Source organism: Mchenga conophoros, linkage group LG2 (assembly GCF_057382185.1).
Source record: "Mchenga conophoros isolate Kocher_MC1m ecotype Shallow Benthic linkage group LG2, M_conophoros_male_GT1.1, whole genome shotgun sequence".
Taxonomy (NCBI): domain Eukaryota; kingdom Metazoa; phylum Chordata; class Actinopteri; order Cichliformes; family Cichlidae; genus Mchenga; species Mchenga conophoros.
Window position 1 is genome coordinate 24,015,522 of NC_140527.1, and position 72,089 is coordinate 24,087,610.

General features: G+C 44.1%; 2 protein-coding genes across 4 annotated transcripts in view; both read right to left on the reverse strand.

The window, feature by feature from the left end:
• Nucleotides 1–400: 400 nt before the first annotated feature.
• efnb1 (ephrin-B1) lies at nucleotides 401–57,506 on the reverse strand. Its single transcript, XM_085289319.1, has 5 exons — nucleotides 56,801–57,506; nucleotides 32,680–32,957; nucleotides 11,051–11,143; nucleotides 5,732–5,842; nucleotides 401–3,493 (listed from the first exon to the last, which is right to left on the reverse strand). The coding sequence occupies exons 1-5, from the start codon at nucleotides 56,914–56,916 to the stop codon at nucleotides 3,102–3,104; spliced, it is 990 nt and encodes a 329-aa protein (XP_085145445.1). The 5' UTR covers nucleotides 56,917–57,506; the 3' UTR covers nucleotides 401–3,101.
• Nucleotides 57,507–69,933: 12,427 nt separating this feature from the next.
• The window catches only part of stag2b (STAG2 cohesin complex component b), a 28,267-nt gene continuing 26,111 nt past the window's right edge, over nucleotides 69,934–72,089 (reverse strand). For all 3 annotated transcript variants that reach the window (XM_085289331.1, XM_085289348.1, XM_085289339.1), the window contains exon 34: nucleotides 69,934–71,890. In XM_085289331.1, the coding sequence (XP_085145457.1) occupies nucleotides 71,867–71,890 (24 nt within the window). In that variant the 3' untranslated portion in view covers nucleotides 69,934–71,866. The remainder of the gene's footprint in view (nucleotides 71,891–72,089) is intronic.

Below are 72,089 nucleotides of genomic sequence, written 5' to 3' on the forward strand. Positions count from 1 at the left end.
TGGCAATGTAAAAAATAAAATAAAATAAAAATCTGAACCCCATTTTTTTCTTTTTAAAACACATGTGGTAACAAAGACTTTTCTTTATTTTGACAATACTGGACAAAGCTGCACAAAAAAAGGCAGCTCATGTGAACTTTTGCAATATTAACTCTAAAGGAAAAAGTAAATAAAAACATGTTGCAGAGACCAAACAAAAAAAAAATGCAAGGATTCATACAAAACACACTTTAAAAAGACAGCTATTTACAAACATCCTCCATTACAAAAATCTAATCTTAATTTTTTTGTCCTTGTGAGCAGTGTTCGGGTGAAATTACATCTTAAATTGGGCTCTATCCATATATTTACATTTACTGTTTTATACCCCTCCCACCCCGCCCACCCCGCCCCCCCCCCCCAAAAAAAAAAAAAAAAAAAACTCGAATAACATTAAGTGGTTTACTAGAATGAATGAAAATGAGATATGGGTTTGTGGTAATTTGGTAATGACTCCCTAAGCTGGTGTAGGTGAACGGATGCGCGGCGATCCGAAACAAAAATATTTGATCTAGATGTGTTTCGCAGAGGGCCGCTGAGGGCTGCATGCTGAGTTAAAACACAGGACCACAAAAGCACAAGCAGCTGTTTAGGTTGTTAACTCTGAGGTTAACGACACGCACAAAAAAAAAAAGCCACTGGAGTCTTCCCAGAGTCTTCAAGCTGGGCTGCCTTTTAACTCAGCAGTGTCTGTCGGTGGATGGCAACGGTATGTGGCAGCGGATGATGGGTGTCTCTACCGGTGAATAAACATTAACCGGCAGCCTGACCGTTTGACTGGAGATAAACCTGGACCCGTCAGTCTTGGTGTGTTTGTGTGTGTGTGTGTGTGTGTGTGCGCGCGCACATGTGCGTCAAACGTCAGCTCATGTCTGCGTGCCGAGGAATGGCTGTCCTTATCTGCTCCCCTCTCCTCTCGCACATCATTAACCGGGACTGCGGCACTCTGTACTTTGGCAGCCACACTGTTTGGAGCACCTACTTCCACAGTCCCAAAAAAAAAAAAAAGTCTGTTCAGAGGCTGGACCACAGAAGGGTACACTTACACACACTCACACATGTGCGCATACGTACAGAAATAAACTGCAAATATAAGCACAAATAAGCACTCACACATATGAGCACCTACACGTTCACGCAGCGAGCCTCTGCGTGCACACACACATCCAGCAGCAGTAAATCCTGTTTCGGTGCCGCTGCCCTGGGCTGTGTGATAGCTGGTCTGCAGTGTCCTCGCTGGCTGAACACCTTGACTGTGGAATAATTTGCGCAGCATTTTTATTCACAGCACAACTGGCGAGAGGATGGAGGGGGGTGAACGCTAAAAAAGCTACCTCCGCCTCACCCGTCACCCCCTCGTTCCCACCGCCATCACCCTCGCAGGTTAAAGCCAAGTCACAGGAACATTTTCTCTTCTAGCTGCCGCTCTCACTCTCTCTGCTCCCCGGCTGGTGAGTGTGGGCATGGAGATGGCACACAGATTAGTCACACGCTGGCGACACCGCTAACTGTGCACTCCACTGACTCATCCACAGATGGCAGCCAATTGGCATCTGATAATACTGTAGCTCTGTGTTCAGCTGTAGCTCTCCATCCAACTTATATATAGGGCATCCTACCTATGTAGGCCAGCCAATCAGTGCCAGCCTACGCCCACCTTGCCCAGGCAGCGAGCATGAAATTGTTTGATGCTTACACTGTGGCTCCAAAAGCTAGAATAAACAAATATCAACCTGCCTGCTGTCTTAAAAACAATCGCCCTGAAAGCTCATCAGACACAGTAAAGATCAGTGCCAACTGGAGCACTGAAAGGGTTTTGCAAGAGCTCGGGCTTGTCTCTCTGCAGGCGCGTCGTTCTGTCTGTGTGTGTCATTTTTGAAGCTTGCAACAGTAACCTAGTGTTCTACCTCTAAGCCAGTAAGGCTTCTCAGATACCAAACGGGTCTGGACATGTCCAAACACACTAATGGAAGACACGCCCTGATAAAACACACACACACAGAGAAGTTGTAATGGTAAAGCTCATATCAGGCCAGCAGAGATAGGAGTATTCCTGGAAACATACATACTCACGCATACACACCTTGACATCAGCAGTCCAGGTCAAGGTAATTCCTTACGGGGAAGGAAAAGAAAAAAAGAAAAAAAATGGGAGCAGTGGATGATATGGGCGATGAGAAGATGGAGAAATAATGGTGCTCTATGTAACTCTATACATTGTGCACTTGTAGGAAAAGTCTAACAAAATACAACTGCTTTGTGAACTGAATCGGGGTTCAAGGAAATCCTCCATCAAAAATAGTAAGGCAAACATCAGAGGTGCGAAGGGAGAGGAACACATTATTTCACACACTGTGTCTGATACCTGAGCTATCTGGAGAGTTTCCTGGCCCAGCACGGAGCCCCGACTAACACACACGCGCGCGCACACATGCACAGAAATGCACGCATACACACACACACACACACAAACACACACGTTTGTTTTGTAGTTTGTTTTTTTCCAACACTTGCACACAAACTGCAGGCCGAGCGGTGTTCGGGCCTGCGTCTGCCTGCTCCTGCCTTAGTGTGCTAGGGTGGTGTGTTTAATTGGGTGTAGAGCAGACTTTGGGGAACTGAGATAAGTTATATCCCGTCCCCACAAAGGGACAGCGAACGACGAAGTTTGAGTTCCATCTGTTGGTGTCCCCCCGCAACCCCACCCTCCTCGCGGTCAGAACACAGCTGGGAGAACGGTACGGGAGGTGGGAGGTGAGGCAAAGTGGGGGGGAGGAGGAGGAGGGAAGAAGGTGGGGATTGTCAGGCAAGCCAAACAAACAGAATAAACCTCTGTCTCTTATCCGTCAGCTCCTAACCCCGCTGGTTACTGGTCAGTGCACGGTTCTCCAGATTTGTGCAGCAGGTGGTAGAAATAACACGGGCTTGAAGAAACAAGTTCCCCGAAAATGCAAAAGGAAAGTGTCCTTCCCACGAACATAAGTCAAGCGCTCCTCTCTTTTTTTTCCTTCTCTCTCTCTCTTTCTATCTCCTGACCGCGACGCCGGCTGCGCAAAAGCGCGTCAGACTTTGTAGTAGATGTTGGCGGGGCTCTGCGGCGGCATCTCCTGGACGATGTAGACCGGGTGGCCATAGTCGCCGCTCACCTTCTCATAGTGAGGGCAGTAGTTGTTCTCTGTCCGCAGCGGAATGATGATGTCGCTGGGCTCCGTCCCAGCCGTGCCCCCCGGCAGCTTGGGGTTGGACAGGGTGCTGAGGGACAGCGCGGAGGGGCGGGGCTGCGAGTGGGCGTTTTTCCTGGCCCGCTTGCGCATCTTAATGAGGAGGATAACGAGGAGGAGGATGAGCAGGAGGAAGATGATGCAGCCGACCCCGATGACGGAGAACAGGGCCGCTTTGGACCTGAGGATGCCCTCTGAATCTGAAGACCCGGACTGGTCCTGATTCATGTGGTCTGGAAAACACACATAAAAAGAGAAAAAGGGGGTTTAGGGACTGTATAAAAAATTTATTACAGTGGATAGAAGGTCAGGAAAATCGAGAATATCGTAATTTATACTTTTTTCCGTCTGACTTCTTGCAGAAAAAAACGACAAGTCTTTTTATCTTTTTTGGGGGGGCCCATATTTCTGCTATTTCACATTTTGCATTTGTGAGATTTATTATTCAAAAAGATCAAATGCATACATGAGAAACCTGCTTGTCATGCGCTCTGCAGAGTTGCATTTGGCCATGTGTAAAGAATATGTGGTGGTGGTTGTGTGCTTTCCATTCAGGGAGGAGGTGCAAAGCTATCGCCTCTTGTTGCTTCACTCATTTGGTGGCTGGAATCGGCCTAATCTCACTATATTCAGAAGTACAGAGTAGGGGGGGCTGGGGGTAACAGTGTGCAATGAACATATTAATAAAAGCATCAAGCTTATTCCGTTTTCCTTTTTTTTGGTGGTGAATAAGGCTGAGCACCCACCACCACCACTGTAATTTTCATATAGTCCCTTAGAGACTGCAGACCATTTACAGTAAGCCCGTCCTGTCGTGTGCACATCTTGCAGTCTGAATCGACTGCGAGCACGGCTCAGTTTGTTGTTTGCTCAACATGACTAACAGCCCCATTGATGTAATCTAATTGAATCAGCTCAATCAAGAATAGGCCTCTAATGAAATCTGTAGTCATCACTCAACATAACAAAGATTCCGGCCATGATAGGATTTGTGCCTGGGCAAGTCGTACGACATGTCAAGGTTTATATGGCAAAGGCCAAATGAGATATGGAAAAAAATGAGGAAGGCATATCTGAGCATCTGATTTTATTTGATCCCTTTGTTTAAGGGGTTCAGGGTGGAGGGGGAGGCGAGGTTGGTTGTTACTGGTTGGAAAAGAGAATGACTGGCTCCTCCAGTGACTGAAATATGAGAAGAACCAAATCTGTTTTCCATGTATGCATGCAGCTGCTGCCAAAGAGCAGCACTCGCCCCTCTCCCAGCACCACCTTTTTACTGTCCGTGACCCCCGCACAGGCACACAAAAGTCTCATAACTCCAGAGACTGCCATCCCCGCTTAATGACTGTGTCTCCGCAATCATCTGGCCACTCCTGGACTTAACCATTTAGCGAAGGAGGGGCTGGCTCTGCTTTTGTTTTCAAACTTTTTTTTCATGCCTTATCGCAACCAAATGGCATCAAGGAAAGCTACCAGTTCTGGCCTTATCAGCGAAATCAGAAACTGGAGGAATTTTCTACACTCTGGTTGCTGGAGAAAGCTGGAAAAAGAGGCTGTCAGAAATGTCATTCCTGAAATATCTGCCCCTCAAACCGCATTGCCTCGTCCTTCATTCCGCCCTCCACTTCTTCACTTGACATAATCACTGATCTAACAATGGCAGACAGGCAAAAGCCCAGGTATGAGGAAAAGTGACATTAGGAAATCTTTTTATAGAGCAACTAGTGTCAAATAAGCAATTATTAAATGAGGACAGCTTATCACATTGGGACAGGCAGAACAGTCTGTACTTGGAGGAAGTTTGTAGCATCGAAAGTTGTGGAGTAAGTCAAAAAGTTAGCACGGGGAGTGATCAAAAAAAGAAAAAGAAAGCAGTCCCTCCTGTGGGAAGCAGCTATGAAAGGTGCTGGTAAAAACAGGAAACAAGGAGGGCCCAGAGCATCCGAGGAGGCTCATATGACTTCTTCAATTATCGCTGCCTCTAATCTTCATTTATCTGCAATTCTAATGAGGTTTAAAAAGATATATAATAAAAAAAAGTGTGTCTTTGAGTCTCCTTGGGTGCAGTACACCCTGTGTGTACAGCATGAATAAGTAAAGTGAGCTGTATTTGTTTTACGGTGGCGTTTCATGTTGTTGGACTGCACCTGTACTTTTGGGGAGTTTTATTACCTGTGATTTTACAAGTATGTTAGCATGCTGACCCCCAAAATCAAAGGACTGCTGGAGGGGTGAAAAATCCATATGAGAGAATTCAGACTTCATTTTTTACTTTCTCTTTTGAGGCTAAATGTGACTAATTATGAAGAAGCCTGGAGGCTGTGAATATTCTCTCCCTCTCTACTTTTATTTTCTTTTACATTTCACAAACCTTTATTTTACTAAAATATTTGCACTCGAGAAACTAGAAAGCATTTTTAATGAAGTGTTAAGCTGCAGTTTATGGTAATAATATCAGTCAGTCTGCTCACCAGTGTTTCCTGGTATCTCTGCTCCCGGCCGATCCTGGTCAGGCAGACTGGGACTGGACTCGGGTATGGTGTTGTCTGGAACCTCCGGCACGGCAGGGTTTGCATTTGGAACTGTAGGAAATAAAACGCACACAGAAAAACTTAGCCTTGACGAGCTGCATATGCTGAATTACAATGACTTGTTCTCTGCGACGCCACGGATTACTTTTATTATCTTTTGATATATCTTTTGTGTTGGGAGAAGGTTATCTTTGCGTGTGTTGAAAGCGTTTCACAGGCAAAGATGAAAGCACAAAAAGAGGAAGGACAAGTTAGCGAGTGTCTGTGAAACACGCCAACATCCCTGTCCTGCTGTAAAAAACCCAAAAAAACGAGCTCACATCTACATCAGCAGCTCCTTCAGCAAACACTCAGACAGCCATTTCCAACACTGACACATTCATGAGACACACACACACACACCGCCATGCGCACACACCAATGCACACACCTACAATATACTTACAATACACTTAGGCATGGCAGAATGAGGGTAAAGTAGTTATATATTAACTTTTTATTGTTTTACATTATTCATCACGTTAAAAGGCCATAATATGCCTTATTTATTGCTTCGGCTTTAACTCTGCCAGAAAGAGGCAGACTTCTGAGGAGAAGAGAATAGAAGGACAGGAAAGAAAATGGGGGAGACAAGGAGAGGAAGGGATTGCATAAGCTTTGAGGTGAGGCGCAAAGGAAAGAGACAGTTTATCTCTCTGTCTGTTGTGATCTCAGCCAACACACTTTGAAGTCTTTGTGCAGTAAACACTGGTGGGTCCACAGCGTGGCTTTTACAAGGGCAGGGTCGGCAGACAGAAGACAGTTATAAGCTATTACCGTAGCCAGCCAGATGGATGCCACAGTACACTATCAGATGCTTCTTCTCTATCAGGCCTTATCTGCATCTGCCCAAAGGGCTGTTCAAGGGGCGTGTGTGCGAAATAGAGAGGAGGGCGTGTGAGGAGGCAATTTACATTCGAGTCCCCCATGGCAAGTTTGTGTGTGTGTGTGTGTGTGTGTGTGTGTGTGTGTGTGTGTGTGTGTGTGTGTGTGTGTGTGTGTGTGTGTGTGTGAGTGAAAAGAGCCTTTCAGTCTAGGAGTGTACTTCCTATTTCCACCCCAGCTTGGCCAAATCAAACTAGAGAATGAGCAGCGTGGGGAGTGCAGGGGGAGGTGGTGGTTTTGGGGGGCGTCTGGCAGATATGATAGAAGAAAAAGGAAAACAAAGAAGGAAAGAAATATGAGAGCGTTAATTCGTTTTCTTCTTCTTCTGTTTTTTGGAGCATAAACCGCACTGTTCCCCCATGTTCTCCATGTCCACACCAGCCCATCGCTGCTTACTGATTGCAGCGGTGGTGAACCTTAGGCGTGAGCTGTTGTGCGCTGTCAATAATTGATGAGGAAAGACAGGAGTGAGAAGTGGGAACATTCACGCATGGCAGAGGATATGAGAGGACACAGTGATCTGATTCACTCCATGAATATAGCCACAACACTGTGTCAACCACTGAGCATGTGCAGGGAGTGTTCTAACGTTCTGACCCATTTTTCGAGCGTGTACTGCTGACATTTCCCTTAGCTATGCAGACAGCAACTACCTCAGAACTGCCAACCCACCAGAAGGAGGAGGAAGGTGGGGGACGAGGAGGAGAACGCGAGTGAGTGAGGGAGACAATGATGGAGCGATAGAAGGGAAAGACAGATTTTGCTGGGGAGAGAAGAAGAGAGGGAGAGAAAACATGAGGGGGAGATGCGATCGAGGCGGTGAGTCAACACATTTCTAATGAGCACATGAGTGACACAAGTGTAGCGGAGGGGATAAGAGCGTGCTGAACAGCAGCGTAGGTATAAAAAATAGGCTTCCTGCTTCCCCTCGAACGCCCCCCCTCCAATCGGCTTCTCTTCTTTTTGAAGACAAAGGAAAGAATGCGAGGCATTTAAAAAACAATTAAATATCAATGTGTCAGAGACGGATGACTCGACGTGACTCTGCCCAGACGTGTTGTCACAGTGAAATGGAAATGCAATGCAAATGTAGCATTAGAAGAATGTGCACATATCTCACAGTGGAGTGAGTCACCAGAATACAATCGTGGTGAAAGTGCAAAAGGAGTACAAGGGGACATATGGGAAGATCTTGGGGATCTGGCAAGAGGAGGAGCTGGCATTCGAGCTACAGATACGCAGGGAATGTGAAGCAAACAGTCAAACACGGCAGCATCTGGGGTCAGAAGCAAGCGGAGCCCAGGTTTTAGCGTTTGCTAAAGCAAAGCCTTATGTGACTGCAGAAGATACGAGTATAGGAGTGTAAATAAGGCCTGCTTTCTGTAATGATTAGTCCACTGAAGATTTTAAAGCTGAGTCATTTAAATGTCAAGATACTGCAGAAATTACATTTAACCATGGAGTAGATCAATCTCTGAGCCAAATGTATTCAATTTGTGTATTAATTTAAAAACTGATTTCTTTAGTAATTTAATTCCAAGTCCATGAATTTGTGTTAAAGCCTGTCGATATGGATAAAGTGGTGTGTTATTAGCTGAATATACTCCAGTATTCAGCACTAATAATTGTTCGCTGGATTACAGATGGTGAAGGTAATATCTTAAAGTTAACACTGCAGAGTATGCACATTATTTATTTTTATATATATACATACATATACACACACACACACACACACACACACACATATACATATACACATATATACATATATATATATATCAGATAGACAGATTCATCTGTCTTTAGTGAAAAAAGAATAATAATGTGAAAAAGTACACAGCAGCAAAATCAAAGTTCCTGTCAACGCTCTAATTTCTCGAGGACCTTCTTCAAATAGTTACTGGGTTGGACGGGAACATTATACATCAAAAGTTCCGCCCGCAGAAATAGATTTAAAAGTAGTAGCAGCAGAGCCAACAGCATTTTTTCTATCAAGGTTTTTAGGGCACATTGATTGTGAGTGACAGCTCGCTATGGACCATTTTGGAAAATGAGCGCATCGCTCTGGCGAAGTTGAGGAACAGCCAGGAGGTACAGGAACACACTCCAGCTGAGACAAACTTTCCTCGAACTTTCCTCGAAAAGGACATTTCCTTTCAACTTTGATTAACGTTAAACGATGAAATTGTTTCCCCCCAGTTAATAGCGTGGCGTAAAACCCCGCACTCATGCATCCGTGTTGTCATTCTGCGAGGGGATTGCAATCCCAGGCTATTGGATGCTCAAATTGACCTACATGGAAAGATAATGCAACGGCTGTCTCCTTGTGAGATTGCTGTGGGTATTTTTCACTGTATTTGCTGAATTTGTTCCCACTCAGACCTTGCTAGCATCAGCAGCTTGTTAGCTTCTATTCTCTCTCTCTCTCTTTCTCTGGCTGCCAGGATATGCTGCTGTCATCTCGCAAGCCAGAATTCAAATATCTGCACACAAATTTGCAGACACACACACACACACACACTGGAGATTTCTCAGCGAGACTGAGCGAGTTTATTTTTGACGGGATGTTGGGATCGAGCTTTTAAGCTGGAATCAGATCACTGTGGCAGGCAGATGTTCCTCTCAGATGGTGGTTAGTGTCTCTTTCGGTCAAAACAACCAAACTGAGGATTGGGGAAATGTTTACAGAGTAACACATCTGTGTACTGTATTCTGTCAAACTCAGGATATGGATGTCCACATATCAAGTAAAACTGCGTATAAAAGTGAAATGCATGATGCAAACCAAATGTTGCGACCAAAGATATCCAAACAAAGTGAGCTTGTTTACTTCTAGCATTTTTAGATGACTTGCCCCGACCGTGCACTTACATACCAATTTCAAACACATTTTCGTTCTGTGATTACTGTATAAGAATCACAGCCGAGGAACATCAGAGGCCTTTTTTTTTACAATTTGGAACTGGAGTCATTCCTCATAGATGTTTCTCATTTGGTTGTTATTCCTCCGGGATCTCATTTTCCACACTGTGCAAAAACTGTTTGTGGATATTTAAGATGTATTCAAAACTAGTGTACGAGTGTAGAGATGAGCTAATGGATAAAATCAACCATTAGGGTAAATGTAACTTTATATGGTAATGACAATCTATATTGAGGTAGTGCTTTCTTTCTTTCTTTTTTTTTTTTGCTCTGTTCAAGTGAAAATGATGACAGGAATTCAATGGGTGGCAAATCAGGTCAGTGACGCACAAATCCTGAAAATTCAATAGTGTAATCTATAAAGTAGTCCTGGTTATTGATTTACAATATTGCCTGTAACTATGTAATGCAACACAGATATCAAAGGGGTAATAACTGCAGTATTTCAGCCTGCCCTAGAGTCCAAAATGAATCAATAGCTACTGATTTTAAAGTGATGCCTAAAACTGAAATTTATTTTTTTGTAATAATTAAACGTTTTCTTAAATTGTGTTTAAAAAATACGCAATTTTGTAACAATTAATTGAAAGCTACAAACGACTTCACATGCAAAGCTTCCATAACAGCTCATCAAATAACTGATGAAATATAATAAAATACAACACTTCTTCTGATAAAAGCTACAAGATACGAAAGAAAGTATCAAATAATTATTTCCAAGGTCAAGATTAATTCAAAGTTTAACATGTTTGAATGAAATTTGAAAACGACTGGAATTAACTTTCAGCATAACTGTAAACAATTTGTACTTAATTAGCCTAAATATCTTTTTTTTAAACTATTTGGTAAGTTTTTTGTTTTTTTTAAGAAAATTGTTCATATTGATGATCTCACCGTGTTTTTATTATCTTCTTTTACAACTATATTTTTTCTAAACTACCACAAAATACTGCTTTAACAATACTATTTTGATTTTTTTCTTAAATATTTTAGAATAATAAACACAAAAAAAAATAATAACAGGTTAATATCAGATCATCTTTTCCTCATTATACACAGAAAAGTCCAAATCTAGTTTGTAAATGTTAATTTCATTTTATCTGGAGCAGCTCGTTTAGATGTCAACATTTTATCGAGTCCCATCATCGCCACGTCGCTCAAACTCAATAAATTAGGTACTTCCCTCAAAGAAGTCAAATAAAAAAATGACAATAATATTAACCTTGGTGGCCAATCTATTTTCTAGCGTAACTTAACAGCTCCGCAGAGCAGGTCTGGTCGGAGGCCGGAGGCAGTCGTGTCACACTAGTAACGCACGGCGTTAAATGAAAATGTCACACCAAAGTGAAACATCGCTTTGAGGCAGAAGCGCTGTATTGTGTTCTACATGTGAGGTGAGCGCACATTTACCTTGCCCGACTTTCATGATGACTTTCATGGCTCGGCTCTTGCACACGCCTCCCTCCCGGTTCTCGAGGCCCTCGACTGTACCGTTGGAGGTTGCTGGAGGGTAAGAAGGAGAAAGTGGGGGGAAAAAAAGAGAGGGAGAGAGAATGAGAAGAAGTGGGAGGACGTTGATGGAGGGTAAAGAAGAGAAAAGTGGGGGTGGGGGGGGGGAGAGAAGATGACACACCGGTTAATGAGCACGTCCATAACGCACAGAACTAATCAATATTTACGACAAGCACTGATTAGCTGTTCCAGTGATTAGCCGTTCTCATCCTCAATCAACCGCCGGCTTCTCTCAACGGTGTGTCTCATTAACACAATAAAGTGAAGTCAAATGAATGGAACAACATTAGAGTCTACTGAGGGAGGTGGGTGCTGAGGTGAAGAGAAGAAACATGGTCAAACCTGCGTGTGTGTGTGTGTTTCTACTTGTGCATAGTTTAGCAGTGAGGCATGCCAGCAAGACTTCCAGCTGCTTGCCAACTCCTCCAGCAGCTTACTCCCTCTGAGCCACATGTGTCACTACTTGCTGGTATTGCAGCGAGCTAAATGCCTCCCTCAGTGTGTGTGTGTGTCCATTTTTATATTGGTGCATGTGTGCGTGTCAGCCTCTCTGCATTTGTTTCAAAGCGCACGCTCGTTCCCTAAGTTGAGCGAGGAGCTCAGGGTTGAGGGCTGTTTATTCAATGTCACATTCACTTCAGACACCGCGATACAATTGGCCGTCTATTTTAGGGCCCATGATAATGACCTAGGGAGACAGAGTGTGACTCTGACCTTAACACTGGGCAGCTAAGCACACGGCTGTATGCGTGCTCGAGTGTGTGTGTGTGTGTGTGGGCATGCGCCTGTGTGGGTGCATATGATGGCAGCTCTAATTTTGGAATTCCCCAAATGATCTCCATCTCCGCTTAGTCTGCCGTTTCAACTCACTCCCTTCCTCTGAAATGCTTTTGTTTCTCTTCCTCGCATTATCCGTCTTGCTCTCTCTTTCCCTGCTTTTTTTCCCCTCCGCTCACTTCATTTAGTTTTTTTTAGTCTTCTTTTTTTATCAGCACTATCTGGCTCTACCCCTCCCCTTCCCTCCCTCTTAACTCAATGACCATCTCCCTGGGTGATTGCCTCAGATGGCACCCTCATTATGATGAGATAGTCTTGGAGAGGCTGCTTATCTAATGATGACACAAAGAGAAGCAGACTTGGCAACAGGCAGGGGAGTTGGGTGGGTCCAAACAATGCACTACAAACACGGCTGGCACGGTGCATCAGTGTTTCTACACGCGTTCCCCTGCTAGAAACTGATGTTGTATCGCTCTGTGTTGAAATTTGGCTCCGGAGCGACGTAAAAGCTCATCTAGCTGATTCATGTCCCATCACTCCTAAGTGTTATTAATGTTGACATTTTGTTGCCCTGTGGGATTTCAGCTTTGTGCTTCGGCAAAATTGAAGAAAACCAAATAATGAATTGCACTAATATTATGCTACATTATCAGATCGCACTCAAGAGTCGGCGGCAAATTTACAACGAGAACCACAACATTTTGTCAGCGTGGCCGGAGAACTCGATAATTTGCAAGAATGATTGTGATAACATCATGTCAGGGGCTCTTTGGCAAAATCCCCCTCGCTGTAGACTCAACACGACTGAGTGAACCGGACACCGAAATATATACGAGGGGGCCAGAGGAGCCCGGCGCTGCGCAGGACCAGAAAAAAAATAAGAGCGAGAGAGACTTGAAATTTACGTGGGGCATTAATGTGAAAGAACACTCACGACTAAGTGAGTCTCATGATTTATGTAAAGTCTACACAGGGACTGTGTCTCTTCTAAAGGGAACATTCAAAGACAGTGAGGTGAACAGGCCTGTTTCCAGTCTTGAAGGCGCACACCCGTCTCCTAGCCCCCGAATGGCCCAGACGCTGCCACAAGTGCTAACCTCATCCTGCCATTTTCCACCCAATTTCTTCTCTTCGTTCAATTTTTAAATTTCCAGGGCAAGGTTATACAAAAAAATTAGCTCTTTGAAGATCAAGCTCAAAGGCGCTTGAATAATCTGACTCATGCTATGAATTTTATATCCTCTCCAGGAGAGCAAATCTACTCAGTGTTAACTTACTCCTGTCATCTAAATTAACTATTCCTTCAGGCTGGCTGAACGGGCCTGTGCAGTACTGATGTGGCATAATGATAAGTTGCCCCTCTGGGGCCTCTGTTTAGCCAAACAACTGAGACTGAAAACAGAGCAGGATTTATAAAGAGATGATTGCTTTATATGTTGTTTGCATTCAGGCCATTTAAAAGTCAAATAATTCAGCCCTTTACTGTACCAGTGGAAACTCATAATCCGATTAAATGTGTCCAATTTTAACCACATTTCCTTATGTGAATCATTTTTAAGTATTATTCAAGATGGAAATCAACTAAAGAGACAACTGTTGAGCGCATTTAAAAACCTGCACTAAATCTCGAAACTCGCACACCGTTAAGAAACGTGCATTCCTGTGTTGCTTGATATCGGTGCATTCACATCTATCATGTCAAAGATCAGAGGAAAAAAACCTGCCAGCCATGTTTCTCAGAACCCCCAACCTTACTCTGCAAATAAAGACATACTGCCAGCTTCCTCCTCTTTAAATCTAAAAGCCTTTCGCTCATTCTATCACTTCTTCCTCTCACTCAATTTGTCCTCCCCTCTTTAACCCTCCCTCTCTTTCATTTCATCCCTCGCATACTGACGTTAATCCAAATCTGGATTTTCAGATATTAAAAGGCCGACGGTCGTGTCGCATTTTGGAAAGAGGAAACTGGGGAATTGGGTCTTCCCGTGTGTCTCGGGCAGAGATAAAAACACACGGGGATAAAGGAACGACAGCATGAAGAACAAAGAAACTCCCAGTCTGCTGCTAATGATTTGGGGGAACAAACTGTTTCAGAGTGCAGCGGTTCAGAATACAGAAAGAGCTGGTCATTGCATGAAGGAATGTTGCTTTTTTTTAATAAAGCCGACGGCTCCAAAGAATGGCTTTTGTATGATTTAAGGCCCTTTTTGTGGGTGTGGATCACTGGCCACAGAGTGACTAGTGGGGGGAACAAAAGATCTACAGCTGCTGAAGTCATAAGAGAAACCAGGTGCCAAATGTTGATGTTGGGAAATATCGACAGCACGAATGTATCGGCCAAGGAGAAGCATTACGGGGGTAAAAAAAAAGAAAAAAAAAGAGCTGGCCTGGAAGAAAGGCTCCCGTTCCAACGCTACACACGTACAACTACTGCACACATTACCTAAAGCATAACCCATTAACATGCATATGTGAATGTAGGCGCTTGCAAATACACCAGTGCACACAGACTTCACAAGGACATACAGGGTAGAGTGGAAGGGCTGCTCCCCGAGGTGCTCTGAAGAGAAGAGTGGGAGAAGTGTGAGAGGCGCACCACTGACTGGCCAAGACAACGCGAGCTAAGGCTAGAGTGCGAAGCGGTGGTCTATATTTATTCTCAGGTCTGCTAAATGAGGTCACTCAGGTGGTCCTGCTGAATACATTCCCCATCTCTATCATGAATCATCTGCTGCTTATTATTCCTGCCCAGCCCGGGGGGTGGGGGGGCTTGCTTTCATACAGCGCAATGGGCTGTGTGTCCGCGAGTGTGCGTAACGCTGCTGTGTGTGTGTGTCTATGCGTGCAACATCTGCCCAAAGCACCAAACCAGGGGATGGATAGAGCCCATGTGACAGACAGAGAGCAGGTTGTTTAATGAGAAAGTGGATGAGAGGTGACATTCATTGGCTACCTTTCACACACACCACCGACAACACTCCCCACCCCCCCACTTCCATTCTCTACAGCATTCAGACTTCCACTTAGACGAGCTGAGCAGGCACTGGGTAGTCACAGTAACCACCAGTAATAATGTCTATATTTTCAAAAAAAAAGCTAAATACATAAACAGGCACAACCACAATCTGATCATTTACACTTAGCATCAAGGAAAAACACCAGCACAAAGAGCTTTTTCATCAATTTGAGGCAAAAGCAGGGAGCTAACGCAGCTGTGGCAGGTATGAGTGTCTGCATCAAACAGAGCGTCACAGCAGAAATGGCTATTTCTCATACCTGCGACTTTCCTATCTCGGCTTTTGTTTACATTACCGAACCAGAATCAAAGTGGTGAGAAGGAAAAGAGGGCCTATTTGCACAAAATATTTCACTCCTGAATAAGCACAGAGAGGGTTAGATTAGGTTTATGCGCCTGATTCCAGAGATAACCCACCCCAGCAGATCTGGCATGCATGCAAGAATGCATGCACACACTCACACACACTCTTCCACAGACACAAACACAAAGTGAGGTTGGCAGACTGGAAATAATACTGGGGGATCTAGATGTTTGCACTTTGAACCTTTTCTAATCCTTAGTATTAGGGCATGGCTAAAGCCTGATTATGGTGGAATGAAATGGATCTAAATAGATGTCCCAACCCATCAGCCTTCCATTTCTTTGTCCTAGAAATAGAAATGGAAATAAGTAATCAACCTCCAACCTCTCACTGGCCGACTCTCCCACGTAGCCTCCTCCGCAGGTTTGGCACCAGCAAAGAAAATTCATTCAGACTTTTCACATCATCTCTGATGAATTGGGTGCTCTCTCAGCCTGGCCGAGGCTTTTTTTTTTAAATTCCCGTGTTTCTTTTCAGTAATAAAACCTGACAGACAATATAAAATAGTGATATCTTCAACGCTAGTCCCGCGCATTTTTTATGCCATTTTGGAAATTCAATATTGAATTTAGGTTAGAATGAATGTGGTTTTGAGTAATGAGGGTGGACACAGATGATTTTCTCATCTTCACATTCAAAAGCTTTTTTTTTTTTTTTTACAATTTACTCTTGCAAGCATCACCATGCACCAGCTCTGGCATTACCACGTGCTGTCTGCTCTCAGGAGCCACTTTGCTGAGGGTACAGAGAGCAGGTAGCAGCAGCGTTAGAGACGAGGTTTAAGGCTGGTTAGCGGCCCAGTGCACACAACTGTTGCTTAGCTCACTGCTTCAGTATACAGCCAGAGGGGGAGCTCCTCTCCTGTGCCCTCATTAGAATCCTCTCTCTCTCACACACACACACACACACACACACACACACACACACACACACACACACACACACACACGTACACACACACTTGAAATGGTTGCAAGAAATATATATACAGACATGTAAGAACTTGGGCCTACAGAAGTGAACAGGGATGATGCATACACTCACACACACACACATACACACACACACACACACACACACATACACACATACACACACACACACACACACACACACACACACACACACACACACACACACACACACAGGCTGCCTGTGTAGCCAAAAGATCAGGCGGGACTTAAGAGCTCCTCCGGCACCAAAATTACAGGGTACCTCTAAATCCTCCCAGCAGAGAGCACTATGGGATGGCGCAGGGTGGGGGGAGGATGAGGAGGAGGGGGTGGGTGAGGTGCTGTGGGGCTGTGAGAGAGGGAGGTGAAGTGGAGAGGTGTGTGTGTGAGCACATGTGTGGTGATCAGGGAAGGGATGGAAAGAGGAGTGCGTGCAGGGGTGCGAGGAGGGGCGGGAGACGAAGCTGGAGATTCCGAGAGAGTGTGCGAGCTGGACAGGGGTGAGATTTGATCTGTCTGAAGTGTGCGTGTGTAGGGGTTTACAGGATGGGTGTGCGTGCATATGCCGGTGAGGGAATATGGAAGGAGGTGATGAAGTGAGGAGTTGAGAAGGAGGAGGAGGAGGAGGCAGGCTCCGTTTGGAGAGAAGAAGTGGGAGGTGATCTCTCTGTGAAGTAAAGGAAGCATATGTGTGCTGGATTGTGTGCATCTGAATATTTGTGTTCATTACTGTGTGTGTGTGTGTGTGTGTGTGTGTGTGTGTGTGTGTGTGTGTGTGTGTGTGTGTGTGTGTGTGTGTGTTTCGGCCAGCTTGCTTCTCTCTCACTCACACTCAACATTTCTCTTACACTCTCCCCTAAGTATTCAGTTGTGTGTGTTTTTTGGCTTGTGCAACTGGATCCATTTGAGTAAACTGTGTGAGTGTGCACATACATTTATGTGCATTGGAGCTCACATTTGTAAAAATGTGTACAGATGTCACTGGGAATATATATGACTTTTGCAACTTTTTTATTGAGTGTGTGTTTTATGTGTAGGTGTGTGGTCCTAGATTATCAAGACAGAGGTACGGCATTATGAACTTCCAGCTAGCCCTACAGGGTAAGTGCTTCAAGGCTACTTATGACAGCTTTTAACCTCTGCAGAGGACCTGTCAGCGGCTCCCAAAGTGTCTGTGTGTGTGTCTATCCTTGGAATGTGTGCGTCTCTACAAGACTCCACAGCCTGCAGTCACAGAGAGCTTCTGCATCATTTAGCTGTGGGTGTCTGCGTGTCACCTCTACACTGGATCCAGTGGGGCAGAGTTTTTACACCACTGCACTTTCCACTCTTCATTTCCCAGCTCAGCATGCTACAAAACCCCTGTGCTCCCACACAGCATCAAACTTCCCCTCGTGTCCGCACACACACTTGGACGAAGATAGAGGATGTCACTGTCCCGTGCGCGATCACAAGTAGTCTGCACACACATACACACCGCACACCTACACGCAAACAAACAAAAAGTAGGCACGCGGTGCAGGGCCGTCTGTCGGATCGGTAGGAGATAAAGGATGCAGAATAACAGGAGGACCTTGGGGAGCAGGGCAAGTCATCTGTCTCAAACACGAACAGACTGAGCGCGCTCCAACATCACATCCTGAACCTCTCTCTCTCTCGCACCCCACCCAGCACGAGCGCACGCAGACACATCCAAGGCGCACAAATTTGCAAACACACAGGGAAAACAAACGCGGCCTGCTCAAAATGTGCAAGCATGCTTCAGAGCCTGAGCCCACACAATCTGACAGGTGCACACCGAGGGAGTGCAGAATTCTGAATGCAATCGATTGTCACAATAAAACTGTGCAACCCAATGGAAGGCGAGGCTTAAAGCTCCTAATACTATAAGCTGTTGCATACACTATTAAAAGTTATGAGAAGCAACGACGGCGCCAACAGCATTCAATATAAATTTAATAAACCACGCCGACAACTACAGTTAAAGCCTACCCACAGCTCCCAATGCTCCCAATATGGGGCATTTTTTAGATATTGGCTATTTCAACTTTTACCAGTTATTTTAGCTATAATATATTCTGTTGTGTGGAGAAGTTGCCAGTAGCCCACACAACCCTCCCTAATGACAGAGTAGCTAATTGGCAGTAATGGCTCTTTTCACCGATATCATCGAGCTGCAGCCACAGAAAACCTCAGCAGTTTAACACTAATCATTTGCAGAGAAACAACTGGGGGGGAAAAAGCCTGAAGTAGTGGCCTGGAGTAACTCTCTTTGCCTTAGATGACCAGCATCTATAAATGTGTAATTACACAGGCTTAACCATTTGAAAAAACAGACAGTTGTGACTGTTATTTTTCTTTGTTTGCTGTTGTTCCTTGTCAATAAGGTATGTTTGTTTTTTCCTAGGTACAGCCTTAGTGGGCGCACACACACATTGTTCACCTGTTAGTTTAGTGTATTCAAGGGTGCTACACGAGCCACGGGTGACACACCTACACAGACACACACACACACCGTTGCCTCTGAACTCCCCCAGCAGACAGCGCATCATTTGACTAATAGCAGCTGAAATGTTGCGTGTTCAGAGAAATAAGTAGAGGGGAAAGTAGGTCAGAGAGAGAGAGGAAAAAAAAACTGGCATTTCACCTTCCTATCGGTCTGAGCTAAAGGTTAGCAGGCATGCTGCACATGCTGGGACACACACGTGTGCGCACACACGAGCTCTCTAAAGCTAAAGGTTAATATGGTTCACATAGGAGTTGCTGAGTTGGTGTTTATCTCGGTCTTAACCATTATGTCTGTGTGCACAAGGCTTGATTGCACGCCTGTGTGTGCAGCTAACAATGAGCATGAGTTTCATCCCTGTTAAAGACAGAAGCCAGTTCTGTATTTGCTGTCCCGTTAATCCCGCCGGAGACTCGGTTTGCTTTCTATCGCTGTCATCTTCCAAATGTCCATTAATCCACATTAACAATCCATCAACATGACTTCTAACCGCGTATTTCAGTTCAAATCTTCATTCGACTGATAACATCCTCACTAACTTCTAATCTGTTCTAATTTGTTATGAGGAACCTTTTTTTCGCAGCATGAATGATCACTTCAGGTTGAAATAATAATAAAATTTAAAAAAAAAAAAAAACCTCCCTTCAACATTGTTGCAATTTCATTTGGTCATGTTCACTCTGGGAAGTTATGCACAAAGAAATGGAGCATAATATTCAATTTTCATTCTCTATTAACTGTCATTTTATACAGGGGGGGGGGGGGGAGCTGGGGAGATGCCAAGAGAGATGGCAGGCAAAATAGACAAGTATCTGTTGAGAATATTAAGAGTAACTGCCCTGAAATGAGCGCCTCACATGAAATGTGTCAAAAATCGTAAAGGCGGCGATAAATCAGAAAGTAAAATTCAATACACGGGATGAATAAGGTATACCAACAGGGGATCTTCAGAGGAGAAGAAGTGGTTTGACGTGTGAATTATGTCCACTACTAAGCCACGCATTCAGACTTTTATTTATTTTATGTTGCGTATTAAGTATTAATGTTATGACTGTTAGCCCATCTTGAGGAATTAAACTAGCAAATGAACATTTGGCTGTGTGAGTCATTTAAATGAAGCCAGTTTTGGGACAGATACCATTATCCATAAGAAAAAAAACAACTGGGCATCCTTTACAAAAGTCAGAAAAACGTCATTTCTGCATTAATGGAAAAGAACGGCTGTTTCTTATCCCACACTGTGACCATAATGAGGGAACCACTGGTCTGAAGATATTCAGCTTTTCTCAAGTTTTGTCCTTACTGTTGACATGAGAGCTGATTACTTCACAGGCTGCAAAGGACAAGGTCTAACTGCGGTTTTATATGCTATAACTGTGAGGGACACCTTTTCACTATGCCTCAAGTAGAAGAAAACTCTTTCCATAGCACACTGCTGCCTTCTTTGCACAAATGTTAAATGCATGAGGAGCACATTTTTATTTGAATGCACTAAAAACTGTTTTTCTCCAAAGCAAATGCATTAATAATGCTCTTGCTGAACGCTGAATCCATAAATTGTTTTTGCAAAACAAAACTGCAGCAATCTGGCCTCATTCTTATTGTACTGTTAAGGGGGGGGGGGGGGGGGGGGGGTGTGTACAACACTGATTATCCTATTATTTCTCTCATGAAAATGCCTTTGTATTTAGCTTAGCCTACTATAAATCCCAGTGGTTATGTCCTTAAAAACATCCCGCAGCATCCACATTAGTGGGTGGTAGTGCTATTGTGAGGTTGCACATGTGTAATCAGGAGGCAGATGTACAAACAAGGTCCCCCAGTAAGCTCGATCCTCAGCAGGATGCTCATTGAAGTTTTTTTTTTTTTTTCCTCCGTCCTGCTTCATTTGTACTGCTAATCACACGAGGTGAACCGTGGTTCACCCGCTAAATCCCGACAGATGATAAACCTGATCCTCGCTGTCTTTTCTCCGGCCTCTGTGGTCGTCTACAAAGGCCGATATGGGACTCTGGACTCCAGAAAGGAGTCGCCCTCCTCGATCCACCTCTGAGGGCGCACGAGCCACAAATCAGCCCACGCTGGCTGATAAAAGAACCACTGGGATGGATCGGAATGTGGTGGGAGATAGCAGTGTCATGTCAAAGGCCGTGAGGGTCCAAAAAAACATAGACTAGCTCTAGGAGCCATCTTTGAGTGACCTTGCCGCGAGAGAAACCAGAGGTGAAGCAATGGAACACGTCGACGAACTCGACGTTCACTCACGCTGACGTGTACAAAATGTTTGTAATGCATTTACATTTTTAAGTGTGCGAGGCTCTCGTGTGTCTGTGCGGCTCTCTTATACCATATCCATTCATCCTCCCCCAAGAGAGGAGCTTCATTTTCGCTGACCTTTTCAATACGGCCTCCAGAGGAGAGTTATGACAGCTGAGTGAGCCCGGTGTTTCTCGGCACAATAACACACATCAAAGATGGAGAAACCAACAAACAAACAATAATTCCTACTGCAGGCGCAGCGTTTCCCCTCTCAAACAGGCGATGCAAAACAAACCAAATGAGGCAATCTAAGTGAGAAGAAACCGTACCGGTGGACGGGGAGGATGCAGAGTCCAGGCACTGACCCAGGTGAGAAAACTGCCTTCAGGCTAATGATGCTGCTTGTATAATAATCAGGTGTGAGCAACATCAAAAGGGAAAGATTCAGCTAAACGTGGATTAATTGTTACAAGATGTCAGAAAGCAGCTTCCATCAAAAAGCGGAGAGATATTACTCAATTAACGACAAAAACAACCCCCCCGAAAAAGAGATCCTGCAATAATCAGCGACTGGAGCTTTTTCTCGCTCAGTAACTAACTGATGATGTGTTGCAGCGATGGAGAGATTATAATGTAAAGGCAGTGAGATAGAGGGCAGAGAGAGAGATGTCAGTGAAAGAGACAGAGGGTGTACTTGTGATGGAGGACAGAGTCGACGTCGGTCCATCTGTTGTCCACAAAAACAAAATCTGCAAAAAGCAGAACAAAGACAGACAGAGAGAGGACAGTGCACAGGTGTGTGGGCGTGCACGTGTCCCTGCGATCGTACACGTGTGTGTGTGCCCGCATGTGTGAATTTTTGCACATTAACGTGTGAGCCTGTGTGCCTGGGCCCCGGGGGAATCTCCTGTACCTGCTAACATGGAGGCGACTGAGCAAAGCTGACTGCAGCTAACATGCAGTGTAAAACGCACACGGTCAAACCTGAGACACATGGTGGCACATGGGCAGATGGATTATATATTATATACATATATATTTTTATATACATATATATATGTACATATGTTTATATTGGTTTGTTTTTTTGGTTTTTTTTAGATATATAGCAATATTAAAGTGGGTGTGGGGTGTATAATGGAGCTGATGTGAAAAGTACCAGGGCTCCAAGCAAGGCTCCAAAACCGCAATTCGGCTCCTCGAGCATTGAAGCCAGGCTTGCAACACAAGAAGCAGGGAAAGAAACACGCTTTTTCCTCCCTTTCCCCCCGTTAACCACCCAAAAAAACCCCAATCAGAAAAGCACAGCAGACCACAGAGAACATGCTGCTGATTACATCCTAATATGCACAAAGGCAAGCAATTGACACGCATATACAAACATGCACAAACACAAAACACACACACTGATTACATCCTCTCTTTCTCCTCTCTCCTGATCCTTGGTATCGTTTACACGGTAAAGACGGCGCTGATCGAGGACCAGTGTTTTTTTGGCACAGGCCAGCAAAAGAGCTCAGGAGCTTAACCTCTAGTCCGATGAGCGGAGAGAGACTGAGGCTCAGGATCCCCCACCCCCCCACCGCCCTACCACCTTGGTGCCCCCAAGCACAAATAAACAGCTACAACACAGACAGACACACACAAAAATGTCTAGCTTACTCGAAACAGTTTCCTGAAGAATCTGTCACTGTGCAAGAGGGATGGGAGAGGGTGGAGGGGTGATCTAAGGAGGAGAGAAAATAGGTGGAACAGCAAAGGCGGATGGAGAGGTAGATTAAGTTGCACGGAAGGGGGTTGGAGGGGGGGAGGAAAAGACGAACAGAAAAGAGACTGAGAGAAATTGGACCCATGGGTTTGGGGAGAAACAAAACATGTACGAAATCATCGAGTCGCTGCAAGAGGCGGCGCGAGCCTGAACTCAAAACGCAACACATATTCATTTGAAGACACGTTTCTTTTCAGCATCCATCCATCCAAACAACCAATCGTCGTGGCACCCGTGCACAAGCTCCCGACAGCGTGCACGCTTTTCACTCGTGGGACAGCTGACTGAGAATATCTCGTGCTGAGCTACAGCACAATGCATACAGCAGCTTCTATTAGGCAAGCAAATCTGTGGAGAGGGAGAGAGATGGAGGACGGATGTGTGCAAGCAGATTGTGTTTTTGTGCAAGCATCTATTTGCAATCTAGTGTGAGCTTATGAGTATATATATATATTTGAATTTGCTTATGTGGCTTTGTGCTTATTTATGCCTGTGTGTTGGGCGCGCATGCATGCACACACAAACGCACACGCCTCTTGTGTGTTTGTCTGCTCCTGTTACTGTGTTTGTGTGCCTGCGGTCGTGCTGGAATGGAACACGGACATTTTGCCGCTGAGCTGAATTCACAGAAACGGGTTTGGTCCTGGCCTGCAGAGCAGTATTTAGACTCTGTATTTATGCGTCGGACAACCACAGCAATCTCTATCACCGCCTTGTGATTCATGTTTGTTTGCTTTGCTCTGTGTTGATTCGATTCCATCAAGAAGTTGCCCCCCTCCCCTTCTATCTCGTTCCCCTAAAACTCTTCCCACAGAAATGTTCACGCCATACCCGGTCAGAGTTTCATCAGCCACCCGTCATCGGAGCTGACCAAGCACGCAGTGGGTTTCCATAGCGAGGATGCGACATTAAAACTAACAGCCTCTATAATTATACATCCATATTTCTCCGATGAGTTTGTGTAAACAAGTCCGGGCTCCAGCTCGGGGGAGGCGGACTTCTTGGCAGGCCCTGGCTGAGGGTGCCACTGAATGGCTGTCGGAAAACAAAGCCATTTCAGAGTGTGCCTTGGAAAAGACAAACCGCTGTTCTAGGGATGGTGGAGAGGCAGAGCAAGCTCCATCTGACAGACACAGAGCTGTGATTTGAGCTCAGTTATTGGCCAGAGAAGAAAGACACTGAGAATATGTGTTGTTGGCAACGCAGAGGGCAAACAACCTCAGACAATCTCTGAGGAAAGGAAAATATGCATTTCCAGAGTGTTTTAGATTACGGGCCTTCATTGTTTTATCCCGTGTTTCTGCTTACGTGTTTTTTTTTTAAAGCAATACGCCATTGTCCAGTATAATTTGCCTTATGGACATTGACGCTCGTCTTTCCATGTCCTACATTTACTTTTCCTAATCATCGTGGACTCCAAAAATGCAGCTAACCAGCAGTCTTAATATGCCTCTCCTCCTTTTTGCCTGAAGCTATTTTAGGGGTTGTAAAAACCACAGAGGTAGTTTCAGCATAGAGGATGAAATTAAAACAAGCCCAGGAAGCCACGTTTGACAACTGAAAAGCGCTCCTGGAGAAATAGTAATTCGACAAATGAGTTTGTGCTAGATGAGAGGGTTGGAAAAAAAACTAAAACAAAACAAAAAAAATCAACAGTGTTGTTGCTTCTGAGTCAGCTCTGCGGTCTCTCGTGGCCTCTGTGCTGAGAGGAGATCTAAGATAGCGGTTAACAAAAACGACTTGAACAGACTTCCCACAGCACCTGCAAATGCACACACACACACACACACATATAAAACTTTGAAACGTGAGAGCAGAGGACGGATGGTTTAAGGGGTGGAAACGAGGAATGACATCGCAGGAAAGAGCAGAGCGCGAGGCCTCGCATCCGCGCAGGATAAAAATATTCTAATAAGATAAGCGCGGAGCACAGCCGAGGAGGGATGAGTGTCTGCGTTTGGGGGATGCACGGAGAGGACTAATTGAGATGAATACATGAATATATCAGCTTCATCTAGAAGCAACGGGTTCAGTCGTAACCAATGGTTACCATTCAGTTGTACAGTCACATGAGCAGCCCCCCCCCCTCCACTTACCAAATAGCCCCCCCCCCCCCACAACCCTTCAATGCCCCCCCCCCCCCCCCCCCGCCTCCGACTCTAAACAAGCTCCTCTGTAATAAACGAAAGGCAATAACCAGCGACAATCATGCTGTGCCTGCTAACCCTCTCTCTCTGAATGAAATATCCAAAGGAGAGCTAGCAGAGGCGGCCCGGATAGATTTGCAAAGCAAGCAGAAAGTCATATATTACACTGGCACTCTAATAAACACTGGGCTATGTTCACTCACGGGGGGAGGGTGGTGGTGGTGGGGGTTAAATCTCCTTAGTCCAGGCCATGATGCTTCACCGGTGATAACCTGACCTGTTAGCGGGGTTTACTTTTGAAAATGGAATCCTTTAAAGCTTACTGATTAGCCGCTTTAACCTGTAATCAGTAACATCAATGACAGTTATTTAGTCAATCAACAACTATTACTCTCTACGATCAATACTCAATAACTTAAAACACACACTGAACTTAATCATGTATGATTACATTTAAGGGTTACTCGAGGCATCTTTTGTGTTTTGCTTGTTTTACAAATGCTATTTATAACTTTTGAATCAAAAGGATGTTAAAACTGCTTCATTAATATTGCTTTTAGAGTCTTTTATGCTTTTAAACTGTAACGTTTTACAAAACAGGACAGACAGAAATGTTTGCCAACATTCCAAATTATTATTTCAGTGCCTGTTTCTTCAATGTCCACAATCTGATAAATATGCAATGAAACAATACAGATTTTGTTCTCTACTTATAATAAGTATGTAGGAGAGGCCATAATTGATGCAAAAGGAAAATCCTACACGGAGCCTCTTGCTTGTAATTAAAATATTTCAGTGTGATTTTTACAGAGGGAGGCTACCAGATGTTAACAGTTATCATTTCTTGACAAAAAAATCATTTAATTGCCAGTTAAGAAATGTGCGAGTTATTTGCATCTCTATAATCTGACAATCAAAATGCCTTTGTGTAGTTTAAATGCTCCGCTGACAACTGCAGCTGCCTTGTTTCTGAGTGCCTGTGATTTGATTATGGTAATTTTATGTTAACTCTAAAAGATGACATTTAACTTTTTTTTTTTTTTAATCAGATTACTGTTATTGCGCTACATCATAATCGAGCCACTAGTGTCGATGTATATTTATTTGGCTGTGTACGTGCCTTTGCATTTGTATGCGTGTTTCCAGCTTCCTGAAGTTGTGAACCTTGCATTAGTGCATGCGAGGTATGATAGAGCGTTTATGTCCTTGCATGCAAATGTGGGGCAAGGGAGGATCTTGTGATCTTCTGCAGCTGAGCCCAGGGTTTCATTCTCAACCTCCAACAATTCCAAGACCAAAAAAAAAAATTCTTATATATGCGAATGTTATCCAGGGGGAAGATGACTGCTATAGGTGGTGGTTGGATGGAGGGGTATTATGTGTGGGCTGAAGCAAAAAAATAAATAGAGATACTTATGTAGAGGAGAGTCCACATCAAAAAGCATATTATGAGGCGTGAGCAAAAAAATCATCTCAGTGTGTCAAATGCAGTTTGTCAGATGTTCTCGGGCAGTGATTTTCAAATACTGGATAAGCACCCATCTTTAAGTGTTTTGGGAGATAAATACGGGTCTTTCGTGACTGACTTATTCTCAGATGACAACAACAGTCTCTTTCTGTTTCCAGAACAAACAATCAGAAGGTGTTCCGACAGATTTATGTGGAAAGTCAAAGAAATAAAATCAGCTACACTGTTTGCCGTGAGCAGACATAATGTTTTTGGGCTTTTTTTTTTCCTCCTTTTCGGTTGCTCCCCCCCCCCTCTCCCCCTTCCTGCCTACTTTCTCTCTTTCAGTGGGGCATATCTTGTGGAGGTAAGACAATGTGTGCACCACTGCGGCAGCATTCTGGTCGGGAAGTCTGTGCGTGTCAGTGTCCATGATGGTACACTGTGATGGAGAGTGACAGCTGTCGGGAGGCATCAGGCTTACTCTGCCCCGCTACACGGGAAGAGGAGAAGTGCACCACGATAGGTTGCCTCCGTCTCCTGCCTCGTGGCCCTTTTTCCCTTATATCTAGCAGAGCTTTACCGGCCCGGTTAACCACTGCAAACGTCTAACCAAGCAGTCACGCTACATTATCTCAATGAGGAGCGAATGGGAGAGAAAATGAAGGGACTATTTTTTTTTGGCTAAAGAGTGCCTGTGTATATATTTGTACAGGCGTGTATGCTTGTCCTCCCTCTCTCTCTTACCGCTCTGTTGCTCATTTTCCCCATTATATTTCCTTTTCCTTTAAAAGCCTCCTGTCTAAAATCACCTCTCCTGCCTCTAACCCCTAAACGCGCCGCAGTCATTTTGCTCACAAACAGCTCGTTCAAAATCCACGTGTTTAGACAACGCAATGAAATATAACCAGTTTGTCCGCTTTTACACCTGGATGGGGGGTGGGAATGTGTATGTGTGTGTACATAGCTGGCATGGAGGGAACTGAAGGTCTGGGATTAAGATCAGTGCAGGGTTATCATTACTGACCCCCCTGCTGTGTTTCCGTGACCCCTTGGCCATGAATTTTGACCTTTAAACCCACCACGACTCCTGTAAGAGCGGGGCTGGGATGAGTGGACGGGATCCCCTGTGGTGATCACCAGAGTCAACACACACACGCTCACCATTTGGTGCTTACTTTACCCCAAACCTTTTGTTGCTTATTCTGCCCCACGGAAAGAGACGAGGTAAAGGATGGGAGTGGGGGTGTGCGAATGATAAAGGGGCTAACAGAGCCACGGAGTCAGACTGGAGGTCGGGTGTGGACAAGAAAAAGACTGCCAGTAGATTGAGTGGAATGTCCACTCCCCTGTGCGTCTTCTTCTGATCTCAAACGGTGTCTTTCCCGTCTGACCGTTAATCAGAGCAGATAAGCCAGGTCATTATACACAGAGCAGATTTACACCGCTCTGCTGGCTGACCGGACCACATTCCCACAGAGTCACTGGGATAACCTACTCACATCTTCTAGGCAGGGATAAGCTTGCCTAAGGGGGCCTCAACACACACACACACACAAACACACACACACACAGTGCACTGCTGCACAGGTAAAGCAGGCGGTGCGTTTAATGCAGGTGCTTATTCTCTCTTCTCTTGCTCCCTCAAGGAAATGCACACATAACACACACACACACACACACACACACATATGCGCCAGCCACACATGGCCATTATCTAAATGATAGATGAAGTGTGTCATGGTGTATGCACAGGCTGCGGTGGAATAAATAAAACAAGCTTTTCCTGTTGCAAAGGACAACAACATTACCATAATACCAAGACAAATACTACATCCGATTACTGCTGACACGAAAACGTTACAGTATATGAGCCTAATAATGATCCACCATCAGGCTGGATTCTGCACGACCAGACTCCCCCGTGAAGGATTTACAACTGCTTCTGTGAGAAAACACTATGGAGAGAGTGTTAAGTGCTCCTAATGCTTACATAAAAAAACACACATCAGCAGGAATGCTGTTACGGAGCAGAGACACAAGAGAACGTTGCAGAAAAGCTCATTCGAGCTAAAGTAAAGCTGATGTTCGCTCAAACCGCAGTCGAGATGCACGGAGATGCATGTGCCATTAATAAAGTTCGCTCTAATATTTATGAAGACAATATGCAGAGAAGCTCTGCGAACAGCTGGTTAGCAAAACTTTGAGGAAGACGCCCAAAAATAACAATAAAAAATGCCCAAGGTGTTATCTGCAAGACATGTGGGCGTAATAAAGCTCAAAGAAATATTTCTAAAAGTCCACGAGATGCGTTGCAACAGCAGCCCACCCCTCTCTAAAAACGTCCCTTGATAACATCACAAGCTTCATGCTTCTCTGCATCCCCGTTTGTGAGGGGGAGTTCGCAAGTATCGATTGAACCGCTACACATGAAAAGAGAAACATATGTGCGATTTAATTTGTGTGTGTGGAGAGTGTGAAAAAAACAGAAGCCACTTGTGAGACTAAAATCTACACATCTGAACTTTTGAGATGTTTTATACCCAAAGTTACATTTTATACAGTTAAACCATGCAAGGAAGACTTATGTTCTTATTTGGGAAAAATGTAACATAAGGAGATTAATCGTGTTTTGTGAATATTTGGAAATATAAAAAAATTAATTATGTGTTGGATAAAACACTGTTATGTATCACGCCTCATTAGAGGAGACTGGTACTGGGTCCATGTTTTCCTGCAGTAATTTCTCATTGTGCCAGTCATCCTCTGGCATACGGCAGCTTGTTGCATGAGTTTAGACAGTGTGTTTCTAATGTCAGAGTCATCTCTAATAGTTTCAGAATAAATCACAGATGCAATGAAGACTTTGACTGATTGTTTTCTGAGACAAGATCAAGCAAAACTCGGCGTCTAATTTTAGAAATGTTTTAAAGTCAGACAACTTAAAAAAAATAAATACTAACAGAAGATAAAATTAGAGCCTAAGTAAGCAAAACAAGGCCTTATTTTCCTTTATTAGCTCAGTATGTTATCATGTGCAGAATCCCATTAAAAAGACAAAAACAGCAAGTGTTTCATCTTTTTGCAGATTGAAATCATTAGCTCCTTCCACGATAAAGACGACATTTGATGACGTTCTGAAACCTCAGTGTATATCAGTAAACACGTGGTGGTGGTGCAACTTCTGATGCACATCTGTGCTGATTCCTGCTTATGACAGAAACAGCTCAGTTCAAATAAGAGCTTCAAGAGTTCCTCCTAGTCGACTTTCAGACTGCAGAGCATTAAAGAGTGGTTCTAAACAAACATAATATACAGTAAAAATGCATGTCTTTCGACTTTCCCGAATAAAACAAATTAATGTTGTTTTTTTGATACGCTCATGCACGATCTGCCTCTGCAGCTCGGCTGGCTTATCAACAGTTAAAAGATGTCAGGTGAGATTTACTGTTACCACCAAGCCAAAACTAACAATGAATGTCTGCTGCAGTCTTATCAGAGTGCATTTAAGTGTGAATCATATGCTTTATGTTTTTTTAGATCGCACCAGTGATAGAACTCCTCCAACGTCAGCCAGAAACTAAGGCTGTTGAAGACATGATAATGTTGAAGGACGGCAAAAGGACAGTGAGTTAATAAGACATATACAAACCAACCGCCCCTACATGTTAAACTGTTTGCAATGAAGTAAAGTACCTGAGATAAAACCCCTGTTTTCATTTCTCTTTGAAGGCTTTGAGAGTTTAAACTGGAGTTGCCAAGCCTCTTCTCATGCTGGCAAGGCTAGAAACCAAAAGAGGATCTATAATAGTTGCTTTAAATTCGTAATGATTTTATCTTTTAAATGTGTCAAAACTGCACTTTATATCTGGTTTTTCAGGTGTGAGTTTTTCAGGTAAATACAAATAATAAATGAGGTTTCAAGGCCAGATGCTCCACAGTCCATTCTCTGAATTTTTAGCAAGCTATATTTGATGCACAACTACTAACAGCTTCAATTCTGATGACTCGAACCTAGGGACATCCTAAAATCCCAAAACATGGCATTCGATGTATTTAGAGAGAAGCAGGAGGAGGCGGCCGACCGGTATTGGTATCTTCCAGGATTATCAGGACAACTTCTCCTATTCCATCAGGTTTAAAATGGTCCTGTTCATTTTGAAATTGCACGTTTCAGCCCAAGATCCCAAAAGTCTGACTTGTTTCTAAATCACCCCCTGTCAACCTTTTTCCAGGGTTCGGAGTAACAGGATTGAGGTTTTCTACATTCTCCAGGAGAAAGACCTCAAACCCACCAAAGAACCAGACACTGCTGTGATTCTGGATTTTCCGGCTCCTCTGACCCCACCTGTTAAACCACTGGTCATTACTTCAGTGCTAAATTACTCAACCAGACACTTGGGTGAAGCAGATTTACACAGCCAAGTTTAGAGGTAGATGCGGTCCCATCAGTTTTTTCCCCCTGCTGAGCCTCAATCCTTAAAGGAAAATATAGTACGTAAAGGAGCAGTCCAACCACGAGAACTCCTTCCAGCTCTTACACCCATTGCTAACTCTGAGGTAATTACTACGGCATCAAATTACACGAGCAGGAATCTGTGTGAAAGGCAGCAACCGCCACCCAGTACAGTGACAGACCCAGTTCCTTTGACACCCTCTACTAAAAGTCCTTTACTCATAGACAGACAAGTGAGGTTACAAATTAAAAGATCTGTCCTAAAGCCAACCAGAGAGCAAGACTCTGCTATTGTTCCAGCGTGACTGCAAAAATAGTCACCTATAATAAGGAAGCAGTAATAATTTATTTTGACAGTGTCTAAAAAATATGTGTAGGGGAAAGTTTGCACAATCTACAATCTTTAATTTTTTAGTAAGTAAATTTAACACTACACAAGCATTATTACTAAACAAAATATGGTAAAAGTACACATTAGATGGAAGGGCAAAAAACTTTAATTCTACAAGTTTGTAATTTCTTAATAATTTTCCAGAATATTTCCCAAAAATAGCTTTACAGTTTTACTTTACTTTTGGCACTAATTACAGAGAAAATACACATTTCCGTAAAAGAAAAGCTACATTTAAGCCCAAACTGTTCACTATTTATTTATCTTTGCAAACTGAAGTCTCCATATATGTTCAGCTGCCTCTCTGTGACAAATTTGGCATTATCGCACGCCCATCTGTCTGAAACGTTTCGCTCTGGTGATGAAAAGGTACGCTCGAGTTAGTGGAAGCGATAAAATAAGAGTGCAACAAATGCACTGTATTTTTGCATTTCCATCACGTAGAAAAAAAAAGAAAAAATAGTACTTTTTTATTTTTATTTTTTAGGAAATGGAATGAAATATTACCTCATATTATTATAATATAATTGCATTCTAATTGTTTATGTTGTGTTAAATTAACCTTTATTTAACTTCAATCAGCAGCGGTTAAATATAATAATATGCACACAAATGCACGTATGTAAAGTACATATACACACATACATGTTATAAAAGACTGAGGTCCAACATAATAAACTTCAAAGCTAAACAAACTAAAAACAGTGTATTAAGTCACTGTCACAGTCATCTCAGACCAAACAAGGGCAGTAATGTTCAGGCTTAAAAAGATTTCCAAAAGATTTGAAGCCTTTTCTTCTGTATGAGCTCGAGGAAAAGCTAGAATAAATAAGTCAACAGCTTCCTGTGCTTTTTTAAGACAGCTGGCGGTCAGTAAAACAGAAACAGACAAGTGTTTATTTTATTACTGACGTTTTAGCAAAAAAGCAATATTTAAACCTAAAACGCTGCATCTAGTGGGAACTGCAATATAGCTGTGTTGTTCTCTGTAAAACAGCAGTTTGAAAGAATAAAGTAGAATCAGGCTGAAAACTTTAAGTGAAATATTGAAACAGTGCCCGAGCGCAGAACTAAATAGCAGCAGTAAATCTACTCGGTGACTTTAGACGACTGCAGAAAATTCTATTTTTCCCACCACAAAAATGTAAAAAATAAAAAACCCAACATTCAGCAGTCAGTCAAGGTTGCCACTTTAAGGTCCCGTAATGATATGGAACATTTCCATCCTAAACACCTAATACCGCTCTGCTCTCTAGCTGCTGCTGTGGTGCTGCTGCAGCGGCCATTAAAATGCAGTTTTCCTAGGAAACTCCCAGGTGTGACTGTGTGTAACTGAGTGTGAAGCAGAGATTATTACTCAGATCGTTCAGTCGGGCCTCTGCGGTTAAATGAAGGTTAAAAAGCTAAATATCAACAATAAATCATCTTTCACGACAAACTTACAGGTGATGTAGTAGTTGACGTTCCTCTTGAACTCCAAGCCCATGTAGTTGGGGCTGAACTCCTGGAATTTGATGGTGAACTTGATGTCCTTCTCGGGTTTGTTACAGTTGACCAGGACGTTAGGATCGAGGACTGTACTGCAGCTCTCCGCCTGCTCCCTCTTCACCAGATACAACTTGTAGTATTCGTAGTCTGTCCCTTGGTCCGCTTTGGGACAGATGATATCCAGCTTGTCCCCGATGTCGGGGTAAATCACCAGGCCTTTTCCAGCCACAAACCTGAGAGTGGGGAGGGGGGGAGAAAAAGAAAAGAAATTGTTACAAACACATAAAAAACTAAGTCTGGAAAAGCAGCCGCATAATTCAGCAACAGTTTATACAGCCTTAATACTTTGAGCTGTCGGAGTTATGGGTTTAGATTTGTCTGGCATGGCCTTTTAGGCAGAGTGCAGTTAATTTAGCCCCGCAAAAACACTACATGTAGCAGCTTGACATTGTTCAGCATTAGTGTGTTTCACACAAATCCCCTTAAGTTCCTTCTCATACTTGGATATGAATCAAAGCATACCAAAAGTTTGCGAGAAGGGAAACAAGATGGCCTGACACAAAATGGCCGCCACAGAAATGGCCGTGCGGGTCGGATTACATCACATTTTTGAAAAAAAGCTTCTTCATGATTTCAGATTTTTTGAGTTTTGGATAATACCAGCCTGTCGGCGTGGTATTCACATGGCATCTACTTCAGTAGCCTGCATCTCTGGAGGAAAACATTGTACCAGGGGTCTGCTGGGAGCTTACAGCTTCCCGGTTCATCTTCCCCTCTGCCGTGATCATCTACTGAAGGATTAAGATAATCCATCTGGCCTTACTGTACCTCTCCACCTCGCTCTCTGCTGCCAACTCAATCAGATCAGCTCTTGTTCTCCTTTATTCACTAAAGGTGGGGAACAGGAGGAAACCCAGTGTGTGTTTGTCTGTAAGTGTATGTGAAGAGAGGAGGCGGAGGGGACACGCCAAGTACTAAGCAGTATGTTTGGGCAGTGGTGTGTATGTTTATGCACGCCTGCCTGTGTGTGTGTGTATGTGCGGTCAGAAAAATGGGCTGAGGTTGCAGTCTGATGTGGGGTGGGGGCTGGACGGGCTGAATCATTGTTCTGGACTTGTTTGAGGCTTAAAATGTCAACATGGTTCAACTCTGCTGTCCCAGTTAGCCAAGCATTAACCCAGACAGCCGGACTGACCACGGGTGTGTTTATGTACGTGTACGTGTCTGTGTGTGTGCGTGCGTGTGTCATGGGCGCAGACAGCGAGCACAGCAGCAGGGCTATCTGCTAGATCTGCCCATGCCAGCGGATTTAAGCAGGATTTAGCAACGCGCGATGCATTTGTTGTTTTTTCTGATCCCTTGTGTTTTAACAAGACATCAGGGGTTGGGCCCCTCTCTGTCCCCCCCTCTCTCTCACAGTCTCTTCCCTCTTTTTTTTTTACCCTTCACAGTGTAATCTCACCTTATCTACAGCCCCTCATTTCATCGTCACACACATCATTTCACCAGTAAATAACTGACTCCTCAGACAGCCCCGGATGAAAGTAGAGAACTGATGCCTGATAGTGTAAGTGCGCGAGTGTGGTCGAGCTTATTGGGGGGAGGCAGCGGCAACGGCGGTGGTGCTGCGTGATCACCAATCTTCTTCCTCTGATGATGTTAAACGCTGGCAAACACCCACCCATTGTAAGAAATGATCTTTTAAAAAGTCTTCAATCTTCAGAAGAACCCCCCCCCCATGAAAATTAACATGATTGGATTAACATTCATGGCCATTCATCTCAGACAGGGTCATTACCAAACATATGAGTTCATTCACAAAAGAGATATGAGATATAAGATAAGAGACATGCAAAGTGGTCGAAATCCTCTCTGTCAGCCCGGCTGAATATGATGTCATGAAAGCATGTGTGGGATGGTGGGTATGTGGGGGGGGGGGTCTTATACAACGCTTGGAAGCGGGTGAGACGTTATTTGGCCGCCATTGTCTGAGGCTCATTGGGGTGGAGGTTGAGGGGAGGGGTTGTGCAAATTCAAGGGCCGATAAGAGAGAGGGAACTCGGGGTATCCTTTTGTCCTACGTCTCCCGACAATCTGCCCATTTTCAGCAGCAACAATTTGCATGCGCTTGTGTGCTCGTGCACTTGTGTGTATGCGTGCATCCATATGTTTTCATGCATGTGCGTGTGTGTGTGCGCTGTGCCCAGTTACACGTGCGTACGTCTATGAAGACACAGACACAATCAGTCTCTAATTGGATCTACAAGATGCATCAGTGAGGCATAAACAAGTTTCCATGGCAACATTAGGCTTTGTTACTGACCACCCCTCCCCTCCCCACCTTCTTGCTATTCCTCCATCTACCCCCCCAGCCCCCTCTATTTCTACTCCACAATCTCATTCCCCATTGCTTTATCCTTCCCTCTCATTCACCTCCTCAACATTTCCCTCATTCCGATTTTCCCTCATCACCACCACCACCCCTTTCTCCATCCTCCCCCTCGCTTCTCTCTCTACACACACACACACACACACACACACACACACACACACACACACCTACAGAAAAACAAGCATGAAACCACAGAGCAGGGGGGGAAAGGAGAAAGAGGAGGCAAACATCATGATTACACTGCTGTTTGTTTCACTCAACAAGTAGCTTGCAGTTTCTGTTTTCTTTGTAGGTAAATTGTTGGCAATTTTTGGGGTTTTTTTGATCAAATGTTCTGATTCAAACATTTAAAAGTCTGGCTAGCAACTAAAACGAGTAGCCTCACACTGGACTCCTCGCTTTTACAGGCCATTTATTCCGTTATCAAAGCGAGCCGCAACCATTTAGATGAATAATTAAGATTTCCAAAAAATCTTAATATCTTAATATCCCTGAAGGATTTCATCGCGAGCCGGCCCCTGTCATTGATTCAATTTTCCGAGCAGGCCTCCTAGTTGGCAGTTAGATAGCTATCCTAAGTGAATTCTCCGCTTCTGTTTCCCAGCCTTTGTTAACTGTCTGCTATAATGAGGCTCTGGCTGCTGTGGAGGTCTGGAAGCGCCATCGCAGATGGGAAAGAAGCAACATAAAAGAAATAGGGCAGCAATTAGTGTTTAGCCCAGTTTAAAAGCCCTCCACTTGGCAAGCTGCGGCCCAGCTCCAGTCCAGGATGTGAAACTAAACTGGTGGGCTGGGACTTTGTCTCCTGTTTGTCTCTCTGTTGGCTTAATCAGCACCACTCCGGTGCTACACACAGCCACGCAATGAAGAGGAGGAGACGAGTGACTGAAGATTATTGTACTTTTGAGGAGGTCGAAAAGGGAAAAAAGGGGGTTGGCGGTGGGGTGGGGGTGAATTGCATCTTTCATTCATGTTGTCTGGAGACTTTTTAAGACCTGTTGATGAAAGAAGGTTGAGCGCACAGAGGAAGAGCTGTGCAGATACAAATAATGTTTCTGGGAAATGACCCTGAACGTGAGAGAGCCTTTATTCCCCTCATGTCAAACGAGGTGGATCTGCCTGAACCAAGCAAAATAAAGAGAATCATTTTCAAAACAACCAAATGAGGTTGGTTTTGTTTCATCTGGATGGCTCCACAGCATGCTGAATCCTGTAAAGAGCTTATGCAAACATACCTACGCTGTGGTGGAGAGGGAACAGAAAACAACGAAGCAAAAAGAGAGGAGAACCCCCCACCCTCCCACCCTTTTCTTTTTACATTCCACTGGTGAATATGAGCACATGATCTCAAATATGCTACACCCCCCACCCACCTTCCCATATGCGCACACACACACACACACACGGATGTGAGAGCACACAAAAGCACTGTGGGGTGCATCCTAGGCCTTCCCAGCCACCCCTATTCAAGCACCCTGCCCTCACCGACTTTCATATAAAACACCGCCTACACTAAGGCCCACTCAAAACCCCTTACAGAGCCTCAATCTCCCCCCACCACCGCCATGTTCTCCACCCCCGTCCAGTCAGCCCGAGCCTCTGCCCCGAGCGTTGCGCTGGCAGGCAGCCTTGGCCGCTGAATGAATGGACCCGAGGCACAGGAACTGAGAGAGAAATGGGCAGAGACGGCTCATATCAACAGAATGGTGTCAAATTGATTTGTTCCTCCTGAGCAGCAGCTCGAACATGCCATACATATCAATTAAAATCAATTACATTTCTGCGACGTATACACAGTTAATTCCTCCGTGCCAGGCCCCAGATGCAGGCACCGGCTCTTCTCTTAATGTCTCGATTTTGCAGCTGGGCGCATAATTACTCTCTCGTTCTCTTCAGCCTTTACAATACATAAAATCATGTAAAATAACAAACATATGCACGCTCTCCACAAACGACAACAGGTATTCAATTCCCCCTGATATCAGCGTGGTAATTATCACACCAGGAGATCTGTTCCCTCACCAATTACTTCTTCTCTCTCTGCATTATCCACACAATCAGCATGGCCGCCCCCACCCCCCACCTATTATTAGAGATTACACTTTCCATACGGCGTGAGACATTTCCTAACATTTCAATCAATACTCCATAAGTTTGCCGCTCAAACATACTAGAGTCTCCCTGCAGTAAAGCACCCGTGTGACACAGTTATGCTTAAGTCTGCAAAGAACACAAAGCCGTGTTATGCAAAGAGCATTGTGGTTGAGCGCTTGTGTAAGATAGTGTGCGGCGGCAGGGATTTACAACAGATTCATTCACTCGAGGCAGTCTATGTTTTGTGTAATCACAGGGTACAAATGCGTCCTGTTCTCATTCAAGTCAATCAATATTAAATAATTGCCTGCTACCAGGGACTGCTTTGGCCTTTCATTTCCCTCTAGGTGCAGCCAACTGCTTGCTCGGCCTCGCAATGAAAACATTCAAATAGCAGGTTCTGAAATGGCTTCGCTCTTAATGTGGCGGCACGCCGCATGGTCGTTTCAGGCCAAAGAGAGTTTTGCCACTAATTCACGTGAACGACGACAGAACCAGACCCCAAACCGTTCCGAAGCTTCGAGAAGGTGAGCTGGTCGCAGGGTTGCGCTTGTAGCCCGCAGCCCGACCCCGATCGGTTGTATACATAGCTGGCTTCTGTCAGGCTGTCGCGGGGGCAGATGTTCTTAGGGAGGCCTGACTATAAACACACGCGCATAAACACACGCCCCGCAGTGTACACACACAGATTTCCTCACATGTCAAGCACAGTAAACAAGTCGCCTCCAATGCTCACCCAGGCCCCACACACACACATAAAGACACATGAGCAAACACAAGCATCCTGAAATTAAGAAAAACAAGGTCCATCTGGCCCCAGAACTGTTTAGTAAAGCAGGAAGGATTTGACCCTTATTATAGAAAAAGAACAACAAACTAGCCAGAGGGTAGCGATATTGGATAAACTATAAACTCCGGTCCAAGCTGCACTGTAGGCCAGACTTGGCAACAGTGACTTGCTGAAAAGTAGAAAGCTTGGTATTTTCCCTCCGGGCTGTCCCCATTAGAGGGACATAAATGACGATGTCAGAGGCAAAAAAAAAAGACAGACAGAATATCCTGAATTCCACCCTGCAGAGAACTGCTTTTGTATGTGTGAACACAGGCTTCCTTTTTCTCTCTCTTTCTCACAGAAACACACAAACACGACACTAGCTTTAGTTAGCTCAGTCAACAGGCTGGCATGCAGAGCAGATCAGATCCCATCCAGCGTGGCTCATAACAGTGGCAAACGGATGAGCTCCAACGCAAGCGCACACACCCCTCGTGTTCAAAAACGAGCCCCGTATGCTTGCCCTCTATCACTGTCACATGAAGGGCTAGCATAACACCATCAGCGGCTGTAATGAGCTAACAAGATGATGCCCAGATGGCCTTGCCACAAGTAGGACAGAAGTGGACGTTGTTTCCAGACGAACAAGCTGAAGAGCACTGTTGAGCGAGAGGAGTGTCAGAAGTCATTAGGGAGGAGAAAGAGCATAATCTGTTTCTTCTTATGGCCTCTGTGGTTTCTGTCGGAGCTGAGCCCATCCCTCCCTAAGAGCAGGGGAGTTAAGCGAGCATGGGTGTATGCGGCGTGATTGAACGGCATCCACGGTATCGCTGACAGCAAGAGAAGGCCCAGACTGTTGCTCTCTGGGCCTCCACTTATTCATTCTTCAGCTCGGGGATTGAGCTCTTCCAGCTGGAGGGCTGAAGAGAAGAGAAGAGAAGAGAAGAGAAGAGAAGAGAAGAGAAGAGAAGAGAAGAGAAGAGAAGAGATTTGGCTCGGCTTGAGAGACATTGGGTCAGTTTCAGCCTGAGTTTAGCCCTCATTCTGAGGTTGCTCTGTGACCCAAACACACACAAGGCTCTTTCCTCTCCCCTAGCCCCTTTCCTGGCCACAACACAACACACACAGACACACACACACACACACACACACACACACACACACACAGCCAGCTGCCTCCCATCACTGAGGAGCAGCCACAGATGGGCTCTGCATGCTCCGTAAAGATCTCTCCACAGGCCCAGTCTACAGTCACAGCCAAACCCGCCTGGCCCAAACTCACTGTATATGTGCTTGTGTGGCTGTGTGCAGATTATACATGTGTCCGTGCAGGCCTGAGTGGGTGACGGTGAGCAGGCCTGTGTGCCAGACGCCCCGATTGAGCCAAAGTTTGCGATGAATGTGCGTGTAAATGAGGTGTGGGCTGCTGGACGATCACAGAGAGAAGGATCCCCGAGGACGAGCTGCCGCAGGGCAGAGAGTCGAGAGCTGGACCGGGATGCGAGGCTACAATCAGTGCCGAGCAGACCGAAAAGGGGGAGAAATCAGGAGAACCTCCCAGACGAACAATAGCATCCCTCACCCTCACCACGACTGGGTTTCACTCCCACTTAAGGGAGCACAGGAAGAAACCAGGGGAAAGAAAAAAAAACATAACCATTATCAAACCCACACAGCTTGCAAGCATGCTACCAGAGGCCTTTTTGTGCTTGGTATCTCTAACCCCATCAATAAGCCCTTAGAAAACATTTTCATTAAAAAAAAAAATTGCTGCTCAGTCACATGCACTAATAAACACATCCAACACACACACGCACACACACACACACACACACACACACACACACACACTAAAACGTTAAAAAGTTATTTAATTTCTGTTCAGCTCAGATACAGCCAGTCATGGTTAAATTCAATTGCTAACAATTGCCCTCCTATCTCAGCATGGTTAAAATTACTTGAAGGATCTCAGTTTTAGACTGAATAATGAAGCAAGTAAAAAAGCTTATTGAGGATGAGGGTCTGGATATGGTTTGTTGCTAATTTTCCAAACTTGTGCTTCTAATAAAAGTGGCTCTTAGAAACACCGTGATGAAGTGCAGCTGCCCGGTTTAGAAATATTCTGGCACCCACACATCTGGGAATCAAATCAAATCACCAAAACACACTGGACACCCATTACTAATGTGGTTTTTCCTCTGAGGGATAGCTTGACATTTTGAGAATTTTGTTTATTTGCTTCCCAAAAGGCTAGCTTAACCTAGCATAAAGTTCTAAACGTCATAAGAGAACATGTCACTTTAATACTTCAGTTTATAAACATGAGATATGATCATTTCTAAGACCTTAAGGTGCATTTAGGTTACCCTGCTCTGTCCTATGTGACAAAAGTAAGTAATTTCTCTGTTTAAAGTAAGCTACATTGATACTTGCTTGTTTTCCAAAAGGCTAGCTTAACCTAGCATAAAGTTATTAGTACAATAAGAAAACATTTTGGTTTTACTCTCCAGTTTGTGTCATATAAAAATGGAATATGATAGTTTTTAAGACCTAAAGGTCCATTTAAGTTAATTTGTGACATAGGGCAGAATAGCTAATTCTCTTGATTTCTATTCTTTTTCTTTAAACACTTTAACGCTTGCTTCTAAAAATGGTTAGCTCAACCTAGCATAAAGCTTTTGAATACCAAAAAATAACATGACATTTTCACTTCAGTTTGTGTCATATAAAATGAGATATATTGTGATAATTTGCTTATGCTTGCTTGCTAGCTTCATAAATAGCATAGTCTTTATCATAATTCTTAGCAAGAAAGAGCAGGTGATTATATATTCCAAAAGGTCAAACAGTTCCTAAATGAATCTGCCATAATGTGATAATATATTAAGACTTGTGCTCTTTCTTCTGAAGGATTACTTGACTTTTTCAAAATTTTGTTTATTTGCTTCCCAAAAGGTTAGCTTAACATAGCATCAAGTTGTGAATGTGAAAAGACATGATATCATTTTAAAACTGTATTTAGTGTTCTATATAAAAATGAGACCTGATCATTTGTAAGAATTACAGGTATATTTTAATTAATTTTTTCACATAGGACAAAGCCGGACAAACCATTTTTCTCAATTTCCAGTCTTATGCTAACTTAACCCATATGGAAAAGATATATATAAATCTTATAAAGTTTGTATCTGTCTTGTGTGAAACTTGTATGAAAAGCATAAAAGAGTGAGAACAGATATAAGATCCTTAGAAAAATTATATAAATGAAACTTGTATGTTTTGGATACTTCCTAAAATAGTATACAAAAGTAATGAGAAAGTGGCCTTATATGATTCACTATATGAAGCAAGCCAAATCTGATGCAAGTCTTTTATAACTTTTTCCTATTTCTTTCCCATATGGGAAACAAGCCTGATGTTCACTTTGATGCTTGCTTAATTAATGTAAAAAATAATTATATATTCCAAAAGGTCAAATAGTTCTTAAATTAATCTGCCCTAATGTAATAACATATTAAGACTTCCAGAGTTGGGGTCTTATAGAAAGATTTGAGTTTGCCTCTATAGAATACAGAAATGAACCGCATGCAGGTTGAACTTTACAGCAGCTCTTTACGATCAAAGGGGAGCTACATCTATATTTTATAAGCCTGTATGTTGTTAACAGGTGTTAATATGACACAGCTACAGAAAATCTGGAATACTGGAAAGACACCAAAGCCTTCCTGGAAGAACAAAGGGAAGACATGGTGCACAGAAAGCGAATCAATCAATCTCTGCCAGAACACGTCTGGCTTTGACAGCGCAGCTCTGAACCTAGAAGTAAAAGATAGCACGCAGCAAAGTTCAAAATACTTCCATTGTTCATCTGTCAGTGTGAAAGACAATTGCACGGGAGAGGGAGGGAAAATACTAACACAATATTTATCTTGTGTCCCCTTCCATCCTGACTTACTCTTTTTTTAATGTATTCCTGCTATTGTGAGGAGTGCTGGGAGATGGATGGGTAGAGGAGTCCGGTAGGTGATATGTGTCTGCTACAAGCACTGTGCAGTCACTCACACATTTCCCCCTCCGTCTCCAATCTCGAAGAACGGCAATAATTCAGTCACCAACAAACAGCACCGGGGTTTTTTTTCTTCTTCTTCTTCTTTTTCTTTGTGGCATTTCAATTGTCGGTGGTTGGTGGTTTTTCTTCTGCATTGTTCTTGAAACTGCTTCCCTGGGAAACTGGGAAAGTCAAACAGCTGACGAGATGTCACCTCATGAACTCCCTCCTTAGTTTCACACACTCACAAACAACCACGTCGGCGATCTGACACACACTCACCCGGTCTCTCTTTTCTCCTTCCACAAACACGCACACACAATTCTAAGGATCTCTCATCAACCGCGTGTCAAGCTCAATGACACACATCTCTGTCTAAACAGGCCATGAGCTGCTGCCTCTCACAGGCACTGGCTGTTGCCTTTCAAGGCCGGTGACTCTTGATCATATCAAATTGGACATGCGAGTCTTATGAAGGCTGCCGGTCTTCGCTCTTTGTTCGCGAGTCACGATAAAAGTCTCCCAGTGAACGTCTCGGGGTTTATCTTAGAGTGCGGACACATTCCTGAAAACCTTGTTTTCCATTTTGCCTCCAGCAGCGATCACTAAAAAAGTATGTGTGTGGTGCAATAAAACTTAAATTTAACAGTCATTTCCCCATAGCAATACCTGCTCACTGTGCATGCCCGTACCTGGGCTTTGCACATGCCTGTTGCGACTGGCGTTATATGAGAAGCACGTATGACCCGAGGAATCATCCGGTTGTTTGAACAGGGTTGTGAACACACACATTCTCACATGTGCATATATACTTACACATTCTTTAAAAGCCAACAGTAGCGAAACAAGAGAAGATAGGCCTCTCTGTATGCAGCTGACAGAGTGAATTACACAGAGAGCTAAAAACCACCGCTTCCCGTCTCACCCAACAGCACTGGATGGCTTTCAGATGGATTTCTCCGAATCTTGTACAAACAGTGAGTCAATATCGGGGTAATGGCCTATCGTTGAGGAAGAACAATTCACAAGTGATTTGCGGAGAAAATGTGTGTTTAGGGCACTTTGGACCGCACTCTGTCACCCAGCCGTAACTAGGGCGCTCTGCCAACAGGCTCCATTTGCAGGGCTTGACAAGAGTACTGCATGCAGGTATTTGAGTATTCTACCCGACCCCTTAATATGTGCAGCCATTCCTCATCAGAGGCAGGCATCGGAAAAAGAAAAAATAATAATAATAAGAGAGAGAGAATTCCCACTGATGAATAGCTGATAATTCTGTTTCTGACGATTCAGGAAGCCATGAAATCAATGACAAATTTGCATTATGAGCAAACGTACACGACGTTTTAATCCTTCCGCACTTTGCCTCTGATATTTATGCCTGTCGCGGGCGCTTTCATTATCATAGAGCGTGTTTAATATTTCTCAGCTGCGTGAGAGGGACCGCCACACTACAGATGATTGAGTGTGCTGGATTTAGTGTCGTTCTCCTTCCCTTTCTCCAGCTGTGACCATGTACTTCAGGACATATACACACACACAGACACGACAGAGTCAACCGAGAGAGAGGGCACCAGAGAGAAGGGGGGGAAAAAAAAAAAGAGGGGAGGCGGGGAGGAGGGAGCAAATCTGAGGACGTGGTGCCAACCAGAGAGGCCCACCGTGCCTCAGTCCCATCTCTCCAGCTGAGGGCTTTGATTCGCCTGATTGTCTCCAATATTGAGACACACAATAAACACAACACTTGGCGGCCATTTGCAATTCTAATCAGCTCCTCTCAACTGGCCAGGACAACTCGGCTAGAGCCCTCTGAGATATCACTCATCTGACTGCAAAATAATGACACAATCATCGCCATGGCTACGCTCCTACTACATCCCATGAGCGGCAGCACAGAGAGGATATTAATACACAGGAGCACTTGGAGAACCAAACGAATTAGCAAAGAGATTAGCCAGATACCGGGTTAATGAATGTGCCACGCAAGGAAACGTGCTCACACCCACCTCCTCTTTAAAAAAATGAGGAGCAGCAAGCGGACAAGCTAGCAGGTCTACACCTGTTTCCGCAAGTGCATGCCGCAACAGGTTTGCTAAATAAACTATCTTCTTTCAACGCGAAATTCCGACTATGTAAACTTAGGCTGATTGTTTCTGGATAAGGCAGCGAGTTGTTAACTTTGACAGCACTATCTGTTTTTCAAATGCTCTGCAGAGTGCAGAAAAAGCAGCATGCGAGCTCCGATGCGATCATTATCGAGTGAAACCTGAGCCTATATGTTGACACGGTGAAATACTGTGTTTCCTGGTGTTAAGAAGTTAACGTAATTTAGGACGTTTACGATAAGATAAGAGCGAGGGGGGAACGAGGGGTTTATCCTCAACAAACTGTCCCAAAAATCCTACATCTGTGAATTCTAAAAAGCCCATCTGTTGGCTTTTCTCCCCCGTGCCGTTTGCACCGACTTGACAACATGACGGTAATAGATGCTTTGCAGATAAATGAAAGCAAAGTGACATGCAATCATCCAGCGTTTTAGTAGCCTTGATGTATTTGCTTTAACACGCAGGCGGAAGATGAGAAACTGAAATTTATTTCAGAAAATAACAGGCAGGTCTTATGAAACTGGTTATTAGACTTGCAAATCATTCCGATGATTCATAACCGGGACCATGCTCGTATGACCTCGTTTTTGTTTTTTATGTTTGTTTGTTTTTTCCAAGCATGCACAAGTGCATGCCTGCATAGGTTCATTTAAGTGTGTGTTGGTTTGTGAGGATTCTTGCAGGGGCATGTGAGCGACAGCCTGTCAGTGAAAGCGATGTCATTATCTGGCTGATGTCTGTGTGAATTGTGACCGGGTGCAGGGTCACATCTCTAGTGGGAAGCTGACACTGCGGACAGGAAGCATTACTTTATGATTTTCCCTCCAGGAGGAAAACACTCATCACAATCAGCGACGCTACTGTTCAGGCCTCGTTTAGAGGTTAATTCAATATGGGCAGCATGCTAATGACAATAGCATGACGAATGCCTACATCTTAAAACCCGCTTTTTACAGGATACATGTTCTTTAAAATAACATAGTGGGGAATTTTTTTATGCTTTGTTCTCAGTGCCTTGAAAAAGAAGAAGGGAGGGAGGGGGGTTCAGGCAAAGCCCTTCCCTCCCTGTTCTTAGCCTTTGACTTTTTCTGTGTAACAACAATACACGGGGTTTTAGTTCAGTGTCCTGCAGTCGATCTGTTAGGCCACTGATAAGAGAAGCTGATGGATAGGTTTAATCAGCCAAGCCCAGGGATCAAGACCACGGGACAGATCAATCAAATGCTGTGTGGTTTCTAAAAGAAACTGCTTTTATCAGTGTCAGAAAGGACTCTCGCTGGATTTTTTTTTTCTTTTTTTGTGTTTGCAGGAAGGAAGAAAGCAACATTAGCAAAGTAAACTAAATATAAAGAAACAAGGGAATGTATTTCAGGTGCATGAGTGGAAAGCTACACTAACTAAGCCCGGCTAAAAATAAGTGCAGCAGAGCAGAAAAAGAAACATCTGTAATCACTACGCTGAGATTGTTAAAACTCCTTGAGGCAACTCTCCGACAAAGCATAAAACTAAATGTCCCTGGTCTCTTATATACTAAACACCTCCTGACATAAACAGAAATAAAATGTAAAAAAACCCAAAACCTTCTGAAACAGTGAAACTAAACCTGCACTGAAATCAAACAGGAAGCACAACAGAAAGACTGAGAGCTATCTCCAGCGCACAACAGATCTCTGTAGAAGAGAGCAACGATGAACTGTAATAACTAGGACGCGGTGCTTTTAATACACAGCTGCCTTCCATTTCTTAAAAGAAGCTTCTTATCGGAGAATTTGAGTGACAAGCCTATTCTCTCGCTTACAATCTCGGGCTCATGATTGTAAAAGACAGCTACACATGTCCCATCAAATCCAAGACAAATTGGTTCCTCTTTCTTCTTTGCCTTGGATGGGAGATCTTATCCAGGCGGACATGCTTAAGTTGTCAGTGGGTTTTCTAAAACCCGTATTGAACGGCATATTGACTGATGCAATCGCGGAGACACACATCATTAGGCTCATTAACAGCGAATGTAAAAAGGGGAGGACGGCCTAACTGGTGCAGCGGGAGTCTGTGTCTCCTCTGATAACACTCGCCTTTAACAAGCGGAGCGCGCGGGCAAAGATGCAGGCTGTCGGTATTAAAATGAAATGTATGCTTGTGTGTGTGATGCGTCTGCTAATAAATAGCTTGTTTGACATGACGCTGTTCTCATTCGCGCAGTTTGCTCTGTGATAACCGGTCGGATTGTGGCCTCGTAAAGATGCTCCATGTGTTGTTTTAGGAAGCCATTACAAACTGGGCCGTCTCCATTACAAGGGCTATCTGATCATTATTACTGCCATCTGTAACGCACACTCAAACCTTAATCTGGGCGAGCCAACCACAGCTGACTCCTGAGTTGGCACGCACGCACATCCATACTACCTTCCCCTGTATGTGCGTGTGTGTACATCCAAACGTGACACGGCAGCTGTTGCCTCGTCACATTGCAGGCCCTTGGGCTCGACACATTTTACTCCAGCCTACTAAAGCAAGGCTGAGTGGAGCAGCGCAATCCCATTGAAGCCACTGACTTGCAAGTCTCTTTTTGAGAGGCCGAACCCCCTCCAACACCTGTGCAATGCAATCGCAATCTCCCAGCCAGAGCTGCTCCCACCCTTCAAAGGCTCGTCACAGGACGCACATCTAATGCAGAGAGATGGCCGGTTAAAGCCTCAGCCAGGCACACCGCTTTGAAGCGACTGCTCCGGCCCCACCAAAAGAGAAGCCAAATCATTTCCCTTCCCTCTACCCCCGTCCATTGTGCGAGAGGTGCACCAGGCGCTCTTATTCGGTGGCCGCATGTGGGGCGCCTTCAAAGATCACGCCACTCCATTCCAAAGCAGGGCCACTACAGGAAATGAGACTCTCCCGGATGCACGGGGGCTTCTCGGCGATAAATATATTCATGCATTCATGTATATTTCAAATAAGAATTTGACTCAGCCCGCATAATGCACATGGCAAGGTTCAGACTTTGAGATTCTTGACATGCATGAGGCGCTACAATCAGGAGTGTATAAATAAATCAGAAAACGCAGCAAACAGAGCTCCTAAAAGCAGCAACACAGGGCCTGAGCTCGGCGCGAAGAAAAGGACTCGCAGAGGTTTGTCTGAAAGAGAAAAAGCTTTCATCTCCGAGACAGCAGAGGAGAAGAGAGGAGTGATGTGATGGATGTTTGGGCTGTCATGTTTCACAGCTGGGGACTTGAGACAGATGAGAGGAATAGCTAAAAGTAGTCAAACTTTTCAGGGCGAAGGGGAAAATGGAAGATGAGACAGCAGAACAGCGGATGGAGCGCCACACATTAAGATTAGCCGGTTAAAATCGCAGTGTGAAATCTCGTGCTACGGAGCCTCGAGGGGCAAAACCGCCAGAGTAACTCGTTAAATGGAGCCGACGCAACGCCGACGGTCGTGTTCTCCGAACAGTTCATAAAGGGAAGCTGAGAGGTTTTGGAATATTGTGTTTGCTTTAGCAGACCCTAACTCCGATTTCCAATATCGGAGAGATGATGAGGGACTTCCACGGCTGAGCACATCATGGGGGAGAATAAACACACGTGTAATGGGAAACATGTGTGTGCGAGATGAAACGGCCTCCCTCATATGAATGGGATGAAATATAGACCTGCGTCCTGCCGGGCTCCAATCAGGGCCGTAAGAACTCGGCATGGAGGGGAAATGACGGACCCCCGACGGGCTCACACACACACACACACACACACGCACACACACAGATACGGATAAGCTGCCAATATGGTCATTCTGGAGCAGATTCATGTGGAGGCCAGAGTCTGACAGTGACATCTCCATTCACTCCTGAATTCTTTTTCGCTTCCCAACATGCATGGGCACACACACACACATGCACACACACATGCACACAGAGCTAGAGGCCATGGGAGGAGGAGGAGCAGCACTGAGGCATTAAAAAAAAAAAGCCTTTCTCCCCGCCGTGGGTCTCTGTGGGGTTTAGCATGGCATTATGGGAAGATTAGACTTTAGAGTGCTTTACTATCTGATGTCATTGTTGGTTTTACGTTGTCTGGATGGCTTGTGGAACTCGGACCTGATGGCAGGCACATTTCTCTCCAGACAAAATGCTCGGGGCTGCAGTTGTGATTGATTACAGGTTCCTATTGTATCTGTCTGGTATGGCTCTGTTGGAAGAAGAATTAGTCAGACAAAAAAAGTCATGGAAACGCTACACATTTGACTCCATCAATCAAGTCAGCAATCAAAATAATTCAATTAAGAGACTTAAATCCCGCTGGCTCACCAGTCCCTGCTCCAATAGCCCAGAGACAAACTCAATTTACTGACAACCCATACATGATAGCATTAACTCCACTTTAAGGCTCCAATCTTTTTCCATTACTTATGTTTTCTAAATATCAAGGGAAATTCAGAGGAAATAGCAGAGCTATGGTGTTTACGAGAGACGACAAGTTGGAAAAAATTAAATAAACAAGAGCAGCTTCAAATGCATAATGAAATTGTAGAAGGGCTGTCCGGACAACTAAGCTAATTTGCAAGTTGTTTAGAAGGCAGACTTATTTGCAAAACACAAGAAACTTTGCAAATGTGTTTTCATAGGCCGTACATCAATGATGCAGGATTGCAGACAGACTGGGAAGGGAGGTTGCTGAATATGTGTGTAATTGTCTTTTTTCCCCCCCGTTTCCGAGGTGTGAAAGGGAATGCAGGGTTGCGCTGGGGCGTCCCGGGGAGAGGCAATTGAAGCGTCACTCACAGCTGCCACACAGAGCCCCGGCGCACACCAAATCCCAGGCCCGGGCTTTTCCCGGGCAGAGGGGCCGGGGCCGGGCCTGGGAGCAGCAGGAGTCCCACAGGCCTTTTCTTCCAACTCCTCTCACCAGCACAAGGGGGACCAGGTCCCTGCTGGGAGTTTGCTTAGAAAAGACTGAGCCAAGACTTGGCAGAATGGGTTAACGGAGGCATACACACACACATATACACACACTATTTCAAATGCTTTTTGGGGGCTGTCTGTCTTGCCTGTGGGCATGGTGGGAAAAAAATGAAGTAGGGAAGAGAAAAAAAAAACCCCAAAGATAAATCAAACTTCCAGTTAACAGCTGAAAATTTGGGACACGCAAACGCAGAGATGCAGAAAGAGACGACGAGCAAGAGAGGCACTGCTCAAACTAGATTACCGGAGAAATGAGTGGGGGGTTTTCTGCTCGATGCCCGGGGAGCCTAATAGAGGAAAAGTCCCAAGGATTATACACTGTGCCATTTCCACGCTCGCCCTAATAGTCTCCATGTCCTGCCTCTGTATGCCATAGATGGATTATGATGCTTTATAATTAACATGGGTAAGGGGGTTGTTACAGACCGCCCATCTGCCACGCTGACACACTTACGGGGGGTATCCCTTGGGAAAAGGAGGCCGCTACCACACTATTCCATTACTTTATCATTCTATCATTCTATTATCCTACCACTCGATTCAATTACCCTGTCACTCCATTAGTGTACTCGTAACAGTGAACAAAGAGCTCCGTGATGATCATTAATGATATGTTCCGAGCCGGTTGTGGCGTGGTCATGCTTCATCCAGGCTCTTCTTGTAAAAATATGATCTTTTACAAAGCACGGCTCATTTTTGGTTCCAATTAAGATGTCAAACGTAAATTGAGAAGCTCGTCGGCAGCCATAAGAAACATCTAAATGTGATACACTTTATTTTATTATTCTTTTTTGGAGCATGCAAAAGATTACTTGCCTTCATTTTCTGCAAGAAAAAACTGAGGACGTAAACTGTTACTCGACTTGCAGAGTAAAAGCATTTTTTGTCAATAATACACATTTTTTAGTGTTGAAAGTTCCAGAAAAACTTTTGTCCAACCAAATCTATCGTTTGATTAATTAAGTTGAAACTTGTAAAAATGCTACAATTTTCATTTGTATTTTTGTTTTGGAGTTTTTTAAAAAAAGGCGAGAAACCGTATAACCCTACATCGCAATTTATATTCCCACCTCAGTGTTTTCACCAATTTTATTTGTTAATAAACACGCACTTCCTCCCCTGTCCCACACATTTTTGCGATTAGTCGCTGGGCTCCGTCACCTCCTGGCACAGTAAATGCAAACCAATCCTACAAAGGTCTTTAGTGTGCCACAAACTCAGAGGGGGAAACAGATCCCTCGTCGCCTGTATGCCGGTGACAGCCCCTGACGTCTTAAAGAATGTGCGGTGCAGCTGGCTGTTGAGGTTGCCTGCCCACTGTTAGGGAATGGCATCCGATGAGGTCTGCCTCCTCAGCACAGAGGGGTTCTATGAGAAAGAGTTAAGTCTGTGAGGTCAGTCTGGAGGAGGAGGTTACGAGTTCCCCGAGTCGGAGCCGTGGGGGTAATGGTTTTAGAGATGGCTGTCACACAGATCCGTTCCACTGTCCAATACTGCCGCTGATCTCCACCAGCCCGAGTCTGCTTGCTTTTCAATTGCTCAACTTCTCTCTCCCCGTCCTCCTTTCTTCTTTTCTCCCCTTCTTTCCTCCTTGCACTGACACATGGAAGTAATCTAGGATCTCTATGCTGGACTCAAAGGATGTGCGGTTGAGCCCGGGGCTGCATTTCGACGCTCTACATTAGCTTCCTTTCCTCTTCTGTTTAATCCCCTTATATTCAACTGCTCTTATTTAAAAGAACTTAGCTGGAAAACAAAAGGCAGACTTTGCCCATTCAACTTTTTTCTCTCTCTCTCTCCCTCTCTCTTCGTTTCCTGTAACTCTGCATCCCTTCCCATTTTTCTTCTCGAATCAGCTAAAAGCACAGGCGAGGCGACAAGTAGGACTCTTAAGGGAAGCCTTCCAGCACCGTCGTCTGTGCCTCTGCTTGGCAGAGCCGGAGCTGATGGGAACTTCCTGGTCGCTGCCAGCCAGGCCTCCGTCTAATGAAGCTGGGTCGCTAACAGCCTGTAAGGCAGCCACTGTTCAGCCACTCTACACTCATCCACCACCCGGCCCTCGACACTTTCACAGGGGCACACTGGCACGCTCCTAACACTTCCTTAATGCTCCGCTGTGGCTGGACAAAGAACAATGGCGCACGGACGTGCACTCTTAAGCACTCCTTCACTTCCACGAGCTCAAGAGGAAAAATAAACAAGACTCAGACTGATTGGAAGTTTATTTTATACTCAACTGAACTTACAATTACTCTTTAAATAAGCATCTATACACCCTATTTTTTCCTTTTAGGAGGTAGGATCCTTTATTGGGTACAAGCAAAAGAAGACAAGGCAGGAAATACGGGTCAGAGAGCAGGGGAGCGACTCCCAGCAAAGGAGGCAAGCCAGTTGCGGTGCTGCTCGGCTGAATTTGCACCCATGTGGTGCACGCCCTAACCACTCAGCTATCATGACCCATTTAAATGAATGTGGTGTTTATCCCAGTGAAGAATTTTTTGTTGCATAATGCACTTTGCTGCATTTGTCATTGTTATCAGTGACTCACAACTCTGACTCACTAGCAACTGTCACACCTATATGAAAATTCCCCAAATGTAAAAACAGTTTTTACCCCAGGGCTTTGGTAACAAGTTCCTATCTGTCATCCCCCCCCCCCAAGCATAAGTATATTAGATGTCTTATTTCACACAAACACTCCAAAACAAAAAGTGTTAAAAATGCTAAATCCTAACCAGCTTTTCTTGTATGAAAAATTAATTTAATTAATTGGTGGTGGGGGGCAGGAATTAGGCAATATGTGTGCAATGTGTGCATTTTGCTGATTTTTTCTGTGCCGTTTCTGTTAGTTGATGTGTGTGCAATATTTCTACTAGTGTCAGGTTACAATCCTGAGCTGCAACTCCCCACATAAACAAAAAAAAGTCAATACACTTGATTTGGATTTTTGCCTGTTTGTGTAGCTGTATATATATTTAAATAGAAGTACATATGGTAATATTGTGATATGACACGTTGCCTGCGGATTTAGATTCTCGACGTCAGTAAAGTTGCTGTTGATTGTGTCCAGTCACTGCTGTTTATGTTCTTGTTCTGCTAATTGACTAATCCTTCCAGGCATTGTCCACTCTTGCCAAATGATTCACTGCTTTCAGCTGCTGTCCCTGTAATATGTCTTGAAAGAAAACCAACTGGAACTGTGGGTCACGACGACCAGTTGGAAAAACACACACACACACACACACACACACACACACACACACACACACACACACATAGAACAAAAAGACGGAGGAAGAAAGAAAGAAAGAAAAAATCCAAACAAATTAGTAGCAAATGCTACTTTTCCCAAACTCGGGGAACAAAAGCTTTGGTTTCGTGTGCACCACTGCTTGAATATAAAGAAATGAATGCATCAATAACACAGCAAAACAGAATGATCAGCTTTCAGTGATGTGGCAGCCAAAACCACCAGTGGATAAAGTGAGTCCATCTGGAGCAAAACCATGATGAAAAAGCTGCATTGTTTTCCTCTTTTTCTTCTTCTTCTTCTACTTCTTCTTCTTCGCTGAAATAACCTAAACGCCCTGCAGCCCTCTTTCCCGAGCCCAGGTGCCTTGTGTAGATAACCAAATGAAGAATCTGCCATTACCCACACACACCGCTGAAACAACAGTCGTGTCGACACAGAAGCACGCGTGTGCGCGCACACACACACACAGACACATAAAAGCAAACGCAGCTGTCCTTACAGCGAGACACAGGGACCCTTTACAGCACTGTGGGCCAGTTGCTATCCAGAGGTATTTCTTATTGGTTGGCCCTCTCTCGTTCTCTCTGAGTGGGGCTCAGGCTCTAAGTCCTCTCTGTGTGTAATGAGATCTCTATCAGAGGGAAACATGATCAGAGTCTAAAGGGTGGAGAAAGGGGGAGACTGTGGGAGGCAAAGAGAGAGAGGGAAAAGGTACGTATCGCGAAGGGGTAACGGGGGCAAGCGGCGGGGTGTGAGGCAGGGAAGAAACAAAAACAGGCCTCTGACCCTCCCGACAGTGACCGCGGCTGCACGGAGCAGGAGAGGGGAGCGCTCGCTGGACTCCAAACCAAATCCTGATTCTCGTCTGAGGCTGCATCCGGCTCTCGCTCAACAGGTTTCGGCAGTTTTCAAGTTGTGCCGTTTCAGTTTGTTTTGTTTCACTTCCTCCTGAAAGTCGGCATAGCTGAGCAGGTGAAAGTGGCAGATGAGTCAGTGTCTGAGAACAAACCCATTGAAATGATTGCTTTTGTAAGAGGCACTTCCAAGATAAGGAAGACATTGTATTCTTCTCATTACCTCATGCAAAGAAAAAAGAAAGAAAGAAAGAAAAAAAATCTGCCTAATTAGCTTATTGTAAAACACTAAACATGAAAACAAAACCAGCAGCAGTTAAATTAAATTATGCTGTGATGGAAATGTAGTGAACCAATAAAATTGCTGCCTCATCATCTCAAAGCGCTTTGCAATAAAAAAAAAAAGCCACAAAAATTCCCTTTTTTTGTTTTGGGAAAAATTAAACATATTTGCTAAATGTCCCAGTGGTAATAAAGTTTAGCTTAATTACAAGCCCACTGAACCATTTAACCACGCAAGCGTGATATAAAGCAAACCAGTCAACTGTTAAACTCTGAGCCAGACAGCTGAGGTAAAAGGACAGCAAAGTAAGTCGAGTAAAGTAGAGACTCACAGGCTCGAATCAGGAGACTTTACTTTTTATCAAACGCGAACGCTCTTTTCGTTTTTACCCCCCTTTCTTCTGCTATTTTGCGTCCCTTTGTGGGCTTTGACACAGAGGCCAAAAAATAAAAAATAATTCATGCAAAGTCTTTCCAAGCCTCACCAAAAAATGCAAAGAGTTCAAAAGCAGTGCAGCAGACTGTTGCCCAGCCTGTGGCCGCTTCCTCGCTGCATGTTTTTAGAGGTGTGCAACTGTGTTTTCCATCTCTCCTCCTCTCCTTTTCTTTCTCTTACCCCTCTCTCACCACCTTGTTTGTCTCCTGAGCTGCTGCAAACAGGCTGTGGTAGTTACAGGTCATGAGGTAAATATTAGCCGAGGAGGGCTGGAGGACGTGCAGGAACCGCTCACAGCAACCTTGTCAGATCATCATTAAATTGGCATCACTGCAGTGTACCTCAGCACAGTGTGAGTGTCAGTGTGTGTGTGTGTCCATGTATGTAGCACGCCTGTACATAGCGGCGCTAGCTTCAGCCAAGGCGATGGGACGTGATCAGTCATAACAAAGTGACATTTCGTGGCGTAATCCCACTCAGCTAAATGAGAACTAATCCGATTTGCTCTGATCAAATGTTAGACTGTTCTTTACCGGCCGGGGGGACGCTGACACATCTCAGCCTTCTTCTTCTTTTTCTGCACGGCTGCTCCTTCATCACCCCCCCCCCTCCCCTCCCCTCCCACCGACACCCCTACTTTGCCACTTCACTCATCCGGCCTCAAATTAAATATCAAAAAGGTATGATGCATCCTGCAGCACAAAAAAAAAGAAGAGAGAACTAAAACTCAAGCATGCTTCCTCTTGTTATTTTTCTCACAAGACAGTGCTACCGTGATGATGTATGCTGCCTGTTCAAGCACGCTGGGAGGAAATCAATTAAGCAAACCCCCAGTTATTGATAATACAGGAGGCGGGAGTGATGGCATCCTCACATGGAAATCCATAGCAGCAGGAATGCACATAAACCTGCACAAACACACACACCGTAGCGGCCCAAACCTGCTGGTTTCCTAGACTTTGCCTCATAACTCATGGCCTGTGGGGAGGCACTGGTATTGTTATAGTTTTTGTGTGTATGTAGTACACTGTGCAAGCAGAGGGCCAGATTAATTTATTAGCTGAGGCAGCAGCGCTCCCAAAAGCAGGAACAGGAAGTAAGACATCGTAAATCTCGATAAGTCACCAGATAGTGTACTGTACATTTCTATAGGCTTCTTCCACTGTTATCGCTATAGAGTAATATAGGCCAATACCGAGAGATGGAGTTTAGAGGAACAAACAGTGAAGACTGATGCTGATTCCTGCGCAAGCACACCCACCCCATCTCTTTTTCTTTTATTGCCTATCAGCGAGTGCTGCTGACTGATACATTTCAGAGCAAAAACAGGTTTGTCTCTCTCTCTTTTTTTGTTATTGTAAAGCCTGCACACAGCAAGATAATTGTCTATTGTTTTCCAAAAGGCAGAGCAGCGGGATAATTAGCTTGAGAGAACACTTTGCAGAGTGCATTATTGTTCCACTGTGAACTTTATGAAATATTCAGCCGTTCGTGGGGATTTTACAAGGAGCAGAGTGGAGAAACAGATGGAGAAACGATCTTCCAGTCCCTAAAATCCCAGCATGGTAACCTTCTAAGACATTCCCTTCAGGTGACATCATCAATCAATAAATGTCTCCCTCTATTTTTTTTTTTTTTACTCTTAACTAAAAAGTGTGGATTTTTGCATGTGTGTGTGTGTGTGTGTATCTTTGTCTGATGACGCTCATTGTTCCACTACTTCTGCAGCCAAATAAAAGCTGATGGGCCGTAGTCTTGCCATTAGGACCGGGCCACACACACACACTCAGAGACACACACTTCAATGAACATGGCAGCAATATTCATACCCACTGACTCCACAACGAGCCTCTATGACATTTGACATTTGGGGGATAAATCATGGATTCACTTCAATGAGTAACTTACAGTTATAGGCTGGTCGAGCTACTCTCCATTTCCCCCCAGTGCTGTGAGCTCGAATGAAGGTCAGCTCCAACCACACAGATCTTTCTCTCTCTCTCTCTTTTTCTCTTTTAGTTTATTTTCCCCCCCTTTATGAATGCTTTCCAACATGATGTAAATGTGGGAGTCAAGTCTAAGTGGGTGATAATTGTTACCAGAGCGTAATCTATTATCAGTAGTCTGGGCTCACTTTACTTGTTTGGATGGGAATAATATGGATTTTTAAAGAAAGTGTCTGGCTTCAGCTGCTGACTTTTGAAAAACGTGTCCTTGATTTCATGGGAAGAAATTGCGCTGGATCCAAGCCAGGGTAATTAAGAAAAATACAATTATTTTCAATCATTTGCTCACCTGATATCTGGAACCATCTTGTTATGCATTTTTGTGGGGAGAAACTAAATTCAAACTTGGCCACTTTGGACGGAGTGTGGCCCTCGTACGCCTGTTGGGAGGAAAAAATATCCTGCGCTATAGCTGAACACACTTGGCGTGGTTTACTTGACTTTTTCACCTTTATTCTTTGCACCAATTATGAGTGGATGAACTTCTCACAGCCCTAGAATAGCCGTGATTTAGTTGGAAAATAAAACGGTGGGTGCAATATTGCGAATAAAATTGCTATAATTACCCATCTTAATGTGTGATTTAAGCTGGGCCCGTTGTACATTGTATAAGCATGTACTTAACGGTGTTTCTTCAGTGTTGGGAAATTCCCCACTGGGAAAGACGTCAACGCCACACTCTGCGGCGCAGAGAGGACAATTAGAACTAAATAAATTGTGTTCTTTTTAAGATAATTGCCACATTTAACAGAACATTTAACCCAACGTGTACACAATGGCAACTTTTCCATAAATGTTAGCCCTCCATTGAGCGCGCACACACACTCACACACACCCATAGAGTTTGACACCCTCGTCCAAATGAAAATGCAAGACTTACTTGGGATTCTGCGAGCTCCAGATTATAGTCTCCAGCGACTTAGCCGAGGGTAACGCCGACCTGCACATTATTGTAAAGATCCAGAGGTAATACTTCCAACAACCGAGTCCCGCCATTCTGATAAATGCACAAGACGGGTGAGCCGAGAACTCTAGAGCTACGGACGGTGCGCTTGGCAACCTTTATCTGCGGTTCGCCCGGTGGGAAGGTGAGCTACGATCAGTCGGGAGCATGTGAGGTCGATATCAGATACATGTCCTTGTGTCCGACTTCTTTAGATCTGCTCCAGACCCCGTGTCCTTAACTGAACTGCCGTGCGAAGGAGCCCCGGTTCTTGATAGGATTTGGAGGAAAGCAGCAGCAGCAGCCCACCGAGTGTCCTGGTTGACCTGTGGCTGAGGCAGTAGAAAGAAAAAACACGACCTTTTCTTTCACTCTGTGGACAAAACTCAGCGATCCCTATGCGTGGAGCGGATCTGACCAATCGCGCAGTTTTGCCAAAATCTGGCGATGCGGCTGTCGGTGGAGCGCCGCGCCGCGTCTTTGTCAGAGCTGCCCTCGGTGGTGCGTGTACCTGTCGCCGTTTATAGCCTACAGATGACCACATTCATCCATCAGTCACAACTCCGCAGCACGCCAGGAATCCCGAGGTCCACTTCATTCCAGTGTTATCTTTCACTCCTCCGCCCCCCTTCTTTTGCTATTCTTCCTCCCCCCCCCCAAAAAAAAGGAATTGAGTTTCTATTGTAAATATTCCTCCTGGCTCTCAGTGGCGTTACGCGTGCGTGTTGCGCTCCGGCAGGGTCGCTTCTAGTCCAACTCGGGCATGCTGCGTGGCCGGTGCGTAAAAATACAGTCCGGTCTCCCCGCTAGTTTATTGCTTCATGAAACACACACAAAAAAGTGCCGAGGTAAGATTAGACCTGCTCCCCTGCTTCTCGACGTGGCTCCTAAATCAGCTCACCAACATTTCCACGCCGGTATGTTGTTTTTTTTTTTCTGACCGTCTGTAACACTGTGCACTCCGGTGTGTGCGGCAGCCCGAGCTCAACTGTAACCCGAGCTGAACAGAGCGCATGAGGAACAGCCCACTGTGCCAGCAGCGGCCAATCACAGCGCTCTGTCCGAACTTGGAAGCAGGAAGCGAAGGCATTTAAGGGACGTGGATGGGTAGATGGTAGGTAGAAGGAGGGAGCGAGAATTGGTGAGGGGGGCGGGGGTGTTATTGGGTTGACCCCACATTTCCACCTCCCCTCTCACCACCACCTCGGCCCGAGCCATCGACCCAAATTGAAATGGACGTTGGAGTTATTCGTCATACTGAAAGCTTCGGTGAGGAAAACGAGTGCACCAGTGTGTGTGTGTGTGTGTGTGTGTGTGTGTGTGTGTGTGTGTGTGTGTGTGTGTGTGTGTGTGTGTGTGTGAAAGTGCTTACAAGAGCAAAACTTTGGCCCCTTTAAGTCCAGGGCTTGTTGTTCCCAGTAGATAACTAATTACTAATTGGTCCATCAAGAAATTCGCCTGGAGCGCCACATTTATCATTTTGGTTATGAAGGATTGCATTTGTAACATTTTCCCTACGACTAGTCTGTTATTTCTGCTATTTCTAGCTGTGCCGCTGTAAATATATTGGTTTTATTCTATATACACAGGATTACAGTATCTGTTCTTTTGGCCCCCTTCTTTTTCTTCTCTGAAGGGAATGATGATTAATGGTCTCTTTGGATCTCTTTCTAGTCGTCCTCTTTTGGGATAATGAACTGCATGAGAACTTAGTCTCCAGTGTCAATAGACAATAGACGGTCGGTAGCCTATAGTCACTGGGCCATTCATTCACTGAGGAAGAAATGCTTGACACATAATTGATCATGTCCATGTCTGTGCCCCCTTTGTGCGCGCATATGTGTGTGTGTTTGAGGGAGAAAGGAGAGAAGAGTTCCCCTTCATTTCCTTGCATTTATTCAATCAATGCTGCCCCCTAATGGCTGTGATGAAATCGATTCTCAGACTACAGGTGGGGGGGGGAAGACTGAGTCTAATTGGAAAGGAAATAAAGCAGACATGTAAAGACACGTCTTATGGTTTCTGAAATTATTTTTTTTATTATATCCTGTGGCGTGTTGACAGCTCATAAATCTCTGTGAGACAATAACACAGGCTTCCAGTGATTATACACCCTAATTGTCTGAGTAAATTTATATTTGTGCAGTTAATGTGTGCGCATCCTCAACAGCAGCAGTTGCCACAGAGTTGCCATCTTGGATGCCTGATGCTTTACCAATCAGAGGGTCATGGACAGATGCCACCTGTGTACAACTTTGTGGACTGCCACACATGGTGCCAGCAGTTCGTGAGAATAGTGATGTAGAGGTTTGTTAGCCCAGCAAAACATTATCCATAGATTTGTCCTAGGAATGATCAAAATTAATCTTTTACAATAGTATATGTAGATTTCAAAAGAAAAAAAAATGTTATATTCACTACAATATGTGAAACATGACTGACTGTCCACATGCCTTTACATAAACAAAAACTCCTCTGTGCAACAAGGAGTGTATTGAGCTTAGCTTTCATATTCACTCACATCATAGAGAACCCATTTGAGTGTTTTTCACCCTTCCTACAGCTACCTATGAGATACTGGCATTTTCAAGGAATGAGGTCATTGTGTTAATGTGTATAGGTGGCTGTGATTAGTGCTTCCATAAATAGCCTGAATGTACTTTCATATCACAGCAGCTCACGCACACACACTTCAAAATGGAGAATGCCCATGTCTAAGGGGTTTTTTCATCGCTGATTGGTAGTAATGTGTAACCTCACATTATTTATTTCAGCGCAGCTGTTTATCAGCTTGTTATCCAGGTATGTTTTTACTGCTTTTCTAGTGTGTTTGTGATCAATATCAGATGATACTCGCTGTTGTACCTCTCTTTCGACCTCCCACAACCTGTTACATCTGATTTTCAGTTCAGTTCTTAAGTAATTTAGCAAACCTCAGCCCCTTCCTCTTCCTTAAGAATGCCTAAATGACACCTACCCTTCTACTGAGACTCTTTCCGATGAGGCTTCAGTCAACAGTAGTACAGATATTGCTCGTCTGCTGTAGGGTTGTTGTCGTTTTTTTGTCTAGTTTCCTCAAAAATTTTAAGGCCACGCTAAACACCATGTAACAATATAACAACTTGTCATCTAATAGCTCTTTAAGAATCACCTTGTTGATGCAAAAATACAGTTTTATGTCGGTCAAACTGTTTTTCATAGATTCAGTTAAACTAATTATGTGTTTTTGCAAGAAGCTTCCGGTAATAAAGTGTCTAAAGATACAATTTAAAATTGGTTTATGTTTGTCTGTTTATGTGCAGACACAACACTGGTTCAGCCCACACGTTAAGTGCCTTTTTGCTTTAAGAGCTTGAATGATTTATAGATCAGGTCAGTGTTGAGCGGCTTAACAAACAGACAAACAAACAGAAGCTTCCTCGGAAAGTTGTCAGGTACAAGGACTGGACTGAAAATGAGTTAAAAAGCAGTCAATGTCCAAAGAAAACCTTGGAATGACCTTCACAAAGCCTGGAGAACTGTGGCTCAAGACCACTTTTTAAAATATTACAGGAAAGTCTGGCTCCTTGGAAGCAGAATATAAAGAATTCAGGGGTAGCTCAACACTTGTGCACAGCACTGTAATCATGCTTTTATTCATTTAATATTTAATTGGTCAAATGTGTCAGAATGCGGTCAATTCACAGTTCAAAACACCTACTACCACGCTGACACGCTTATAATGACCAGGCAGATACCAAGTAGGTGTCCTGCTTATTCACCCTCTCACTTTTAGTGTTGCAAAGTTCAGCTGAGGCTGATTAAGAACGTCACCACTTTAGCAGTTATTACGTTGTAACCCAAAGTACTGGATTAATTGAAATTTTGACTGGATATTGGCACAGACACACGTGAAAGGATTACTAGAGTATTTCTATCCCGCTTTAGGGAACACGAGCGCGCAGCAGATATTATTGCAGTATATCCAATTGCAGTGAAGACTTTTTCCTTAAAGATGCTCCTGCTGGTGTTAAAAGAAATGTCAGGTGATTGCCATTCCTCCTCTGTGGGCCATGAATGTCTATATGAACCTGCAAGGCAACACATTCAGTAGTTTTAGAGACTGACTGGCAGTCAGCTTAACATTACACTCCCCAAATCCTGCTACCGTTCTTGCTATGAATACTATATTGTCATATAAAGCAGGAACACTGTAAATTCTCCCTTTTTCAAACTGAAGCGATTCTTTGGTTCTGAAACGTTCACAGATTTATATGAAATTCATTGTGTCGTCATTTCTTACAGCTCGTAAATGGGAGAACGGAGAGACATTTGCCGTCGCTTTTGTTTTCTTCTCTCTGAATCCAAGATGAACCCTGCTGTCGAGCACATAGTTGCTTCCCAATCTGATATTTACACTTAGCAAACACTGAAAGTATGACATCATGGTTCCAGGATGAAGCCGCTGCGGGCTCGTAATTCGTCCAGCAACCTCACAGGGGAAGTAAATCACGGTTAAAACGCCCTCCTCTCGCTTTTAATCTGCCCTTAATGAAGTCTGGCACATTTCCCTTTAGTCGTGGCTCCATGACACGACTGTGATCTACAGGCCCAGCCCGGAGACCAGAGGCCCGTGGCCTTGGTAAGTGCTGTGGGAGAGGTGGCTTGAGCCGGGGCTGCGCGTCCAGGTATGAGCCGAGCCCCTTTGGCATGCACGGGGTCAAGTGGTTAACCCTCATTATCTGGAGAGGACGAGGAACATGTGACTGGGACGTTCCAGCTGCAATCAATATCGAACAGTCATTAACCGCAGAGACAATGCATCCTCACACACAGAGACGCCCGCGCACACCCGAGCACTTAGTGGCACATGTTTCTCGTCCATGTCACGTACTGTAAAGTCTCCACCAAAGGAAACGTAAGGGCATAAACACAAACAACACTGATCCACTCCAAACACTGAGCCATTTTAAACGGTGGGAAAACTCAGCTAATGTTAACAGGCTATTTTCAGAGGCTGACACTTGAAAGTTGTTGTATAAGCTTTTCCTGCTGCTTTGATTTAACTGTAGCGGCAGAGAGGCCAATCACAACAGCTGGGCTATCCGCAGACTTACATTTCCTGTTTGTGGTATGCTTGATTGCTGTCCAGACGTCTTCCTCCCTTCTCTTCTTATGCTTGCTTCAATCTACCTCCTCTCCTTTACTCGTCTCAGCCATCACGACTGACAGAAAAGCACTGATTACACACAAATAACAATCTGCTTAAAACATGTCCTCCACATATTACCATCCCAGTATGAGACGCAAGTAAAACCCTCTTCTCTTCTCTTCTCTTCTCTTCTCTTCTCTTCTCTTCTCTTCTCTTCTCTTCTCTTCTCTTCTCTTCTCTTCTCTTCTCTTCTCTTCTCTTCTCTTCTCTTCTCTTCTCTTCTCTTCTCTTCTCTTCTCTTCTCTTCTCTTCTCTTCTCTTCTCTTCTCTCATAGTAGTAATTAGGCTTGATAACCACCCAAGACAATAGATATTTCATGTAACCATCTTTGTCGACATATAAACATCCAGGAATCTCGATAGCAATCCTGATTAGTGCCTGGTTGTGATCCTCCTATCTTAACTTGCCGCAGTTCCCTGCATTATACCTTTTTAGCCTCTCGGATGAGATTAGAATTTGAAAAGGGAAATTGTCCTTTGATGCTTCATATCAAAGAACTAGACAATTCCCATTGAAAAAACGGGTAGAAAGTGAAGACATGTGCTCACAAACACACACACAGACACGCACACACGCATATGTTATTAACTCACTGTGATTATTTGTTAGCGTAAGCTGCATTTTGTAGGCCTGTGGCCCGGAGGGTTTAGAAAAGAGCTAAACTGATGGAGAGAATATGCCAAATGCTGGCCTGTGGGGGTGTTCTGTCTATTCTAATAGAATTACCAGCCTCTGATAGATGAGTCTTTTCTCCGAGGCTACTTGTCTGTCAAACATTAGGTCACACTCAGCTTCCAGACTCGGAATTGGGGTGGGATGGGGTGGGAGGGAGAGAAGAAGGGGGCTCAAGGCGCAGGAAAAAAATGTCTGGAGAGGTGCCTCACTCCCTGCCAAGAAAAGGAAGGCAACAAAAGTGAAAAAGGGTTAGAGAGGGAGGGATGGGAGAGGGGGGGGGAGCGAGGGTGGGAGCTGGTGAAAGAGAGTGAAATGAGTGAAAGTGGGGGTTAAAGAAAGAGAAGAGAGCGAGCAGGGGTACAAAAGGGTGCATTCGAATCCACTCTAATTAAGGCCCGTGTGATGGACAGGACCTGCGGACGTGCCTTCTTTTCTTTTTTGAGTGTCTGTGTGTGAGGGGACAGTGTGACGATGGGAGGAGCCGGAGCCCTAGTAGAGATGTCTACTGCCAGCACCCTGAATGGGACAAAGACCTGAATAGAAACTTCAAAGCAACCTCTGTGAGCTCGACCCCCCCCCCCCCCCCCCTTCTTCGCAGTCCCTTGGCTGTGTGATGGTCAACAAGCTCCTGCTCAAGTGTGTCCGTGTCCGTGTGTGTGTGATTCTGTTTGGCAGTCTGTTATTTTCTGACTGCTACATGCATTTCTTGGCAGCTATGCGTGCAGTGTGGATTTCAAAGTGTGTCTTTCTGCCTGGGTGTGCTTTTTGTCTTATGCGACGATGTGTGCGTGTGCGTTTTAAAGAGCAGACTGCAGGATGCAGATATAATTGGAGCAGAGGATCTGACTCATTGCTCTCTCCCTCTGAACTGAGCGCCGGCTCTCTATGGCAGGGTTGGAAGTGAAACAAGTAGCCCACAGAGCTGACGTGTTGAAGAAATTATTGTCGCTAAATGATACACGGGGATTTAGCTTCTAATTTGATCCCAGTGTCCTTACTGATTTTGGCCTGCGTTACGATCTTGCGGTGTGCGTCATCTAATTCGATTTGGCTCCGGCTCAGGCCAACTAATGATCTTCCACTTATCACCCCTCTTCTTCTCCCCTGTTGATACTCGTCAAAGTGTCTTTCCCATCAGACCCACCAGCCTCACATGACTCCCGACAACTGCAGCAGAGAGTTGGAATCACTCGGGGCCCCTTCAGAAAAACAGGAAGCCCTAAAGGGTGAGGGCCAGGGCAGGCAGAAAGATAAGATTTATGCATACTTGTGTGCTGTACGCTCTGGCATGCTAACGATCGTGTGCGTGTGTGTGTGTTTTCGGATATCTCGTAGAAGTATCTGTCCTGTCTGAACCCTCTTGCACCAGTCAAGTGTCAGGTCAGACTCTAAAGCTCCTGAGATCAACATGTCATTGTTCCTGCCTGGTGTCACTGACATGTCCTCAGTGACATCATCGCCAGGGGACGCTTAGCATATCTCTCACCTCTCTCTTCAGTGCTCGTCTGAAGTAGCATTAGCCTCCGCCTCTAATCAGAGTACATAATAAAGTAGCCACAACAACCTCATCAGTGGCTTTTATGCCCTGGCAGGTGCAGCTCAGCATTGTAATTGTGTAGGCTGCTGCAACTTTGATCACGTATTTATATTTAAAGAGGTAGTATAGCAACCCTGGATGCGTGCGTGCATGTACGCCTTCACAATCCTGGTAATGGAAACATCGTCTGAATGGGCCTTTTTTTTCTTTCAGTAGCACTTGTTGTATTGCATTTCCGAGCAAACGTGCTTCAATTCATGCCATAGAAAACCACTTTGAGATAACTTTATCAGCAGATAGAAAATGTTATCTGCTATCCTGATTATGTCATGTTTTCAGCTGAGCAGCAATAAATAAAGAGGCCGTAAAAAATCCTGGAGGTAGTTTATGGGGAATAATTCCCCTGCCCTCTCACACACACACACACATAATGCTGTAATTGTGACACGCCTTTAAAGCAAAGACGCAGGAATGCATATGTGCACATGCCCACGCTCAAACTTGGAAAAGAAAGGAAGCATTGCACCTAAGAACGCACTGTTGCGCAAACACACCTTTGGCAAACAAAGATATACTTTAAAAAAAGAAGAAGAAAAAAACACTTTAAACCCAGGGAGACAAACTCCTAAATCTGAGGATGTCCTTGTTAGTAAGCAGCCGAGGGTACATGAGTGCTCTCAGCCGCATCATGAAAGCCTCAGCAATTACTCCCATGCTCCCTCGCTCTGGCATAAATCTGCTCTTATCTCGGCTCGCTGCAGGATCAGGGAATATCAGCTCCAGCATCTGCTCCATCTACAAACCCAGCCACTAAAAGCACAACAAAGTGGTTCTGCAGGCATAAATAAAGGAAGGTGGTGGCGGGCGGGAGGCGTACCGGAAGAAGCGCAGGGGGTTGAAGAGAGGGAATATAGAAAGGAACTGAGAATGAGAAATAGGAGGAGGGGGTTGCGTCTGTATCTCTTTAGCATTTCTCTCTGCATGTGTCAATCAGCCAGTCAGAAAAACATAATTCCAGCTCAGCTCAGCTCAGCAGAACCTCTTGGAGGGAAATGAAGATATATGGAGAGAACAAAAGGTCAACAGCATGGGTCATAAGGGGCAACTTTTACATTAGGGAGTATGGGAAGATGCAAAGTTAAGTCAGGGATGTTTTATCTACTGGAGGGGTAATCACCGATGCTTCTTTTATCCAATAAACTTTTCTTTTTCTTTACATTAACATCATTTTTGTCATTACAAGTTTATTCAGAGAGGTCAGCGGATTCTGGGCATGCTATAGACAGCAAAGTTGCTCGCACCTGGCTAAAGTAACAACAAGGACGGATGAACAGGACTCCAAACTATTTTTAGGAGGATGTTTATTTTCCTCACGGTCCGACTGGAACATCTTTCATTCTGGCCTCTTTTTTTTTATCACAGCTGTGACCCTGACCCCCCCACCACCACCACCACCACCACCACCACTCCGTCCTCCGCCTCCTCCGCCCGTCCTGTCTCCTGTGCCTCCCCGGTTCTCTCTGCATTTCTTCCTCTCTCACTGTCCTCTACTCCCATGTTACCTTGGGTCAGCCACTCCTTTCTCTCTCTGCCTGAGTGTGTGTGCATGAATGGTTAATGGAGCCATATAGAAATGTATAACCATTAACCATTCAGGTTCTGCTCAGCGTGCACGCCTGGGAAGTCATAATAGAGATGAAATGTTACAAGGAAATGTTGAGAGGAAATACCTCAGCTCCAGGTGCTGGCTGAGGGTCAGGGGTGAAGAGGTGGCACACCAAGCCTCGGGGTCCCCTGAACCCTGACCTCACGAGACTGATGAATAGCGTGCTAACAAGGACCAGCTCTCTCTTAGGGTGTCTGCACTCTCTCTTCTTGTCTTTGACTACCTCTTATTTTGCTCTCCCAGGAACTGATCTGGCAGCAGCAGAGTAGTAATACTTATACCGGCTGAACCTTTAAAGTACCTCGCCATCTGTCGTCTTCCTTGGATTTATAATTATCATCATATCACATTCAAACTACGCACTGTCGCACTCTTACATAACCTAACCCCTATCTACCAGTGCCTGCAATACTTAAGAATAGATTGAATAAATTATTATTGGGTGAGGTGTTAAATCTTGGCCAGGAGTACAAGTGCTTTCTTTCTAATGAGGCTCCGCTACATCGTCTCTGCTCCTCATCGGCACGGAAGAGAAGCGAGAAAGCCTGCAGCAGGCACATTCACGGGCCTCCCGCATACACATATGCATGCACATACACCGAGTACACCCCCACATACATGCACAAATGGTAATAGTTTAAATGTGGGTGTTGCACACACGAACATGCACATTTACACTCACACACACACACATTCCAGCCGCACCCTGGGCAATTTGCAAAGCTGTATCATAAAGCCAATTAAAGAGATGAGTCTTATTAGCAGAGGTGTCTCAGCCCTCGTTCATCACTGGGGTTTCCTGGCAGGGGCTGGTGACATGCAGAGCTCTTCATCATCTTTATGAGACCTGTCTCATCACGCCCTTATAAGACACTCATCCAAACTTTACTGAGACTCATGATTTAGCAGAGCGGGCTTGGCCCACAAATCCATTCAGTCGTCCTCGGGTCACCTTTGAATGCGCTTCAAGGGATTTGAAAATGAAAGTGGAGAAAATCTAGGCCTTGCATGGCACACTGCTAGTGTCTTCTGTCCCCCACCCTCCTCCATACCCTCTCATTGAAAAACCCGTAATCTTGTTTCCTCTTCCTGCAGGGAAAACCTTTATTATCCTCACCGCAGAGCACAGGCCCACTGGGATGAGTGAAAGTGGCTTCACAACAATGGTGTGAAGTGAGGAGAGAAGGTGTAGAGAATCAAATTCCAGGGTAACCCTGGGTAAATATCCTCCTGCTCCCAGCTGAAAACTCGTCTTGTTTTCTTGCTTCGTGAGGTCGAATGCCCCGCTCAGACCTCTGGACCACCTGCAGCTCTGCTGATGACAGATTCCCTCCACACTCTGGACCATCAGTGCCAAAGAGAGACTAATCCTCCAGCTTCTATCCCCCAAGTACAATAGCCCTGTCACTCGTTCACTCATTCAGCATACCTTTAGCCGCTCTGCCTGTGTGTCAATATGAAGAAAACCGACAGGAGGCAGAAGGTGGATTCCCACGGCGCTCTATTCATAGCTTCTCACTGGAATCTCTGACCTGTTCTGGCTTGTCTCATGAAACCTGCTCATCATAATGAAGGGCATTGATCCTACTTCTCATTTCACATTCACCTTGACATCTCAGTTACAGCCCACAGAGCGTCTCCTCTTAGTCCAGGAGAGATTATTTCCCTTTATTTGGTTACAAGATATTTTATTGGATGCCCAGCACATTGTTGGAATGATACGGTTTGGAATGAATGAGGCGCTAGAAGATGAGTCTGGACATTCAAGCGCTGCTGGCCTGTCTGTGTGAATGAGGCCGCGTGCCTAATCTGAGGCCGGCTCTGGTAAATGATTTTCCAGGGTCAGCTGCTTTCCTCTGCCCTTACAAGCTGAGAAGATTACAACCGATGTTCTCATTAATGATTTATCCACGGAATTAAAAAACTCTAGGTTTATCTCCTCGCAGAGTCCTGGAAAAGTCTCAGGCGCTGCGTGAAACAGCTCTTCTTAGGGGGAGGCTTGTGATCAATCACAAGAAAGAGCAGCAATTAATGTAGAGCAAAGATATTTTGAATGACCATGAAATGCTGTTCGGATCCTCTTAGATGAGTTTCCACAGTGAACTCACGTGTATGTGTAAATCAGAAGTCCTCCTTGACCCGCTGAGGTTTCAACACCAGCTGAACTGATAGTGTATGTTGAGGCCTTTGGGTTATCAGAAGTAAATACAGGCTCTAAGTCCATATGAGGCTGTGATTTAAAATCCGCAGCCCTGACCTCTGTACAGCTTTTAACCCCCAAGTCAGCCCAAGCAGATGCATTGCTGTGGGAAAAAGAAAAGGAAGTAAAAAAAAAAAAAACAGCTACAGAAAGAAAAGTATAGGGAAGATAATCGCTTTGGCACAGAAGCGTGAGATGTGGAAATAACTTTGACAATTGGTTTGACAACAGCTACACACCAATCCAAGATTCCTCTTTGGTCTCTTTCTGCATGAACACCACTAACAGCATGTTACAAAAAAAGGTTGACAGCTCAGATGACAATTACACAGGGCTGCAGAGGGAAGTGCTTCCCTTCGCAGTATTCTGATAGCCGACGTGTGACAAGCAGACGTAGTGATAGATGAGCCTCTTCATGTATTACAAGCTGGACATGAAGGGCGCTCACTGCCAGGTCCTATTCTGGTACGCCCGCAGTGATCTGAGCGCCTCTTTATTAATCATGCATTTAACACAGAAGTCTCAGTTGCTTTCATCCCTTTTTTTTCCTGCTACCACGCGTCCTCACTTTTATCAGAAGAGGAACACTGGCGCTCTTTGTCTCCACATGACAACTCTTGCTAAAAATGGGATGTTTTTGATAGTCAACACAAAGGTTGTGTGTAGCAAGATGTGTACATTCTGTTTGTCAGTAACTTAGAAGTGCAAGATATAAATCTATATGTATTATGAGTCAGAAAATGTACAGCAGTAAAGCCACTGTAGGGAGAGTGGAGGTCTGCCTTGAACCACACTGCCCCCATGTGGCATGAAAGGTAATACTTTTCCAGCGGTTACCTGTTGTTTACCTGACGTCCTGAAAAACTCAAACTCCCTCAGAAGTAATTCAAAATTTCAAGATTGTAAGTCAAAAATTTTCTCCAACTAGTAATTTTGTAATAACTCAAAATTTCAACATAGCTCTGCTTGCTCCAGAAACAAGCTTCCATAGAAGTGTGTTCAGTTAAACCCATTTCTAACTAAATTTAAATAATGTTCGCTGAACAATTACTTAACTGTAGTTTGTTTCAGTTGTATAAATTAACTCAAGGAATCAAAAGCCTTTTCAAGGATTCTGTTTAAATACAACGGTTTTTATCCGCACTAGAATGTTACGGCTTTAAAAATTAATGCAGTTTAACGGTATACCTCCTAGCCATACTTTAGTCAAATTTACATTTTATTTACATCCGCCATCCACTGAAATTTACATTGTTTGTTCAACAACTCTGTGTTTACCTGTAGTATAATTTGCTTTAACAGTTACTAGCTTGCTAACGGTTTGCCTCCGAGCCATACTTTAGGCTAAATTTACATCTAGACATAAACACTGTTGTTAATTATGTATATCCGTAGTGTTTCTCTGCTTTATATGTTAAAACCCAATTCAAAAACTTAACCGCTAGCTACACTTTTCGTTCAATTAATATTTTATTTATGTGAATTTCCATTTCCTACCTACATCGTTAGTATGAAAGCTAACTATTATCCATATTCTAGTGTTAAGGATAATCGGATTTTCGTTTTTAGATTTACACACTTTGCCTTTTTTTTTAAAACTTTATATTAATCAACTGTTAACATGTTGAGGTGCACTTGATACTGTATACGTTTCAGCCTCCTCCACCTTTGGAATCACCAAACCACACCATATTTAGGCTTTGCAAAGAGAACATAAGAAGTCTACTGTGCAGCCCGATTAGTCATAGCTCCATTAGTTGCAGTTTGTTTCTTGTGGTCAAAAGTAAAAAGTACCACAGATGAAATGTGTTGATTTTTATTCAAAAGTTACTGTCTCCAGACAAGTACAAATCAGAAAACAGAGTGACTGAAAGAGGATGGGATAATAGACAACAACTCAGAGTGTAGGCAAGAGTGCTGACAAAATAAAACACAGACATGGCCAAAATGAAGGAAAGAAATAAAATTTTGTATATATACACATGATCTAATAAGAATTTATACCGATGTAGTGGTAAGTAACAAACAATAAACAGTACTTTTTTCCTTAAAAGAATTTTTCTTTTTTACTTACATAAAATAATTAGGCAAAACACATATAGGCTGTTTATCTACTTTATCACATTACATCTGACCACCTCATATTTCATGTTCTAAGAAGCCAATTATCCACCTTTAAACATGACTGATCCTCTGACATGGAAGATTACTGTGAGAAAATGTGACCTCCACAAGCATGTTTAAGGCTTAAGCATGGAATGACTACAAAATAAAAACCTCAGTAGACAAAACATTTCATTAAAACTTGTGTGTGACAAATACATGTCAAAATCTAAGCTTTGTCTAGCTGCCACAGCGCTGCTGAATAACTTTCATCTTCAGTATTGGCTGAATGACTACCTTACAGTTTTAACATTTGAAATCTAGAAGTATTTTGTGACCGGACTCTTTTTTTTAAATGTTGAGAAAACCTTAAAGCTGAATTTCACAAGTCTTTTCATTAGTTTTATCCAAACTAATTTACATGTAGGAAAAAAGGTAGAAACCCGAAGACATTATCAAGACAAAGAAAAAATAAAAATAAAAGAACAAAACATAAAAATACAAATTTAAAAATCTTCCTTGATGCATGGCTTTACATGCTTTCATTTTTTTTAGGTTTTACTTACACATTTCTCACTTTGTGACTGAAGGTTGAAAAGTTGAAAATAAGAAAATAATAAACCAAAAGCACATATATAAAATCAGCACCGATTCATATATAACTTTTATTTAAAATGTAGAGATACCCATTTCAACATTATGCTGCTGGATTTTAAAGAGAAAAAAGGTGATTTTCTTTGACCGAGCCGTTATCCCCCAGAGCCCACACAGTGGTACTACTGGGATTAAAAAAGAAGAAGGGGAAAAAAAGCTCATTTTGAGGGGGAAAGGTGTACATATGTATCTGGTAAGATGGTGATTAAGGAGTGATCCAAATCTTGGGCTAAGCTCTGGGACTTACAGCGTGGAGCATTCAGTGGACTCTATAGGAATCTTCACAGCATAAAGGGATCTTAACTGATTCTACATGACATCTTAACCATCTTAACCACCAGTGGTTATTAGGACCTCAACTCAGGGCCAACAACAGGAAGAAGAAACAGACAAAAGGGAGAAAGGGGGGAAGAAAAAAAAAAAAAAAAAAAAAAAAAAAAAAAAACCACAGAAACATAAAGACCTCCATCCACTTGGCTAACACAGTACAAGCAAGCTACTACAGTCCGTTTATAAATTACTACTTCACACCTGGTAACTTACTACAATTGTAAAAAGGGTTAGACATAAACAAAAATGTTTCTTAAGTTAAACACACCATTTCATCCCCATTAAAAAAAAAGAAAGAGAAAAAAAAAAAAGGAAAACAAAAAGCTATTACTGATTTTTCTTCAGACATGTCTCATCTCTAATAGGTTTGGAAGTGGCCTGTTACGCTATTTCTGAACAGGAAGAGCTTACCCAAGATTATAAAAGTAAATATTTGAAACAAAGTCCTCTCTGAGCAAGCAACACTGAGTGTGGGTTGTCATTGGTCCACGTAAAGTACAAGCCAGATTTTTTTCTTTCCTTTTTTTTTTTTTTTTCATTTTTGCCTTTTCTTACAGAAAACACTTCTGTTTTCACTTCTAAAATTCTCTTTAAATACAAAGCGCCTCTTCTCTCATCCCAGCGTCAAAATCATCTGGATATTAGCTTAAAACATGGACACCCCAAGCATCTGGAAGAAACAAACAGAACATTAATACAGACTTCACACTGCACTCTCATGGATGTTTACATGATTGAATGTCCATCTACATCAGTAATGATTAAAGTCTGACAGAACATGATCGTTTTCAACCAGTTTCCAAACTAAATTAACAGTTACTGAGAAATCCTGATCTTAATCAGGCTGGTTCTGAGCCGTGCAAAAAAAA

Bases quoted from the DNA above. Each gene is read 5' to 3' on its own strand.
- efnb1 (XM_085289319.1), bottom strand. From the start codon at position 56,916: ATGGCGGGACTCGGTTGTTGGAAGTATTACCTCTGGATCTTTACAATA. The intron at 32,958-56,800 runs GTAAGTCTTGCA...CCCCACTCTCAG, and splicing joins TGGAGCTCGCAGAATCCCAA to GTTTGTGGCTGGAAAAGGCC. The intron at 3,494-5,731 runs GTGAGCAGACTG...TGTGTTTTCCAG, and splicing joins AGAGATACCAGGAAACACTG to ACCACATGAATCAGGACCAG.